A 60,948-nucleotide genomic window follows, 5' to 3' on the forward strand; every position below is an offset into this window, starting at 1 on the left:
AACCATTCACACTACCAATGCTTGAAGGGGTTGTCCTGGAGCTGTCTCTAGAAGTCAAGTACCTCGGCATCATCCTGGACCATCAATTAACATGGAAAAGGAATGTCGAAGAACGTGCCAAGAGAGGTCTAATAGCACTCTATTCTTGCAAGAACTCCATAGGTAAGAGCTGGGGACTAAAACCACAGGTCATCCATTGGATTTTTACGACCATAGTACGCCAAATCCTTACCTATGGTTCTCTGGTATGGTGGAATGCTTTGAACAAGACGACGCTTCTTCATAAGTAAAACACTGTTCACAGAGCGGCATCACTGTTAATTACCGGTGCTATGAAAAGCACTTCACAGGCAGCACTCAAAGTCCTACTTGATCTTCACCCGTTGAATCTTGTAGTACAAGAGCTGGCAGCCAAGAGTGCTCTCCGTCTCAAAGAGACAAACTCATGGCGCAACACTAATTATGATTATGTCTCTATCCTACGACGACCCGGATTTCAACTGGGATCGGAGGTAATCAGTGATTACATATCACCACAGTTACACTTCAACGAGATTGATGTACGAACATCCCACAGGGAGACCTGGACCCACAATTTCCCACCTCTACTCGGTATAGAGGTTTATACCGACGGTTCCAAGATGTAGACGGGAACAGAAGCAGCCGTCTACATCGATACCCTCAATTTACGGCTCTCATACAGGTTGAACGAGCATTCTAGTGTCTTCCAGGCCGAAATCTTTGCAGTTAAGAAAGCAGCATAGTTGATAAGCAATAACAAAGGGGACATAACTGGACCGGTGACTATCTACGTGGATAGTCAGGCGGCCCTTAAATCACTTAAATCCTACTCAATCAAGTCTGCTGCGGTCTTGGACTGCAGGAAAGCTCTGGAAGACCTAAAATCAATCGTTACCTTATGCTGGGTCCCGGGTCACTGCAATATGAGATAGCGGATGAGCTGGCACGTAGCGGATCGAAGTCAACCGAAATTGAAATCGACAACTCTATCAAGCCACCCTTGTGTCATTTCATGCGGCAGCTAGAACAAGTTTACCGTGACAAGGCTGGTCAGATTTGGAACAATGAACCCGGTTGCAAGGTATCAAAGGCAATCTGGCCCAACCTATCTCAGCGAAGAACTATATCCCTTCTCTCCATGAAGAAATCCGATCTGAAATTAATGGTTGGAACAATCACAGGACACTGCAGGATAAGATCTCTGACCTGCAGATGGGATAGAGACGACACTACAGACTACTGCAGATTATGCGAAGATGAAGAAGAGACGGAGGCGATTGAGCACTTATTTTGTCGTTGTCCAGTGCTCATGACCAGGAGACTTCGAACGGTGGGTGAACACACCACAACATCTCTGACAACGTTCTGCCAAGCCGAGCCGACGAAACTGCTTCTTTTGGCCAAAGGTTTAAAATGGCTTCAACGAGAAACAACCAATGCGCCTTAGCGTGGTAAACTCTCCCCTCTCGCTCTTATATCTTATATCAAACAAACATCCTTTTCAATGACTTCTCTACCATTAATACTCTTTTACTCCATTACCTTGTTTAACTCTTTCTTTGATATCTATTCTTCTTTTCCATGTAATTAATATACATTTCTTCTGTTTCAAACCCCCTACAGGATGAGCACAATGGACCATAAGGTCTCCGATTGAAGTGGCTGTCCAATATGACAGCTACGCGTCCTTTAACCTAACCTAGCATAGTGATGAAGTGATTCTACTTCGGCAGTACCACACTTTACTGCTACCCCCACATATTCCACGCATGGGCCATTAGAGTCAACCTTAAGCGAGATAGGCCTGTACTGGACAGACTGGTGTATTACGAAGAAAGTCCTCCTCATTCGCTTCTTGTGCGATCATTTCACAGAACATTGTAATCATCGCAACGTTGCAAGCTAAAAGTAGCGGTGAACTTTCCTGGATCGCGGCGACCATGACGTTTTTCGACTCACAAACTCAACAAGAACTTGCGGTGATAGATGCTGCGTATATTGTTGTTGGGGAGACTGCGTGGGCGTCTCGTATTTCGACGACAACGAAGAATCGGACGATGAAGTTGGAGATACACAATCGCAGTAATTCTGGGTGCGACTAAGGCCAGAGCACCGTCAGAAGTGCGGACCAAAAGGGCTCGTAGCAGCCAATCCGAGATAAATTGCCGCTCCCATGGTGAAAAAATACACATACTCAAACACATAATTTTTAAGGTGACGGCCCCTGTTTGAAGATTCCTTTCTCATCTATAAACATTGCTGTTTCAGAATCCGCAAAAATTCTCAGCTGTAAGCGGTTTTTATTTAAAGTTAGTTAAGGCGCACCGTACATGACATTGTTTTATAAGGAGGCGATACAGACGCTGCATTGTTTCAATTTGAACTTCTATATCTCAAAAATGGTAAAACATACGAAGATATCTATCTTGTAGAGAATTTTCACAGCTACAATATTTTCTCTAATCCCATTTCGATAGGACTTGTGGTTTCCAAGCAAAATCGTAAAAACCTGAAGAACCCAAAAAATTTGAACATTGATCGTGATTTATTTAAAAAGCGCTCCGGTGATTTTTTTCTGTTTTTTGATTTTTCTCGTTTATGAACATTGTAGTTTCAGAATCCGCAAAAATTTCCCAGGTGTAAGCTTCTATTATTTAAAGTTGGTTCAAGAGCACCGTGAAATTCGTTTGAATTACTACCAAATATCTGGTATTGGAAACGTTTCTGTTTGGTTGAAAACAAATTTGAATGACATATTAAAAAACAAATTTTGGTAGTAATTCGAACTAATTTTGTTTCGAATCGTCTTATTGAAACTGGGGGTTAACTTAGCTCCGTTATATCACTGATTGCGACTGTTGTGCTGCGTGTCAAATATTTATATTACAATCTTTTAGGTTTAGTTTCTTTGAAGTTGATCATCACATACTTTAATAATTCCCCTTACATGTCCACTGGACGTATGAGTAATATTTGTGAACATGGGTGTGGATGATGATCACCATCAATGGCCGGCCGCTGGCTGAGCAAAAAAATAACATTCTTCGTCATTCATATTATTTTTTGTTAAACAAAAAAGTGCAGGTGAAACCAATTATTAAAAACAAAAACCAAGTTAAACGCTGACTAATGAAGGTTCACCCCCTCCCGAACCGAAATGTAGTTACACACATGGGCTTGTTATGTTACTTATGTTAATTACTACTTCATGTACAAACAAAAAGGTTTTGTATCGAGGTTTGTTTTTATTCTTCCTAAAAAATCGGTTGTAGCAGCTGAACTCATTTAGTTTTCAGTGATTCAGTTCGGTTCTGTTCGTTTCGGTTTTGTGTTCCAACTTTGAGTTCAAAGGCAATAAAATCGGAAAAAAACGTATTTTGCATTCATCATTTTGATGGCTTTGGTGTGTGGTGTTCGAATGCTCTCGTAAATAGTCGAACTGATTTATCGTTTTTTGTTGTTGTAGCCGATTTTTGTGGGCCCCTGCAAATAATTAAATCACAGATCGAACTGTAGAGCAGCACCAAACAAAAGAAAACAAAAACAAAATAGAAAACTTTCTGTGTCGACCATGATAATTCTATTGACAGAAAAAAAACGAATCATTCCAACGCTGTTATGCCATGCAATGGGTAATTATCATAAAAAAGCTGCAAATAATAACGACGACAACAACAATAAAAATTACTGTTTCCACTGCACACAAGCGATCAGCCAGCAGTCAGACAGGCAACCGCCACCACCCAACAAACCAACCATCAAACCAATCAGTCAAAATGTCAGTCAAGTGTAAAGAAACTAAATTACAAATCTCGACAATAGCATCCACAACTTCTAACGCCTCCGTCACCAACACCACCACCACCTTCTCCATTCAAAGTACCTGTATTCTAATGAAGTAGAAATAATGGTAAAGAGAGGTGGAGAAATTTGGGTTTGCGTTGTTTGACCTCCCTCTCTAGAGCATGAATATCCTTCCTGATATGCCTGAATGTGTCGGGCCTAGCCAGCAGATGGTGATTGGGATGGCTCTCACGGTAACACCCAAGCAAGTACTGCAACGAAAGCATCTCATTGTGTTACTTTACTGTAGATGGTCCACTGAAGAATTCCTGAAGACTTGGTCAACAAGGTTTTTTATCTGCACCCCAAGATCTGGGACTTGAGGACCTTGTTCCTCCTTTCAGTTTGTCGCAGATAGCTGTGGTGTGTGCGCACGACTTGAATGTAGTGTCGAATGTGACCCCTAAAATTTTGGGGCAGTTTGTGGTCGGAATTCAGCTACCGTCGACCATGACATTCAACTCTCGTCCATACTGCGCTGTCCATGTGGTGAACAGAGTGGCTGTAGATTTTGTGGCGGAAATCTGCATTTCCTCGAGTGGAAAAAGGTGGTAAGATCGGTTAAATAGGTGTTTAGTCTCTCACAGATTTCATCAGGGAAGGTAGCTGACGCCAGGATCGAGCAATCATCCGCCTATGTTACGATCTCGATGCCGTCTGGAGGGGGCGGAATACAGGAGAGGTTAAACAATTTCGGAGTTATCACCCCACCTTGGGGAACTCCCTGTTTCACTCTACGGGGTTTGGACTTCTTGTTCCTGAATTCCACGTACGACTGGCGTCCACACATATAGTTGTCAGCTTGGCCTGAGGGTTGTCTGCTCAATGTCCTCATACAGCGTGGAGTGCCTGACTGTATCAAAAGCTTTTGATAAGTCAAGCGCCACCATCACTGTTCTATCACACGGCGGTCTCTGGTTGAGTCCTTGACAATTATATGTGGTAATGGCGTGCAGCGCTGTTGTCGTGCTGTGCTGCTTACTTAATCCATGCTGATGATCGGAAACTTTATAGCTATCTCTGATACTGGGGAGGAGTAAGGCCTCGAGAGTCTTTGCTACGGGCGACAAAAGCGAAATCGGCCTGTACGATTCAATTTTGCTGGCATCCTTGCCTGGCTTCGGTAGTGGGACCACCCTGCCCATTTTCCAGACTTCGCGAACAATGAGGGTGGCTAGCGACAAGTTGAGAACTTTTGTGAGATGCTCCACTCCCCGCTCATCCAACTGCTTCAGCATTACCATGGAGATTCCATCAGGGCCCAAAACTTTGGATGATTTAGCGTTCCTGATGACATTGGCAACATCATCCATTGTAAACTGTGGTGGTTTATCCTCTGCAGGAAGAGATCTAATTCGACGTAATACTCTTCTCTTCGCCCTGTCACTCTCGGGGTGCTCGACAAACTGTCGATTGAAATAACTTGCGCACCTCTTCGGGTCAGTCAACGTAACGTCACCAAACGTGACTGAGGTCCTATCTTTCCTTCTTCCAGGGTTCGAGAGTGACTTAACCGTTGCCCACAATTCACCTATACCGGCTCCAATGTATCAACTCTTCAGATGATTTTACCACTTGTTCCGTTTATGCTCCCCGGACAGCCTGTTAACGTCCAGTGTCAGCTCCCTGACTCTGGGGTCATCATTGGCCTTCGACCAGCAGAGATATGGCGATCGGCTGCAACAGTGATGATGTCTCGGAACGTCCTTTCCGTTACCCGAACATCAGAAGGATAGGGCAGTTGTCTGAAGCGGTGATTAGCGAACTCTCTGAAACTCGGCCAATCAGCTTTCTTATGATTGACGAATTTGCGGCTTTCAGATGTGATGAAATCGTGTGGTCTGCTAATGGAGACAATTATGGGGAGATGGTCTGATCCAAGGGAAATGACGGGTTGCCAGGTGACGTCATTTGTCAGACCTGGTGACGCGATGGGTGACGTAGGGGATGGAAGATACCAAGGAACGGTCCTGACCGGTTTTAACATGGCAAAGCCCAGGATTTATCTTGGTCCCTCTTTCATCTCAAGTGGACACTGACCTCCCCGTGGTGTCACCTGGGGAACTGCCTTTAACACCCGTTAAAGGTAGTGAGCTAACATGTGCCGCGCGTTCACCCATAAGAACGTTAAAAACTTGGGTTTGGGCGTCGGGTTAGTAACCCTCCCCTAGAAAAAACAGCCTACTATGAAAAAACGAAAGAAAAGAAAAACAAACCCCTCTAAAGTTGACGAACCCCGCAAACGTTTTAAGGACCATGATCTGCGAATCTGCACCTGGAATGTTCGCACTCTTTATAGAGAAGGTGCAGTCTTCGCATTGGCAGATGTACTTGAAAAGTATAAGGCCGACATTACTGCCATACAGGAAATACGATGGACTGGGAAAGATGTCACAACAACACCTAAAGGTGACGCACTGTATTATAGCTGCCATGACACAAAGCATGAGTTTGGTTGCGGTTTTGTAGTTGGTAGGAGGTTAAAACATCTGGTCTCCAGCTTCACCCCAGTGAATGAAAGACTTGCTACAATTCGATTTAAAGCAAAATTCTTCAACATCAGCTTTATCTGCGCTCATGCCCCAACCGAAGACAAGGACGAACAGACCAAAGATATATTCTACGAGAGCTTGGAAGAAACATATGACCGTTGTCCTGCCCATGACATTAAAATTGTTCTAGGCGATTTTAATGCCAAAATTGGAAAGGAGAATATCTTTGGACAAACAGTTGGGAAATTCAGTCTACATAGTGAAACATCAGACAATGGAATGAGGCTGATAGACTTCGCAGCGACAAAAAACATGGTAGTTAGCAGTACCAGATTTAAGCATCTCGATATTCATAAGGGCACATGGCTGTCTCCAGACCAAAGAACAGTAAATCAAATTGATCACGTTGTGATAGATGGAAGACATTCATCGAGCGTGTTGGATGTACGATCGTTCCGAGGAGCAAACATAGATTCGGACCATTACCTCGTTGCAGCAAAGGTACGTACCCGTCTAAACGTTGCAAATAAAGCACGGACAGACAAAACACGAAAGTTGGACATCGCCAAGCTGCAAACACAACAGATAGCCACAGCATATTCCACTCAACTGACCCAATTGCTTAATGATAGTGCTTCTCGTCCCGATAACATATCAGCACAATGGCAAAATATTGCCCACTCCATGCAAACAGCCGCAAAATCAGTACTTGGATACCAGAGACCTCCACCAAAGAATCCGTGGTATGACCAGGAGTGCCGTGCTGCTACCGAAGAAAAAAATGCGGCATATAGGGCTACTTTACAATCCGTAGCAACGCGTAGCGCACGAGAGAGGTATCGGGAGAAAAGGAGAGAGGAGAAACGTCTTTTCCGCAGGAAAAAGAGAGAAATGGAAAAGAGGGAGTGTGAACAAATGGAGATGTACAGGAGACAGAACGAAGCCCGAAAATTCTACCAAAGAGTGAAGCATCAAACTGATGGCTTTGGTACAGGAATATCCTCCTGTAGAGATCAACAAGGTAATTTGGTAACTGATACAGATAGTGTGCTCAGGATATGGAAAGAACATTTTTCCAAACTGTTGGTATCCGATAGCAGTGAAGACGGCGAAGATACCACAGATCCAATCCCAGATGATGGTATTGAATGTATACCGCCCAGCCAAGATGAGGTAAGGACAGCAATAAACCGGCTGAAGAATAATAAGGCGGCAGGAGCAGATGGCCTACCAGCCGAGCTGTTCAAAACCGGAGGCGACACGCTGATAAGGTGTATGCATCAGCTAGTTAGCACCATCTGGCAGGAAGAACGCGTACCCGACGATTGGAACGTGAGCATCCTATGTCCAGTCCACAAGAAGGGTGATAAGACTGTGTGCTCCAATTATAGGGGCATAAGTCTGCTCCCTATTGCATATAAGATAGTATCTGGCATATTGTGTGAGAGACTAAAGCCTATGGTCAATGAAATTATTGGACCATATCAGTGCGGCTTTAGACCTGGCAAATCCACCATTGACCAGATATTTACCTTGAGACAAATCCTGGAAAGACCCAAGAAATGCAGATCGACACCTTCCATCTTTTCGTCGATTATAAAGCAGCATTCGACAGCCCTATACGTTCAAAGGTGTTCCAAGCCATGTCTGATTTTGGTATTCCTGCAAAGCTCATTCGACTCTGTAGAATGACATTAACTGAGACGAGATCCTCAGTTAAAATTGGAAAGAACCTCTCCGAAGAGTTTACTACCAAAAGAGGTTTCAGACAAGGAGACGGCCTGTCGTGTGATCTATTCAACATCCTGCTGGAAAAGGTCATACGAGACGCGAAGGTCAAAAGAAATGGAACGATATACACGAACAGCCACATGTTACTGGCTTATGCCGACGACATTGACATCATGGGTCGATCGGTAAAGGAAGTAACTGACACCTTTGCAAAAGTCGAAAGAGAATCTGCTAAAGTTGGTCTGGCAGTAAACGGCGTAAAAACCAAGTTGATGGTATCGAGGCGTAATATGTCCATAAACACCGCACCATCTGTGAATGTTGGTACCTATAATTTTGAGGTAGTAAAGGACTTCGTCTACCTCGGCACCGCCATAAACACAACAAATAACATCAGTTGTGAAATACGAAGAAGAATAGTGTTGGCTAACAGATGCTACTTTGGGCTGAGTAAGCAGTTTAGGAATAAAGCCACCTCTCGTCAAACAAAAATAACACTGTACAAAACACTGATACTACCCGTGCTAATGTATGGTTCCGAAGCATGGGTACTTGCTCAAGCAGATAAGGCAGTGCTTTGTGTGTTTGAGAGAAAAATTCTTCGAAAGATTTACGGGCCAATCTGTGTTGACGGCGAATATCGGCGTCGTATGAACATCGAGCTGTATCAACTATACAATGACATCAATATAGTTGAACGAATCGAGATACAACGATTGCGATGGCTAGGCCATGTTATAAGAATGAGTGATGATGAACCCGCTAAAAAGGCGTATAAATACGGGCCGCATGGAGGTTCTCGCAGATCTGGAAGGCCAAAGCTTCGTTGGAGCGAACAAGTGAAACGAGATATCACAAAGCTACATATCCCAGATTGGGAAAATACAGCAGCAAACAGAGAGGATTGGAGATTTTTTGTTAGTTCGGCTTATGGAACAAATGTTCTGTAAAAGGCCAGCTAAGTAAGTAAGTAAGTAAGTGACGCGATGGTTATGTCTGGCGAACAGTGACACTCTACTCTAATTCTGGTAGGGGCGTCCTCATTGACCGTGCAAAACGTAGAGCTATCAGTCTGCTCCGCCAGCGCTGGTCGTTTCCGAGGGCCGAATGCCACATCTCATGATGCGCATTAAAGTCCCCCAGGACCAGACGATTATGACCTTCCAAAAGCGTGCTAATGTTAGGCACGTAATCTGAGATACAGCTATTTCTCGGCCGGATGTATACGTTCAGCAGCTCTATCTCGGCAGTTCCACACCTGACTGCTACCCCATTACATGTACGGATCATTATAGACAGGCTCAAGCGAGATAGGTCTGTTTTGGACAGACTGGTGCAATAGGAAAGCTAATCCCCCACCTCCACTTCTGGTGCGATCCTTCCTTAGCACGTTGTAATCTACAGTTGTTGAGCTTGGTTTCTTGCACCGCAGCGACCTTGATATTCCTTCGACTCATGAAATCTACTATTTCCTCGATCTTACCTCGGAGTCCATTGCAATTAAATTACAAAAAGGATGCATTTTCCCGGATTGGGACAACAAGGGCTGGTGTTAAAGGCTGCATGTGCGTTTGTTATCGGGGGGACTGCGGGGGAGTCTCATAATCAGACGAGGTGGGAGTTTCGTAATCCGATGACGATTCACTGGGGACTGTATTCACACAGCATGCAGCAACGTAGACCCTGTCGTAGTCCCTCACGTGGACAAGTCCAGAGCAACCCCTTAGATGCACCCACTCCTGACACCTATGCATCTCACCGAAGGCTGGATGTGGGTGAAGATCCGGATGTGACACACCGAGCACAAATATATTGGTCCTGGGTTTTCCTCCGTCCCGGCACGGACCAAAAGGATTCGGGGCAGGCATTCCGGGATAAGCTGCTCCCAACACAGAAAAACGAAACAAAACATATGTACACTGAGGTGGCAGCCGCTGGCCGGAACAATGATGTTGTGTAGTTCCCGGTCAATCCGGTACAAAGAATCCGTCGAAGAACAACGAACTTGCAATGCAATTTGTTACTAACCAAACTGAGAAAGAATACCCAAGAAGTTTAGGGTTGTGCTAAACTCTGGACTACTAAGCACATTCCTGCGGATCCCTTCGAAGCAACAATATGACGCAGGCAGCAAAAGCTTAGGCTTTGTACAGAACCTTACTTATATAAAAATAATATAAGTGAGCAAACCAACAAGATCAATCTATAGTCTGTTCTCTTTATTTACAGGATGATACCCTGTTCTCCTTGGTGGTGTTTAATTGCCGACATTTTCTAAATGAAAAACTTCTCTACAAGTGGCGACTTAAGACTCGGACTCAAGAAGAGATGTACATTTTTACTTTACCACTTTCTGGGAACTAAACATAATAATCAGCTTAATATCCTTCCTTAATGTTGCATTTCTTCATTTTCGCATAGACAAACAATTCTGCACATATGTATGTATCTCTCTTATGAGATTCAGGGTGGGGTTACGCACGGCGTGGTGTGCATTCATTTGCAATTGCTTCTGTTGTTGTTGTCACCCCGTCTTCATTTTCCAATGCTATTTCGATGTGTTGTGTTCTAATTTAAACGAACAGTAAACGTCACCCACTTGTCGGCATCTTCCATATTTTTGCTTCTTTTTTCGTCTTTAGGTCTGTTTATGCCGTACTCGCTGGTGGTTTGGCGGGTATACTAAGTTGGTGATTCTGTTTGTGACGTATACCTAATAATGATTATATTCAATACGCAACCGCAAATGTTTGGCGTATTTAAAAATCCTGATAAGTCTTAAGACAATTTTCGAAAAAATTACTTTATTAAAGAAGCCGACAAAATTCTGAATGCTTCGATAAGATAAAATCTAATTTGTCGGTGAAAACCCTGGGCACCTACCCGGAGAATTTCGACATAAAAATTCTCATAATTGGAGTCGTTATATGCTTAACACTCTCTTCGGACTTCTCGAAATTGTTTTTGTTATGTCCAGTGCGTTCACCTATTGTTGCTCATATTACATGATTGCCCTGGCGTAAAGCATGCAACAGACTTCGAATAGATTGTCCCCAAAAAAAATAAGTCGTTATTTCTTTTTCGTCTTCAATTTGTTCTCATTTCATTTAGCAGCATAGTGATGCTGTCGATGTTCTTATTGTTGTTGTTGCTTTTTGTGTTAGTTCTAATTTTTTTGCAATTCAATTTGTCTTCAATGGCTGTGCAACTGGTTGCCTGCTTTGCTTGCTTGGACGCTGCTGTTGTTAGTTGATGCCTTCGTCCATACTTTTGAGGCCTTTCATAGTTCAGTCGCTGGTATTGCGACTGCTATTGTTGTTGCTGTTCTTGTTATTGTACGTATAGCTGCTGCCATATATTTATGTTATTTTTTCGGAATGGTATTGATGCTTATCTTGGCATATGGCTGGGTGGTTGGTTGCTGTCGGGGTTTTTTTTTTCTCTTTTCAGACGATTGACGTCTGTTAATGCTGATGAGACGACAAGACCCATTGTCATTTGTTACACAGACGTACAATAATTTCGTTTGCCATAATTTACGAAGCATACATATTTACATATCGTCACCATAAATGCCGGAAGACGTAACCCACAAAAATAAAACTTTACAGGAGAAGCAAAAAACGTTATAAAATGAAAACGGTGTTATAAAATATCGAAAAATTTTAGTATCGTGTTTTAAGACAGAGAAGAAATATATTTTTTGAAAAAAATTAAATTTTTTTCCAGAATGTTAGAAGCTGTGTGGGTTAGGTCTTTTGGTATTGTATTTTTCTGAAATGCTTAAAGACGTAACGCACACTTTATTGAGTATACATTTGAAGAAACTAGTATAAATGAAAAATTATAAACCAATTAGGACTGGTTTATTGGCCTACGCGGTTAAGCGAATTTTAAACTAGCCATCTGACGGTGTTGGGTTAAATTCCCAGGCTTGACGTTGATATTTCAATGGACCACAATTAGGTGAACTGTTTATTCCAACCATCACTATAATTACTTATAATTTTAATTGTATTAGACGATATTAAATCTGGAATATTATATTTATTGTTGTATTTATGTCAATTTATGGACAAAATATAGTTCATATAAATTAAGTGATCTGTAACAGTTTAAATGTAAATTTTAATTGTCATAAGGAATGTTGTCATAAAAGTAATGACAATCACTTGGAATTAAGCGTTTTAAGTCTTGCAGGTGTTGGAATTTCTTTTTTGAGACTTTTAGCCTTTGTGTGTACATCTGAGAAGGATTCACTGCCTCAAAATTTTTGGAACTTCTCTATGGTAGATTATACTGCTAGGATCAAAAGCCAATGCTCGCAGTGACTGTAGGATTTCCTGTCTTTTTGTATAATACAAACCAATACAGAAAATTTGCGTTTTTGTCCTTTGGACCTATTCGATTATTACAATCAGTTGATCTCTATTAAACCATTGGTTGGTTGACCAGACCATCTTTTGCAAACTTACAGCCTAATCGTATCCGTCTTTAATGAATACATCTTTGTACTAGAACGACGTGAATTTTGACCACATACACGTTTTCGTATCAACGTCTCAAATTTTGAAAATTTCCGTTCGTTCTTTCTCTTGGAAAAATGAACAATATCGGGACGAGCATTGCCTTCCGAATAACCACTTCCTTTTGTCCGGTTAACATATTGTTTTCCATATGTGCGTTTTAGATGTTTATTTAAATCAGGGCATAGGTCTTCTGTCATAATCTTCAATTATGGATTTTTTCTGTAAGACCAGTAAAAACCGTCTAAAGTCAAAGTTATTACTTTAAAAATTAACTAAAAGAATGGTCTTTGTGATTTTTGAAAAAAAGCTACCATTCTTGAGATATGGTAACCTAAGAGTCAAATTACACATATGGAGAAATAAGCTGAGTAAAAGCCAAACTGTTAAAGTAACTACACCATGTGATAGGTATTTCCATAAGCTTTCATACCTTACCCATTTTGTAGTAATCGGTTCAGTAGAACTGGGTCTAACCCGGTTTTGAACCTGGACTTTCGGGTCAAATAACCGGTTAACCGAATCCGCCCGCGTGGAAATTATACATTAACTCAATAAGCCCTCCCTCTGGCATTATAATTGCTGCAAATATCAAAGAATACATTGTTTGTACTGCTGTTTAGTTTTGAAATAATGTGGGTTACGCCTTTTGTGTTCTATGAAAATTACAGTATGCTGTTACGTCTATTGGCATTTCTTGAATAGGATCGTTATTTTTAAACGTAGAAGCTTGAAATTTTGCCAGAGCATGTATTTTAGCTTAATATATCAGATTCCACCAAAAAACGAATTTCCATTTCCATGTCGGTTACGTCTTCCGGCATTTATGGTGACGATATACATATGTATGTACAGTAGTTGAAGGAAATCAACAGGCCAAACACAGTGATCTCAGAAATTTGGAACTGTAGAAAAAACAGGACTCAAAGTGAGTTTTTAACGCATCAGTACTCGTGCCAGAAAATTTGATAAAGGTTAGGGATTAGTTTGTTTTGATCCCCGTAGGAGGTTTCTATAGAATAAAAGACCTCCGTAGGAGGTTTCTATAGAATAGAAGACCTCCGTAGGAGGTTTCTATAGAATAGAAGACCTCCGTAGGAGGTTTCTATAGAATAGAAGACCTCCGTAGGAGGTTTCTATAGAATAGAAGACCTCCGTAGGAGGTTTCTATAGAATAGAAGACTTCCGTAGAAGGTTTCTATAGAATAGAAGACCTCCGTAGAAGGTTTCTATAGAATAGAAGTCCTCCGTAGGAGGATTCTATACAATAGAAGACTTCCGTAGGAGGTTTCTAAAGAATACAAGACCTCCGTAGGAGGTTTCTATAGAATAGAAGACTTCCGTAGGAGGTTTTTAAAGAATACAAGACCTCCGTAGGAGGTTTCTATAGAATAGAAGACCTCCGTAGGAGGTTTCTATAGAATAGAAGACCTCCGTAGGAGGTTTCTATAGAATAGAAGACCTCCGTAGGAGGTTTCTATAGAATAGAAGACCTCCGTAGGAGGATTCTATAGAATAGAAGACCTCCGTAGGAGGTTTCTATAGAATAGAAGACCTCCGTAGGAGGTTTCTATAGAATAGAAGACCTCCGTAGGAGGTTTCTATAGAATAGAAGACCTCCGTAGGAGGTTTCTATAGAATAGAAGACCTCCGTAGGAGGTTTCTATAGAATAGAAGACCTCCGTAGGAGGTTTCTATAGAATAGAAGACCTCCGTAGGAGGTTTCTATAGAATAGAAGACCTCCGTAGGAGGTTTCTATAGAATAGAAGACCTCCGTAAGAGGTTTCTAAAGAATAGAAGACCTCCGTAGGTGGTTTCTATAGAATAAAAGACCTCCGTAGGAGTTTTCTACAGAATAGAAGACCTCCGTAGGAGGTTTATATAGAATAGAAGACCTCCGTAGGAGGTTTATATAGAATAGAAGACCTCCGTAGGAGGTTTCTATAGAATAGAAGACCTCCGTAGGAGGTTTCTATAGAATAGAAGAACTCTGTAGGAGGTTTCTATAGAATAGAAGACCTCCGTAGGAGGTTTCTATAGAATAGAAGACCTCCGTAGGAGGTTTCTATAGAATAGAAGACCTCCGTAGGAGGTTTCTATAGAATAGAAGACCTCCGTAGGAGGTTTCTATAGAATAGAAGACCTCCGTAGGAGGTTTCTATAGAATAGAAGACCTCCGTAGGAGGTTTCTATAGAATAGAAGACCTCCGTAGGAGGTTTCTATAGAATAGAAGACCTCCGTAGGAGGTTTCTATAGAATAGAAGACCTCCGTAGGAGGTTTCTATAGAATAGAAGACCTCCGTAGGAGGTTTCTATAGAATAGAAGACCTCCGTAGGAGGTTTCTATAGAATAGAAGACCTCCGTAGGAGGTTTCTATAGAATAGAAGACCTCCGTAGGAGGTTTCTATAGAATAGAAGACCTCCGTAGGAGGTTTCTATAGAATAGAAGACCTCCGTAGGAGGTTTCTATAGAATAGAAGACCTCCGTAGGAGGTTTCTATAGAATAGAAGACCTCCGTAGGAGGTTTCTATAGAATAGAAGACCTCCGTAGGAGGTTTCTATAGAATAGAAGACCTCCGTAGGAGGTTTCTATAGAATAGAAGACCTCCGTAGGAGGTTTCTATAGAATAGAAGACCTCCGTAGGAGGTTTCTATAGAATAGAAGACCTCCGTAGGAGGTTTCTATAGAATAGAAGACCTCCGTAGGAGGTTTCTATAGAATAGAAGACCTCCGTAGGAGGTTTCTATAGAATAGAAGACCTCCGTAGGAGGTTTCTATAGAATAGAAGACCTCCGTAGGAGGTTTCTATAGAATAGAAGACCTCCGTAGGAGGTTTCTATAGAATAGAAGACCTCCGTAGGAGGTTTCTATAGAATAGAAGACCTCTGTAGGAGGTTTCTATAGAATAGAAGACCTCCGTAGGAGGTTTCTATAGAATAGAAGACCTCCGTAGGAGGTTTCTATAGAATAGAAGACCTCCGTAGGAGGTTTCTATAGGATAGAAGACCTCCGTAGGAGGTTTCTATAGAATAGAAGACCTCCGTAGGAGGTTTCTATAGGATAGAAGACCTCCGTAGGAGGTTTCTATAGAATAGAAGACCTCCGTAGGAGGTTTCTATAGGATAGAAGACCTCCGTAGGAGGTTTCTATAGAATAGAAGACCTCCGTAGGAGGTTTCTATAGAATAGAAGACCTCCGTGGGAGGTTTCTATAGAATAGAAGACCTACGTAGGAGGTTTCTATAGGATAGAAGACCTCCGTAGGAGGTTTCTATAGGATAGAAGACCTCCGTAGGAGGTTTCTATAGGATAGAAGACCTCCGTAGGAGGTTTCTATAGGATAGAAGACCTCCGTAGGAGGTTCTATAGAATAGAAGACCTCCGTAGGAGGTTTCTCTAGAATAGAAGACCTCCGTAGGAGGTTTCTATAGAATGAATAGAAGACCTCCGTAGGTGGTTTCTATAGAATGAATAGAAGACCTCCGTAGGAGGTTTCTATAGAATAGAAGACCTCCGTAGGTGGTTTCTATAGAATAGAAGACCTCCGTAGGAAGACCTCCGTAGGAGGTTTCTATAGAATAGAAGACCTCCGTAGGAGGTTTCTATAGAATAGAAGACCTCCGTAGGAGGTTTCTATAGAATAGAAGACCTCCGTAGGAGGTTTCTATAGAATAGAAGACCTCCGTAGGAGGTTTCTATAGAATAGAAGACCTCCGTAGGAGGTTTCTATAGAATAGAAGACCTCCGTAGGAGGTTTCTATAGAATAGAAGACCTCCATAGGAGGTTTCTATAGAATAGAAGACCTCCATAGGAGGTTTCTATAGAATAGAAGACCTCCATAGGAGGTTTCTATAGAATAGAAGACCTCCATAGGAGGTTTCTATAGAATAGAAGACCTCCATAGGAGGTTTCTATAGAATAGAAGACCTCCATAGGAGGTTTCTATAGAATAGAAGACCTCCGTAGGAGTTTTTATAGAATAGAAGACCTCCATAGGAGGCTCACAGTCCATAGAACCACTCCTCGAACACGGATTGCCAATAATATATTGAGTTTTATTATGCAAAAAATAGCTATTAGCCTTAGGCAAAAATCTTTCGCACATCATTACAATATGCTTTTCCACCCACTGTAAAGCCATTACGATTTATGGACATGAATGCAGAGACACCATCATCGGCATCATCATCATCATCCATATTATTATGGGGGCAGGCATTTTGTTGTGCAATTTTCAATTTTCTTCTAATATTCTGGTTGATTCTTGAACTCGTTTCACTTCTGTTTGGGGTGGTGTTTTCCCTTTTCCTTTCCTCGTAACCAATTGCTTTACTGCTCACCTCTTCTTGGTTTGTTTGCTTCGAATACTGAAGAATTCTAGTTTCTATTGCCTGTTCTTCTTCTTCTTATTGTTATTGTGGCTGTTGTTGTTGTTGATGCTGGTGATTTTTGTGCAAATTTACCATATTGTACGCTCAATTTAATTTAAGACTTGGGGGAAAAATGCAATAATTCTCGGAATTCTGTTTCTTTTCAGTACCAGAGCCAAGTAGTGCCAGTAAATAAAGGCCGACAACAAAAACTGCAACTGGATGCACATGTTTAGATGAAAACATACACACATTCACACACTGCTGCTAAATATTCAAATGTGTTGCTGCCTATGCCAACCATTCACATTTGGCGGAACATAAAGTTCGCTGCTGCTTACGCTTCTTGAAACAGACATTAAAAGCACAACAAATAATAAAGATGACCTAATTCCACCCAATGAATGAAGAGATTTCCCAATCAAAGGAAATTGCTAAAAAATTATGTGCTTTGAAAGTGCTACAGAAGACAATGTTGTTGTAAAATAAACTGCATTTGAGATACACAGAAGATTCGTATTGTTTTTGCTAGGATTTGACTGGGAGACATGAAGTCGAGAGGATTTACATGATTCTCGCTTTGAAGGTTCTAACCATTGTGCGCCATTGCACACCTTTGAAACTACCAGATTACTATTGGAGAGTGGTAGCTCTCCACGGAGCATCCAAGTCTATTCCGCCGGTACCAAATCGTAGATCCACAATTATAGGGCTTCACTTCCCTCTTAGTATGGGTCGCAGCAAACGGTTGATAATACGACTCAACATCGAGGATCCAAACCACAACCACCGCATTGCAAGCAATAGGTGCCCCTCAATACATAGTCAGGCTAGATGAACAGATCTAGGGGCTCCTGGCTACCGCGGCACCTGAAAGTCTCCGGTCAGACTTCGTAGTCGAAACTACTACCAGTGTTTGTTCATACTACACGGGATTGGTCGCTCAAAGTGAGATAGAGTTTAGGCACGATCGGCGAATAGGAATAGTACAAAACAAGTGTTACACTGATGCAGCAGTCTAGTCACCACGTTTACATGGACGTAGCTTTCTCGCTGCGAAGGGCAACAGATTAAGTTTGAAAGTGCCCCCGACAAGATCTAAAAGGCATGGTGGAGAGTAGAGATTCCCCATTATTCCTTACCACCTGTGGTACCAGAAAAATTACTTGTGGTCAGATCTCGTAACCGAGTTACTCCCAGTTTCAATCCCATGGGGGCTGCCAACCCCAACTGGCAATATACGCGGTTAAGCCTATATAGCCTCAATAAAATAACCTGCACTAACGCTCTGCGACGGCGGAACCCCCTATTTGCAAAGTTCCCAAAACTAGCACGAGTAGAGCTAGTGGAGAGTTCATGACTCACATCCCATTGGTCATCAACCCATGGAATCTAGGTTCATGAAGTCCTTATAATGAGGATACTCACACAACACATGCATCCAGACTTCGACTGGAGCCCCACAACTCCACGCTGAAGTGCCAGAAAGGTTTCTACTATGTAAAAATTCTAAGAAGCCCAGATGAAGGCCGAAACCGAAATCAGGGTTCGTCATGGCAAAAGTAACATCGGTGGGAACAATCGGCAAAACTCACTTGACTAAAAATAACACGTTTACAGGGGGCGATCGTAAAATGCGACGAACAGGACTAACAACACTGCATATTTTCTCTTTGACCTGATCTGAAATTGATGAAATTCATCCTCTCACCCATTGTGATGCTCAAATGCCTCACTTCGACCTTGTACGAGAGACAACGACCATCAAAGACGACACTTGGATATCGATTGCCAGACAATGTACCATTGAGTTGCATTGTCACGCTCTTCTCTCTTGCAACTTGGACGCCTAACAATAGAAATCATTCCGAAGCCCAATCCCTCTTCTCTCTTGCAACTTGGACGCCTAACAATAGACATCAATCCGAAACCCAATTGTTCCATCTCAGAACGAAATTGAGCCCCAAACCAGAATCAGCAAATCATGTGCAAAGGCACAGCGAATTAAGTTGTTTCAGTAGTGGAACCATCATTAGGTTCCAAATAATTGGATGCTTGCCCACAACCCCGAACAATATCAATGCATACCCTATTGTTTGCACCAATAAAGCACGTCACCCCATCAGAGAAATAGCTTTGCCAAAGCTTTATCTCTTGGCATCCAACTTCTTGTAGACGAGCAATCACTCTTGACTAAGGTAGTCAAAAGCACCTTTGAAATCGACGACATATCGACTTGAAGACTCAGCCACACAGCGCTTTACATACAACCAATCGTTTTCTATACTACGCCCTGTTTTAAACCCAAACTACCATTCAGACTCTGCACCAGAAAGTTTCTCCTAATGCCGACGAACCATTAACTTCTCCGCAAGAAGACTGAAGCCGCGATAAGATCGAGGATTACTCCTTATCTTATCTACCGACGCCAAAAGGACAATCTCTTTCGCATATTTCCACTCTCATGGAAACACATCCCTACTCACACATTTACACAGCAAAGCCTCTAGGAAACCCGGAATGGCCATTCAGATGCTTTTACACATCTCTCCGGTCAGACCGTCTATCCCAGGCTACGTCCTGCAGCGAACTAACGCTACAGATCTGTTTGCAACAGGCAACCCCTCCTGTGGAGGAGGTAACTCCTGCTCTGTCCTTGGGAAGAATGAGGACATCACTCCACGTAGTTAGAACTCTATCACCTACTTTGATGTCAGAGACATCAAGAGCCTTCTTCAGTTTACAAAGCCGATACAGCGTACCGCAGGTGCCATCACGGTTTCTCTCCATCACAAGAATGCAATTGAAAATATTTAGCAGTTGACATCATCCGTCGTTTGGCTCTCTGGAATTTCTTTCGGAGGCGACTAACCTCTTTCCGCTTCTGACTCAAAGTTATATTCCACCATGACAGTTTCCTATAACTTCTTCGGCTGCAGCTCTCAAACAAAGAATCATTGACACTAGAAAAAGTGTCAGTCAGGAACCTATCATGGAAACACATCCCTACTCACACACAGCAGGGATGTGCATTTACACAGCAAAGCCTCTAGGAAATCCGGAATGGCCATTCAGATGCTTTTACACATCTCTCCGGTCAGACCGTCTATCACAGGCTACTTCCTGCAGCGAACTAACGCTACAGATCTGGTGCAACAGGCAACCCCTCCTGTAAAGGAGGTAACTCCTGTTCTGTCCTTGGGAAGAATGAGGACTTCAGGGCATAAACACAATCACTCCACGTAGTTAGAATTTTATCACCTACTTTGATGCCAGAGACATCAAGAGCTTTCTTCGGAACTCAAAGTCCATACAACTTACCCCAGGTGCCATCACGGTTTCTCTCCACACAAGATTGCCATTGAACATCTTTAGAGTTGACATCATCTCTTGGTACTCAGTAAGACATTGCTATAGGCTAATCGTCCACATCATCAACGTTCTGTCGTTTGGCTCTGTGGAATTTCTTTAGGAGACGACTAACTTCTTCCTGCTTCTGACTCAAAGTTATATTCCACCATGAGAGTTTCCTTCTTCGGTTGTGCCTCTCAAACAAAGAATCATTGGCACTAGAAAAGTGTCAATCAGAAACCTCTATTACTCATCCACGGGAGGAGAAGAGAACTCACATAATGAAACAACACTTGTTGGAGTTGAGCTGAATGAAGTTTTTTTGCAAGTAAAAAAGGAAAGCCGAAGATTCGAACCAACAAAACCACCAAATTATGTGGCCGGTTTCGCTGCTAGTTACGCAGATCATCAGATATATCGGCTGTGAAGTGGCAATATTGCAATACAGCATTTATAGATCGCATTTCACTTATATTTGCAGATCCCACTGGACTTTGTCTGGTCTTTCTTCCTACATCTCAGCTTGTGGCAGATATATGTAATTTTGGGTTAGTTATTTTATTTATTTATTTAAATATTTATTACAATTAAAAATTATAATAAACTTATAGCTAAAAGCACTAGCGACTACGGCTATCGGCTATTTTGGGGTAGTTGATGGTAGGAATTATGCTACGGTCGACCATGTCATTTAACTCAGTGCTCACCTTTGAAGTCCATATGTTGAACAGAGTGGCGTAGATTTAGTGGCGGATATTTACACATTCCTCGCGTGGAGAAAAGGTGCTAAGGTCAGTCCAATATGAGTTCAGCCTTTTACAAATGACATCAGAGAAGCTAACTGACGCCAAAATCGTAAAATCATCGAAATATGTTGCGATCTCAATGCCGTCTGGAAGGGGGTGGAATACAGGAGAGGTAGAAGTTAAACAGATCCGGAGATATCACCCAACCCGGGGGGAATTTCTTGTTTCACTCTACGCGACTTTACCGAAGAGCCGCCGTCGCACTGGATATATCATTGGTGGATCTTTGTGCCGTCAAGTCATCTCTTTCAGCGGAACCGCACTCTCACTTCTTTTTTATTTTTTATTTTTTTTTTATTTTCTGCTGCTCCGATACTGCTGTTCCCTAAGGCCGAAAACACATCCAACATTTCATCATTTCTGATAAGAGAAAAAAGAGCAAGGGCAACATAGGACGAATTATTCTTTATTCTTTTATTAGAAATTACGCGCAACTCTACTGAAACATTGGATGTGTTTTCGGTTTAACTTTCCACTTTCTCATTCGTCTCTTCGTGGTACTCTTCAGACTGTGTTTCGTCAATCTCTTCAATATCCCAGTTGATAAGACCATGCAATCTCTCTATTTCATCCTCGATTTTTGCTGCCTTCTCATTATCACAGACTTGGGTGAATGTAGGATCCTATTAAGGCAGATTCTTTAGCGTTCACGGTTTCGGCTACTAATCCGGCTTAAAGGATCAATGTAAACGGGGATCTATATTATTTTAATAAAGACAAGACGTTTATTCTTTGAGTGATTCGAATGCACTTTTTGTTAAGTAAAAATTATCTTAAGAACTAATAGAGAGATATAATGTCCACCGATTTTAGCAGACTCCCAAGGTTTTAATCTGTGGGAATTGATTTTCCAATATTACTGACGATGCAGATGGATGGATCTGTTCGCCTGTTTGCTAACTTTACCATTAAACAAGTATAGGAACTCACATGGCATGTAAACTCCTCATCATGCCTTGCCCTTGATGTAAATACATTTTATTGCCCAAATCGCATCTGCAAAATAATGCTATATGGTAGGCGAATATATAGATATGTAGGCATTTCTGCCAGAACCATTCTAACTCATCTATGAGTCATAGTATGTCAGCAACTATGACAGCACTATTTCCACTAGACTTGTTGATGGTCAAAAACAGCAAAAGCAAAAATTCAACACAAAACTTAGTCAAAGCCTTGAAGTTAAGTTCGAAATCTCTCACCCTCTCTGCCACTTCTGAGCGCATACTAAAGTGAAAACTGGCTGGCAATGAGTCTGTGACACTGTGACTGTACAAACTGTCGCTACTGCCTGCATTCTAGCCTCAAGTCTCCTCATAAATGTGGTGCAACATTGACCTTAACAAAACATCAATGACGAAATCACCTCGTTTCGATTTGCTCTGCTACAACGCCGCCGCCACAACAATGACAAACCTCAAACTTTTAGAATTTAGAACAGATTTCATTTCGAAAATAAACTTGAAAATTTTACACTACAAAACATAGAATACCAATAACAACAGTCGCCGCACCATCGTACTATCGTCGTCCAACTTTGTCATCCAACTTTGTCAATTGATTACCTTCTAGGCCAAGCAGCAGTTAACATATGGCGTTGCATTTCAATAAAAACCGCATTAGACCATCCGATGGAATTGTGAGAGGTAGCAAAAGAGGGGCGGGGATGTTGTCGCTCATTTCAACAGCAAGAGACGCACAACAACCGACAGCAGCAGCAGCGGCGATAATAATTTAAAATTCGATTAACGTAACCGATTATTGCCATTTAAAAACATTAATTAAATCGGCTCGAAACGAAGTCGAAATAGATTACATGAAATAGAGCGCAGTGTTGCCGAAGCAGTTTTGGTTTTTAACAACAAGACTGAACGAAATCATGTTCAACCACAGAAACAGGGTTTAGCTTTTTTGTTGGTTTTTTTTTAAGCTATGGCATCAGTTTGGCTTTGTGGCGGGTAGAAGTACGGTGGATGCATGTGCAGAACAGCTTGAGCTGGTGATATATTTGTAGACGTTAAGGGCACATTTGACTTCCTTTCGTGGGATAGCGTACTCGCTAAGTTGTCTGAGATTAGGTGTCAGGATTTTGCTCTCTCATCGAATTGTTTTAGTGGAAGAAGGCCTTGTGTCATGGGAGGCAATGAGACGGTCTGGGCAGATGTGCAGCGAGGCTACTCTCAGGGGTCCATTTATTTGGAACCTCATTACGGTGAACTGCTTATCATGATCGAAGGGGACACTTGTGTCGAGCTGGAACGTCGTGATGAGCAGGCCGTGGGGGTCTGGAGTGACCAAGGAGTCTAAGGAGATGACTGAACTAATGCTGCTGAAAGCCAGATTAGCACACAGTCGTCCTCCCCACGTTCTATTTGGTGACCATGACATACGGTACGTTTGAAAAGTCAACTACCTGGGTATAACGATTGCCGAGAGAATAAACTATCTGCCACATTTTGATCGCTAGAAGGGCAAATTGACAGCTGGTACGGGCTGAAGGGTCTTACGGACCGACTGGGGTTTGATAAGGCGTTCCGTGCGTATACGGTGGGCACCATATTTCAACATATGGTGCACCTGTATAGTATGCCTCAGCAGAGTCTGATGTTGTCGTGTCAACGTATGGTCATGTTAGCATGTCTGCCCGTTTGTCGTACTGTGTCTATGGATGCAAAGCAGGTGTTACTTGGCGTTCTAACCTTTGATGTGCAAAGAAGATGTAGGGCTATTTTGTATAGCCTGAAGCGAGGATTGCAAACTGTCTGAGGATGAATGATTAGTGCCTTCTGATTTGGTGGATGCGGATGTTAGGGGGAGCAGTGCAATCTTTCGGGAGCGAGCTACGAGGTAGAGGACTATGTGGACGATCGTACTGGGCCGCTCAGACTTCGGCTTTAGCATGAGTCTGGAATTCTTAAGGCCTGCGTACATAAGCTGCTTTGCCTGCTTACCTTGCTTACTTCTGATAAAAGAATAAAAAAAGAAAAGGGCAACCTAGTTCGAAATTTGCTCGGCCTCCTTTATTCTTTTATTTTTATTATGTCAGCTTATGTACGCAGGCCTTTACTGACAGGACATGGCTTTCTAAATTTATTTTTGCATGCAAGAGGCCTGTCCGAGACAAATTTGTGTGGGTGTGGGATGACCGAGGACTGGAGGAATGTCAGTACATGACATTAGATATTTACCAAATATGGGTATCACGTATGGTGAGGCGGGGTGGGGTTTCAGTAGGTCACTTGAAGACAGTCGAACCTTTAGTTGTGTAAGTAGTTTTGCACGTCAAGTGTTTGATAGGAGAAAGACTAGACTTAGTGGAGGTAATCCCTCCAAATAGTCATCTCTACAATTTCGGCGTGTCGTTGTTGGTGCGTCGTCGGGTTCAGTGTGACATCGTGCTAGTCAACCGTGAGGATGGCCTAGTTAATTGTTTTTTTGTCCGTTGCCGCGGTCCCTGTGGGTCCTTTGTGCAGTCCTTGAGGACTGAATGTTCTTGGTTTTGTAGTCCTGTGTTTTATGTTCGTTTGGCTGTATGAATTGGTGGAAGTCACCAGTCCGGGGCTGTTTGGAGTCCAACTGGTGCTAGTCGTTCTCTACGAAGCCTGACCGGATGATATATTCTGGTACCGCGGATGCCATCAGATCCTCGGATCTGGCCTGGCAGTTGATGTTGGCCCCCTTGTGGCTGTGGTTTAGATCAAATCGCGGGTAGAATGCGGATTTACATTATCAACCTGGTGTCTCATCCTGAGAAAGACATAAGTATAGATAGGCTTCGCTCCTAACCAAGGAGGCGATCGCGTCCGAATATGTGTGAGCAAATTGGTACATATACTTCAATAAAACAAAGCATATATTGCATTAATATCCCACGGGCTTGTCATAGGTTATCGGCTCTATGTAGTGTTTTTACGTTCCAAACCATAGTCCTTTATCAAAGTCGTCATCAGTTTTCGGCATCAATCATGGTAATTGTGCCATGGCATCAATATTATATTTATTCTTACATAACCTTCCTAGCAACTTAATGGCAACCCTGTCTAGAACTATTTATTGCGGCATTCATTCGATTCAATAAAAACAACTAAACGGCGTGCGCATGCGTAACAGTCATTAATGTCTGACTTAGGCCAAATGATTTCGATGCTGTTGTCGTTGTTAATGGCTCTCTTCAATTGTGCACACCAAGTAAAGAAGTAAAATATTTAACCGGTTTAGAATAGCTAACAGTCTCACAAAATAATCACAACGCCCCGTCTTGAACCGCCCCGCCCCTCCCGCCATGAACAGTAACGAATCATCAACGTAAACGTTTTATTGACTTGTTGTTGATTTTTTTATTTCTAAGAATCAGGTCAAGGTTAGTGAGACATAATAAAAATAACAAACATTCGTTCCTTGGTTTAGTAGCTCTTTACACACAGCAGGCTGCTCCACCGCCCAATTCTCATGCACACATGCGCACCATTCCCCGGTGTTTATTTAACCAATCAGAATCATCAAGAGAAACTGAGAGACCGCTCACAAAGTTGGAAGCAACATGTTTGATGTTGTACTATTTAAGAGTATGGGGAAGTTGAATACGAAACATGTGCACTCTTAGAACATTGATGTTCAAAATTGAATTTAAGTGAGTTTTGCAAATGCTTGGATTTTCTTTAAGTATTTTTACTTTCATAAAAGCATAAACCTCAAACTAAAACTAATACCCCGGTAACATTTAACCGGATTAACCCAGTGGGTTTGGGTTTCAAATGCCAATTTCATAGCGCAAATGTCAAATAAATGCTCATAAAGTGGGTTAACCCGGCAAAAAGTGCTAGTGTAACTGTCCCTTAAATACGTCTTTTAACAAAAAAGTAAAAAACCTTTAAGTTCTGCCAGGAATATGCTTTTACCATGAAATATTCTGAGTAACTCAAAAAAATGAGTTAGAGAATTGCACTAAAGGTGTACCAAACAGTAAAAGATCGTAATAGTAGACTACTGCCTGGACAAATTTAAAGATGGAAATGTACAATAGCAGTCCAAGTTGCTTCGACCTCACATCATATTACCTTGGGAAGAAGTAAGACTGTCTCCAACATTGAAGAAAGGTATCATTGTAAAGTTAACCAAGAATGGCGACCTGAAAGATTGTAACAACTGGAGAGGAATAACCCGGCTCAACACAAGATACTGGCAGTCATAATAAAGGAAAGAATTCAAAAGCAAGTAGAAAATATTCTGAAAGACGAACAAGCAGGCTTCAGACCAAATAGAAACTGTGTAGACCAGGTCAGGGTGTTGACGCGTCATAATAGAAGAGTAATAAATGGCACAAAACACACGGAAACTGGAGGGGAATGTAATTTTGTTTATTTTCATAGAAGCACACTCGTATGCACATATATGTATTATCAAAATTATTTTTCGACAAATTTGTTTACATTTTATACCCTACACCACTATGTGGGGAGGGTATTATAAGTTGGTTTTGGCCAAAAAGTCTGTAACGCATCGAAATAATGGTCCTAGACCCATACTTATATATACCAAAATGAATGTCTCGACGAGCTGAGTCGATCTGGCTATGTGTGTCAGTCCGTCCGTCTGTCCATCTAAACCTTGTAATCACGCTACAGGTCGCAATTTTGATCGGATCGTCACCAAATTTTGGATGTTGATGGGGGTCCCGGAGGGGAAGAAGCTTATTGATTTTGGTGATGGTCGGATAATATTTAGGGGTCGGAAAGGGCATAAAACTTAGGTGGATAAAAAGACGTTGGAAAAAAACGCGAAAGCGAATATCTCAGCTTCTATATGGGGTTTACCAAAAGCAAAACCTGACGATGAAAGTAGAAAATATAACATTTTTAATGATGTAAAGTTGGTGCTCGTAGGTGATCAAATAACGAAGATATCACAATACTAGCAAATAGAACCCCAATTTTCATGTTTGCGATTATAATTATTTTGACAAATATCACAGATTTGGTTGAAAACTTTCCAAAAGCAAAGCATGTCTATGAAAGTAGAAGATCCCGTCTTTACAATGATGCAAACTAGGTCGGCTGGGTAACCAAATAACGGAGATATCGCAATAGTCGGTAATACATTCCATTTTTCTATTTTTTTGGAAATCACGCTACAGGTCGCAATTTTGATCGGATCGTCACGAAAATTTGAGGGTTGATGGGGGTCTCACAGATGAAGAAGCCTATTGATTTTGGTGATGGTCGGATAATATTTAGGGGTCGGAAAGGGCAAACACTTATTTGGAGAAAAGTCAACATTTTATTTCAAAACCAATATCTCTGTTTCTTTAAAAGGTATATCAAAAGCAAAACTTGGAAAGGAAAGTAGAAAATATCACCTTTACAACGATGTAAAGTAGGTTGTCGTAGGTGGTCAAATAGCAGAGATATGGCAATATTCGATAATGCTTCCAATTTTCCGATTTTTTTGTAATCACGCTACAGGTCGCAATTTTAATCGGATCGTCACGAATTTTTGGGAGTTAATGGGGGTCCCACAGAGGAAGAAGCCTACTGGTTTTAATGATTGTCGGATAATATTCAGGTGTCGGAATGGGCAAAAACTTTTTTGTAGAAAAGGTTTACGTTTTATTTCAAAGCCAATATCTCTGTTTCTTTAAGAGGTATATCAAAAGCAAAACTTGGCAAGGAAAGTAGAAAATATCACCTTTACAACGATGTAAAGTAGGTTGTCGTAGCTGCTCAAACAACAGAGATATCGCAATAGTCGGTAATGCATCCCATTTTCCGATTTGTTTTTAATAACGCTACAGGTCGCAATTTTGATCGGATCGTCACGAATTTTTTGGGAGTTGATGCGGGTCCCATAGAGGAAGAAGCCTATTTAATTTGGTGATGGTCGGATAATATTCAGGAGTCGGAATAAGCGAAAAGCTTATGTGGAGGAAAGTCAACGTTTTTTTCTTATGCGAATATCTCCGCTTCTGGTTGGAGTATTCCAAAAGGAATACCCGTCAATGGAAGAAGAAAATATCTCGTTTATATTGATTCAAAGTATGTTGGCGTAAGTGAGCAAACCGAGATATTGCAAAATTCAGTAATATACCCAATTTTTCCATTTTTTGTAATCACGCTACAAGTGGAATTTTGATCTACATTGGTGTAAAGCAGGTTGACGAAGGGAGATATCACAGTAGTCGGTAATGCATCCAATTCTTCCATTTTTTGCAATCAAGCTACAGGATGGTCACGAAATTTTATTTGCTTATGGGGGTCCCAGAGAGAAAGAGGCATATTATTTTTGGTGGTAGTCGGATTATATTCCCTAAAAGAAATGTTTTCCAGTGAAAAGCATATGCACAGGGGTAGTGGTGGCCCCATCCCGACTATAGCCTTTGCTCACTTGTTTTTCTTATTTTTTGTTTGTCATCAGTTTATTGGGGTTGCCATCAAGTAACACATATTACGTACAGATGCCTATGCAAAATTTAAAAAATAAGTATTATGGAAACCCTGAAATATAAAAGCTTTTGTGAAATAGACGAAAGCTTTTAGATAAAAACTAATGGTTCGTAAAATTTTACAAGAACCAAATTTTGAACGTATACATTTTAGTACGAACGGTTCGTGTGACAGGCAAGCATTTTTAAAAAAACAGGCTGTTAAATTCGCGTACAAACCTAAAACAAAAATCAATCTCTCGATAATTTTGAAAATAGAAGAATAAAAAAATGTACTGAAAACACCAAAATTGTGAGAAAAAATAGAAAACATGAATGAAAATAATATAATTTTATATTAAAAATATATCTGAAAGAAGACAAATATTTGTTCAGTTCATATCAATTAATTGTATTCGTCATTTGGCTGAAACTTTTTTAAAATCAGTGAACAAAAAGTACGCAACGGGCAGAGCTATAGGTTTCGCCCTAAGTGAACAACATTTAATAGAATACGTCCGCAAAAAAACACCAAATTCTCTCTCATTTATTTTTTGAGAAAACTATTAAGGTCGATGTATTAGCAATCTGTTACAACAATGCCAAATAAGATTTTGTAAACATATATATTTTTCTTATTTTCTTAGCACTATTTAATTCCGAAATTATTATTCAATGTATTGTTACGAATGTAACTGATAGGTTTAAGTTAGTATAGTTTAATTTCCGTTAATTTAAAAATTTGAATTGTAACGTAAAGTTTTATTACGCAGTTACTTTATTTAAGCAACAACAACTACCATGTAGAACTCTCTTCATCATTCTAGTCGTTAATTTACCTTTTATTAATGAGCTTTTGTTTGTTTTGCCATAATCATGTAATTATCGTTAGTTCCTACTTCTTGTATTTCGTGTATTTGTTTGTTGTTGTAATTACGTCATTACTGTGCTTGTCCACTTGTATGTATGTGAGTATGGTTGTTCGCTTAGTGCGAATGTGCGTCTGTGTGTTCGCTGCACAGATTCGAGGTGTTTCCAGATTTTCTGGATAATTCTAGACCAAGGAGATTTTGGGTATAAATAGCGGTAGGAACGGCAACATTGAGTTAGTTGTGTTTTAAGCGTTGAACTGAACAGATCGGTTAAAGAAGTGCTTCGTGCTAACTAGATACAAGCTGTGTGCTTAGTAATTAAAGTCGGTTCCGAATAAGTGTAATAAAGTAAATAAAGCATTGTAGAAACGTAATCTAAAACGAACCCTGTTTTATTTGGTACAAATCGTACTGGGGAATAAAACAACGTCTACACGGAGATTAGTTAAACCTAATTCCGTAACAGTATTATTCAACAAATTCACAAATATTTACATTTGGTCTGTTCCAGAACTGCAAGTATCTACTAATTTGTACTATTTTTTCCGATAACATAAAGGGAAAAATGCTATCGTAGTAAAAAATATTAGCTTCTTGCAGGTTCTGGAACAAAGCAATTTTTTCATTCATAATTTTGGTTTTTAGTTTTTGTTTTAAAATAAACACATTTTTTGGCGTCTGCCTTCATAATATTCCCTGAAGATTACCGGTTACTATCGAAAAAATCGATAACATTGCTTGAACCTTTTCGATCGAAAATTTATTCACGAGGAAATTCTCGATCGAATCGAATCACGTAATCAGGCCCCTGTCTTTTTACTTTTTTTTCTCTATTTTGGTACATATCAAATGCTTTGTTCCAGAACCTGCAATAAGCTACTATTTTTTACTACTATAACATTTTTTCCTTTATGTTATCGGATAAAATAGTAAAAATTAGTAGATTCTTGCAGTACTGGAACAAACCAAAAGAGTAAAATCTCTCTTATAGCTGATTTACATTCCGAAATTGAGTCGATTTCAAACTGTCAATTCCTTTGCTCAAACGTCAAATGAAATCGAATTGATTTCATTGTTTTCATTTGACGTATACGCAAAGGAATTGACAGTTTGAAATCGACTCGATTTCGTAATGTAAACCAGCTATTACTCTCTGAAAAGAAGTTAATAGTACGTTTGTTTATATATAACCGGATTTAACAAACCCACTGGGTTTCAAATGTCAATTCCTTTGCGTATACGTCGAAAAAATCCTCATTAAGAAGGTTAACCCTAAAAAAGGCTATAAGGCCAGGTTTATATTATAGCCTTTTTCAGGGTTAACATTCTTTATGAGGATTTATTTGAAACATAAGCAATGGAATTGACATTTGAAACCCAGTTGGTTTGGTAAATCCGCTTCATTGTTGACATAAAAAAATAAAAGAATAAAGAAGGCCGAGACAATTTCGAACTATGTAGGTTGCCCTTTTCTTTTTTATTCTTTTATCAGAAGCAAGCCTTTAGTCCCAATTTACATTAGGCGAGTTTACTTGCGGCAATTGTCAGTTTGATGGAGAGAGAGGTGAGGTATATGGTAACCCTTTGCCTCTCAATACCCTCTCTCACCCACAAACTGACAATTGCCGCAAGTAAACTCGCCTAATGTAAATTGGGACTTACTTAATATCTTTACTGAATAATTATTACTGAAAAAATAAGAAGACACAACTAATATCGTTAAGTTGTCAATGAGAACCCTACCTAAAATTTTCTGAACGACATTTTTGCAGAATATTTGTCCCGGTCCACACTAGAGGGAATTTCATTAAAAATTGCAAGAAATTAGGAGTTCTTAGGTTGAATTCCCCACTACAGCAATTTCATGATTTTACTCTTCTCTGGAACTCGATCTATAGACGCATAATTTCATGTCAAAATTTCAATGAAATTACTCTAGTGTGGCCCGGACTTTCGAAGCTGAAAAACGTCATCTTGTGGTACTTTAACCCCCCGTTTACACATGCAAGTGACAGTTCGAAAAACACCAATACACTCACACATATTCACTGCCACACCAACTAACAACCTCACTGCCCACAAAATTTCCTTGTCAGTAATCAATGTAAAGGCCTCGTCACATAAGAGGATTTCTGGCTTAATTCATTAAGGGGTCGATTATCGATAGCAATTATCGTTGAGTGGAGTTGCCAGTTGACAAAATTACTTTTTGTATGGCAACCTTCAACTGAAGTTGCGAAACTCAGTTGACGAACCGGCTATTTTTCAGCAACCACCCAGAAAAAAGTTTGCATCCGCGGATGCAGTTAAATCACTAGAACAATTGCCGCTGGAGTACATCTTTTCCTATGAATTTAACAAGAGAGCGCGCAGCTAGGATGCCATTGGAAATATTCCTAAATAAATAAAATACATTGCTTATTCGTGTAAACAAGAATATTAACTTTATTACACTAATACAAATTATAAAAACTCTCCATTAAATTTTATCATAACTGAGTTTACTTCCTCTGCTCTGCTTTTTGTGACACCGCAACTGATATAGCTTCATCATCCAAATGGTTTTTATTTTTCCTTCAACTCCAGTTCAGATTTCCAAAAAAACTCTAACTCCACTTCAAAAATAATTTGCGTCTCGTCAATTACAGCAATGTCCGTATCTTTGGTTTGTATTTCTTTATTTTTTTTTAAATTCTTATAATTTTAGACACTCTTTCTTGTGTTCAGAAAAAGAAAACTGCGACTGTAGGGTTAAAAAAATTGGCTTGCTTGGCTAGGGATCTATAAGCGAGTGCTTCTAAAATGTATCGAGCGGAGTGCATTTCTCATAACTCCGTGTGGACTGCATCGGAAGATGTATTGAAATTATAACTCTGCATTGCACTACTTCCAAACTTTTTTGCTGGGCAGTTATTTTCAGTTGCAGTAAATATTTTCGATGAAACAAGAAGTAAAATCGAAAAGAAAAAAACATTTTTTCAACAATTGTTGATTCTTTGCATGATTAATTAATTTTGTGTATCAAAAATATGGTGAAAATAACGACAAAGCAACAGTTTGAAATATTAATTGATAACTTGAGTGCAAATCCAAACTTAGCCCGAGGAGTTCGGGATTTTGGTGAAACCAAAGCCACAGCAGATGAGACGTGGAGGTCCAATTCGGACAGTTTAAACAGCCATGGACCTCCAACACGAACACCTGAAGAGTGGCAGAGAGTCTGGATTCACTTTAAATCTAAGTTGAAGAAGAAAATGGCTCAACATAAAAGAAACTTCAACGCCACTGGTGGTGGTCCATCGGAAGAAGTGAGTTTATCGCCTTTGGAGCAGACAGCACCAAATCTTTTGCAAATGAATTTAGTGACAAATCCTGCAGTTTCCACTTATGGTATTTTGGAATCATGGGATGAGGATGAAATAATGTCAAATTTTGAAGCGGAGCAAGCCGTAGTTTCTCACCAAACAGAAATGCACACTGTTCGACCCACTCCGCGGAGAAGTATTAGAAAAGAGGACAACAAAATAAATCTCCTTTGTGTGACCGCAAAATGAACTTTTGGTGACTATGTCTAATCTAATAATGTACATTTTCTTCATCATCAAAAAATAATTCTACTGAACTTATCATTTTAAATTATTTTTTTTTTTTTTTTTTTTTTTGGTGAATTGCATGGTAGAACAAGAAAAGGTAGCAGCAATACCCAGCTGACTGAACTGGGCTGTAGTGTTAGTGTCAAATTCCATACGACATTTTATATATTTATTTCTATGTTCGATGTATATTAGGGACATATATTTTTTGAAGAAAAAAATTATTCATCTGAAATAAAAACAATTTCCCATAAAGACTCCTTCATATCATTGACATGTAACCTCCTCCAGGTCCGAACGACATGTCGCACACTAAAACACCACTTATAGAGGCGGTACAATATTTGTCAATATGTGTGGTATTTTGTTAAACTTGAAAATAATAAAGCCCTAATAAACATGTGCTTCTTGTTTTCAAAAACAAAAGATTGAAACAGCTTCTCTTTTTTCAATGAATTACGAGCGACCCCAAACATTTTGGCAAGAATTCTACTTCCTGCGTGATATTGTGTATTTAGTGGAATGATACGGAAACATTCAAACTGAAAATCTAACCAGTTTTCATTCATGTTTTTCAAAATATTCAATCAAATGTGAAAAATTATTAGTTTTTTAAATTCCAATAATTTATAGACATTTCCTTATTTTGTTTACATTTATATTTGACACTAACGTTCCAAACAAAAACAAATTCCTTTGTGGTTGTTGTTCGAGTTGTATTTGTTGTAGTATTAACTTTACCTTGTATTTGTTCTACCATGGGTGAATTGTGCCTTTTGGATTTTAGAGTTCACAAGTTGAAAAAAACACTGATTGATAACACGTTTATCGACAACCCAGTTGGGTTGATACCAATGATACAACATTTCTCTCAGCACACATTCAGCCGCCTAGAGATGCGGCAACTCTACGCGGCTGAATGTGTGCTGAAACACGATTTTCGTATGCTTTGACTTAAAGCCGGAAATTAATGAATTAAGCCATAAATCCTCTTATGTGACGAGGCCTTAAAGGCCTGCGTACATAACCTGCCTTGTCTGCTTACCTTGCTTACTTCTTATAAAAGAATAAAAAGAAAAGGGCAACCCAGTTCGAAATTTTCTCGGCCTTCTTTATTCTTATATTTTTATTATGTCAAAAATGAAGCAGGAAAGCAAGGCAATCAGGCAGAGCAGCTTATGTACGCAGGCCTTAAGTGCTTTGAAAGAAACTTCAAAATTTTTTCGAACGTTTACACATGCCAGTGTCAGTTCGAAAAAATTGAAGTTTCGACTATAATATGTATACACAACCCGCTTGCGCGATGGGCTAGTTCGGCATCGGAAACTCGTCGATTCTCAGCGTTACAGTAACTAGTTCCACTTCTGACCCCTCACAGTGCAATCAACTGTAAACTTTAACATGGGGATGTCATAGGAGGTAACCAATTGGCACTCTATGCATTACCTGTAGGTGGTATTGTAATAGTTCCAGGTTTACAGTCATATACCAGTTTATTTATAAAACAAGTAAGAAAAGTCTATAGTCGGACGGAGCCGACCATGGGATACCCTATACCACTATCCCTGGACAATCGCTCTCCACGGAACTTCTTTTCAATGATTGTGAAAATATAATTATCAAATATCAGAGATGTAATGTATAATACTTATGACCAAAACCAAAAAGTCATCTAGCATGACAAAGACATTTTTGTAGCAGGAAAGGAAAATTTAGTTCACACAAACTGTAATGTAATGAAACCCACTTATGTAGTACTACTACTTCCGTTGTTTAACCGCTACGTTATTGAAGTTTTTAACAATTTCACACACAAGTTTCAGTTTCATTTAACCCGCTAAGTATTATCTGATCTTCACGTTAGTTTGTGCACTTCTTCTTCATCATAAACTCAAACGTTGTTTAAAATTTTGCGGGTTATTATTTAGACCTACATAGCCGCTACAAATTTGGTTAAAATTTTATTTTTGGTCCATTTCATCCCCTGAACATTTCACGATCATCACCAAAAACTAATCATTTCTATTCTGGCCCGAACCCAACCTCCTTAAAAAAATTCGTTACAATCGGTCCATAATTGCGGCCTTAAGCTTGTTTACAATTTTTAATGGACGGACATACAACGCTAAATCGCTTCATCTCATCGAGATATGAATTTAGGCATACCAAATAAGGGGTCTAGGAGGAATATTTCGTGGTGTTACATAAACTTTTGGAGAGAGAATAAGTAGCATGGGATAAAAATGTGATTCTCTACACAGAACCCATTATATATTAGGCAGTAGACCCGTTATCTAGCAAACACTTTATTGCAATTTACATCAGAGGAAAGATCAGTAGTTTTTTTTCCATATGTAGGCTACTTTGCGAAACTTTGCGAAGGAATTAAAATATCGACCAAAAATAAAAGTTTTATATTTTTCATACAAAAGTAATGGTCCATTTCACCCGCTAAAGAATATCAGATCATCATTCAAAATTGAAGGCATATTTTCGACCTATACTCTTACCCGGTGCAAAATTTCGTGACTATTGATGTATAATTGCGACTTCTAGCGAGTTTATTGTTACACTACAAACAAATAACGGAATATATTAGGCTGTAACTCTGTTATCTGATCATGCACACCAACATAATTGGCATCAATTGAAAGCTCAAGCGTTCCACTTTCAAGTATATCTCACTTGACCAGAATGTCACTTCCAGGAATTAAGATATAAGCTGTATATTAAAAAATTTCACAATTTTCACACAAAAGTTTTGGTCCATTTAACCCTCTAAATATTATCCGATCGCCATCTCAAATTGCAAGCTTCTCCTTTGTGATATACTCTTACCTTATTTAAAATTTCGTGACGATCGGTCCATAATTGCGGCGTGGAGCGTGTTTACAATTTATAATGGACAGACGGACTGACGGACGGACACACATCTCAAAATCGCCTTACCTCGTCGAGATATGAAGATTGGTATACCACATTGGGGGTCTCCGACGAATATTTCGCGGTGTTACATGAATTTTTACCAAAACAAACTTATAATACCTTTTCCAAATTGTGGTATAGGGTATAAAAAGTGGTGGGAAATAGTCACAACTGACGCTTGGTGATATATATGTGTCAATTGGTTCCCTTCGCATTACTTATGGGTCAATTGTGAACTAGTACCACTTACCTCTAGTTTAGGACTATTTAAATTGCGACAATTGGAATTGCTAGCGGGTAGAGAGAAGAAGAGGGCGATTTGCATATTTCCTTCGTATTCCTTTTTTATACCAGAACAATATGAATAATATGTACGAAGATATTCAGTCCATCAACACTAGCTTCTGTTATTGGATGCTTCATTTATATTAAAGTTATGAAGAAAATGTAGATGTGAATTATTTATACAACTCGTCGTTTAAGTTAAGTTAGTTAAGTCGCAACTGACGCCCCCTCGTTTACTTGGGCATAAAAAGGTGACAATTGGTTCCCTTCGCATTACTTAGGGGCCAATATTTGTACTAGTACTGATTAGAACTAGTTCTGGACTACTTAAATTGCGACAATTGGAATTTCCGTCGCTGCTGTCTGCAAGTTACTTGCATGTGTAAACGGTGGTAAAGCGGAAAATGACATTGAAGAACGGGAGTTGTAAGGTCGAAATGCTGTACGAAAATAACCCTCATTCGATTTGACTGACGACATGTCATCTCTAAAATACGCTAAAACAACATTTAACAAGTAAAAAAGTTTTAAGTTCGACCTGATCGAACTTTTTATACCCTCCAACATTATATACACATAGAAAGTAAAAATGGATTAATTTGTTTCCCTTCCCTCCCTTTACATGGGGGCTATACCAAACCGTGGTCGTGGAATTTTTGATAAAATGTTTTTTGACCTACAGAGACCCTAAATGCCAAATTGTATCTAATCCGGTCAGAAAATGTAGCGAAAAACACCAAAATACCTCAAATCGAGAGGAACCGTTATATGAGGGCTATACCAAAACTTGGACCTATATCCATATTTTTTTTGTAGATATGTTTTTGACCTTCATGTATCCTAAATGCCAATTAAATCTAATTCGGTCTGCAAATGTGGCGTAAAAACTCAAAATATCAAATCGGGAGGTACCGTTATATGGGGGCTATATCAAAACTTGGAACATAGTTTTTTATAGGTATGTTGTTTGCCCCCAAGGAACCCTACATGCCAAATTATTGCTAATTCGGTCTGCAAATATGGCGAAGAACGTGAAAATACCTCAAATCGGGAGGTACCGTTATATGGGGGCTATACCAAAACTTGGACCTATATACATAATTTTTTGTAGATATGTTTCTTGGCCTCCAGGAACCCTTAGTGCCAAATTAAAGCTAATTCGGTCTGCAAATGTGGCGAAGAACGTCAAAATACCTCAAATCCGGAGGTATCTCTGCCCCCGTAATTTCAGTTCGCAGTGTAATCGACCAAAGAACAGTTTTAAAGAAAATTCTTTTATACAAAAACAAAATGTTGATGTATTAAACAAGCCCCCCACGAATGTAAATAAAACTGAACACAAAATGTCAATCATTTCGGGTGGGTAATATGGCTAAAACCTCCAAAATAACAAAAATCAGACGGTACCGTTCTATGGAAGCTATATCGAAACGCAGAACAATGCCTACAATTCTCTGTAGTAATATTTCGCAGCCCTGGCGAAGACTAAATACCATATAACGGCTACTTCGGTTAGATAATGTGGTTAAAACCTTAAAAGTACCGAAAACCGGTGGTACGGTTCTATGGGGGCTATAACAAAAAACCGTCAATGCAAAAATTCAGCCAATTGTTCGATAAATTCAGCTTAAAATCCAAATTATCAAAAATTGGGAATTGCCGTTATATACATTTTTTTTTTTTTTTTTTTGTCACCAACAAGTATTTTTACGAAAAATTCATCCTCCTACGCCAACTCCATCTATTTTTGGTCACCGTTTATATGAACTCGATACATAGTGCGGCATCACCACATTTAATTTTGTTATTCCACATGCAAAACGCAACGATTGCAATATTCTGCTAATAAATATATCGTGTCGCCTGAGTTCATGTTGAGTTGAATTTCTAGAAAGGCTCTTCAATATCGCCATTGGATTTTTAAAGAAAAAAACGCAACTCAAAAAAAAATCCAAACGTACAATTTGCTGAAATTCACTATTCATGTTAAGCCATTTTATTGTTGTTTTTATGTTTGTTTTATTATTATTGTGAAGATGCTATAAATAATTATGTTGTGTTCTTTGTGTTTGTTTTCTTAGTCAATGCTGGGTTACGATTAAAAAATATATTGATTTTGGTAATAAATATACGTATGTATGTGTTCACTTCTGTTCCTTTCTCTTCTCCTTTAAGTTATAGGTTATGTTTTTTCCTTTTCTTCGAAGACAAGTACGACAACGTTTGTCCTTTCTAATTAGTCCCAATTTAAATTAGGCGAGTTTACTTGCGGCAATTGTCTGTTTGTGGGTAAGAGAGGGTGTTGAGAGGCAAAGGGTTACCATATACCTCACCTCTCTCTCCATCAAACTGACAATTGCCGCAAGTAAACTCGCCTAATGTAAATTGGGACTTACAACAGTTAAAACTAAAATAATAAATAAGGTCATATAGAACATATTAGAAACTTCGGTGCAACCAGTTTAGTTTGGTGTTTTCTTTTTTTTTCAACAATGAACTGAGGATAAATAAATATAAACTTAATTAGAGATTAAATTAAGGAAATATTGAGACCTGATCTCTGAGTATAAAATAATAATGATGCTTTGAAAGCTTTCGAAGCGTTTGTTTGGTTATTTTTTCATGTTTCTGTAATGCAATAGTTAAGTTTTTTTAATTATAGTAACACCAATCCAATTTGTGTGTTTTCTTTTGTTTGTGATAAACCAAATTAACAATAATTTAAATAATTTTCATATAGCTAGGCGGATATACATTATTTATGTACACATGCGCAGCCTCTGCTTAGCCAGTTTGGCATTGGACCCTTTCAAAGTGAGGACCTCCCTCGTAGTCATCATCATCATCCATGCCACCATAGGCACCCCGTCCTTCGTAATCTTCTCGTGGTTGGATTTCAACTAATTGCACTTCTTCAGCTTCCGGTGGCATTGTAAAAGGCTCTCTGGGTGGCAATAGGCTTTCAAGCGTGGCCAACTGTTCGGGTGTGGCAAAACCATTTTCGGGAAATTGTATGGAAAATTGTACCAACAGATCACCACGATCGAATGGATTATTGCGCAAGGGCATACCCTCGGTTGGAAGAACTTTCAATTCATTGTGACGTATAACCTCACCGGGTTTTGTGGTAATACAAATGTTACGACCATCCAAATGTTTAAAGCAATGAATAAATCCACACAGAGCCTGTGTTATATTGATGCTAACGTTTCGCATAAGCAAATCGTTTTGACGTCTTTCGAATACAGGATGTTCAGCTTGTATAAGTACTACGACCAGGTCACCTCGTGATCCCTGTATACCTTGATTTCCCTCACTGACAAAGGGTATTTTCAGCATATTAGGGGCTCCTTTTTCAATTACAATTTCACGTTTCACATTCTCCTCAACTAAACCCTTGCCAGTGCAAGTGGTGCATCGCATAGCCTCTGGAATAATTGTGCCATGTCCATGGCAAGCTGTACAGATCTAGTAGAAAATATGTACGCACTTTAAAATAGTTTCCAAACTCTGAATAGGGAAATTGCTTACCGTTTCACCAGTCGTAACACCCAAGAAAAGATAACTTTCTGTTCTGCCTCGACCATTGCAGTGACAACACATCTCTTGACATTCTTTGGGACCACCTTCACCATTACACTGCGAACAAAACGATGTTCTTTTGTATTCCACTGTTTTGGCCACATTGCCATTGTACATTTCTTCCAAAGTCACCTCAAGACGTATGACAATTTGAGCCGCCTTCCCTCTTGCCTCACGACCATGCCCACCCATTGCCGTAAAAGGAAACCATTGCGCAAAGAATGCATTGCCATCGGAAAATCCATCAGCTCCTTCCTGTAAACCTTTTATGCCATAACGATCGTATATTTTACGTTTTTCTGGATCCGACAGAACTTCATAGGCAAAAGATATTTCCTTAAACTTGTCTCCAGCGTCGGGATTTTTATCGGGATGGAATTCTTTGGCTAATTTGCGGTAATTCTAGAAAATAACAATTTTAAAATTTAAATTTAACGGTCACATAAAACCAATAGCAGCTTTGCATAGAATAGTAGTAACAGAAAATATGCACTCTGTTGCAGTAAATGACATTTTACGAGAGCAATGCAAGAATCAATAAACTCATCTCTCTCTTTGCAGCATTTCTCTGTTCTCATAAACGTCTCCCTTATTATGGGTAATAATAAAAAACATATGAATTATTTTGGAATTACTACAGGGTCTTCTTTTTCACATAAACAAATACTTCTATTTCACAAATAGTAATTTTTTATACGCGGCATTTACACTACAAACTTGTTAGATTTTCTTATTGCTCACTAATTTACCTCCTCCACCACCCACTCCTTGAAGAATTTTGTCGTCTAGAAATATTGAATGAAGATGACTTACATGAATGAACACTTATTACCTTTTTGATTTCAGCATCTGATGAGTCTTTGGTCACCCCAAGAATTTCATATAAATCTAAATTATCCATTTTCTGGGCGTATGTACAAAAAACCGCCGCTTGTATGTGTTATTTCTATGATAATTTTTATTGTATAAATCCTCCAATCTCAGCGTTTTATTCCTTTTTGGCAGAGGACGAAGTAATTTTGATTTGTTGATAGTCACCTCCAATTGATATCACGACAATGTCATGGATGAGGAGATATTCACTGAAATATGCTAACTTCACACTGTCGGCTAATACCCCGGTTACACTATTGAAGGTTATCCCACTGGGTTTTAATAGATCCAGTGCGTTAATCTTTGCTGGTTACACTTAGCTTTTCGAGGATATAAACTGTCAGCTGATGTTTGTTTACGTATACATACAAAATAACTAATAAAGTCGTGTTTTACACTTTTACAATTTCTCGTATGAGATATCTCCCCTCTTTGTTCATATTGGTATATTTTACACACAGGAATACATTTTTGTATCATCGTATCAAGCGTACTTTTTGTTAAAAAAGTGTCAAATGTAAAAAAAAAAATAAATAATTTTATGATTTTCAAATAACTTTAGATTTATTAACTCCATAAGATCTCATGCGACCAATCGTAAACGTGTAAAACACGACTAACTCTGTTGCAAAAACAGTTGCAACTTTTGGTACTTTTTGAGTAGAGTTGGATTTTTTTGCACAAATACCGAATACAACAATGTATTTTTTGTGGATTTGTGCCGGATTTAAAATAAACCCAGTCGTGAGAGGATTTAATTTTTGTATGGCAAATCTGGTCAGATTTGACCAGATTAAGCAATAAATCCTCATGAAGTGGGTTAACCTGGCAAAAAGCTGTAGTGTAACCGTGCTATAAAACGTACATTAGTTATGTTCCCGCACTTATGCCAAGTTTACACTTGCGCTCCAAAATCCACTGGATTTCACGAATTCCTGAAATACACCCCGGTGTTTACACTTATTTTTTGTTCATTTTAAACATATCACAATGATCAAGGTAGATGCATATGCGCAGCTGATCGAACATGAATTTTAAAAACATGTTGATGTAAAATGAATTGATCATCAAAAATATACGACAATATAGAACTTTTGTTCTGTTCCAGAACCTGCAAGAAGCTACTAATTTTTACTACAATAGCATTTTTTCCTTTATGTTATCGGAAAAAATAATAAAAATTAGTAGATTCTTGCAGTTCAAGAACAGACCATTTACAACTTTATTTGGAACATTATCGTAAAATTACCCAGCAAAAAAAATTTTGGAAGTTGTACATGCGGAGTTATGATTTCACAACATACTTCGATGCAGTCCACACGGAGTTATGAAAAATGCCCTCCGTTGGATACAATTTATAAGCAATAGCTTTAGAGATCCCTACAAAAAAAACAAAAACAGTTGGTTTATCCCTACACACCGCTGGCGAAATCATTTATTCTAAAAATAAGAGAAAGAGTGCATTCATTTCTAAGAATTTGTTATAAAATAAAAAAATAAGAACTTAAGTTGCGAACATTTTTAATGGAGTGGAGTCCAGTTGGTGTCCATGCCGAAAGCTGAACTTGTGATTGAAAGTCAACATAAAAACCTTTAGGACGATGAAGCAAAATCAGATGCGCTGTCCTGTCCTAGGGACCCCTAACGTCTGGAGAAGGAACTAAATCACTGACGGCGCTGGCTGGCTGACATATTGCACGGCGATAGCTCAGTCTTTGGGGCCGCAGTTCTTGTCAGTGACACTAGCCCTCGTTAGGGTGGACAAAAAACCAAAATATTATTGCCAGCTGGATGACAAACAAAACAAACAACAGTCATGAATCATTCAGTATGATTGGTTTACCTCGTTGGAGAGTGCTTGGTCAATTGGGCACTTATTAGCTATTGTATGTGCCGGAGAATTCCCACCCCACCATGGTATTCCTTCTCTCCCAAAACATTATGGAATACCCCAAATTCTGCCCACCTGCTTGCGTCTACATTTTCTTACCTTTTAGTTGTTTAGATTGCCATTATAAAAATCATAGAAAATTTCAATTCACGTTATAAAAGGTTTTATTAAAAGCCATTTTCGTTCACAAAATATTTCATTTCATTCTAAAAAGTTATTATTCATAAATGTTTGCGCTTAGAAAACAGTTTAAGAGAGAAAATTATAAGGTTTATGAAATTACAAATTCCAAATTAGCAAACGGAAAAAAATCAAAAATTAATATAGATCTGCAAACTAATCATGTTTCTTCTTTTTCAGGTGTAAACAGGTGATGTAGATTTGACGAGTGAAGATTTAGCGGCTGGCCTGCAGAGATGGCTATTGGATTGGTTCTTCCCCAAGGCGTATTAAGTATCGTGAGGTAAGTATTGGTAAGGTAAGTAACCGTAAGTTAAGTATTCAGTTTTATAGTTTTAGCGTTTAATTATATTCCAGGTTTAAATATATTACGTGATTTATATATTTTTATCTAATTGTACATTTTCTTTTCTTTTTTCAGTTTCAGAATTGAAAACAAAAGGGAGACGATGGCGCCTACATTAGATGGCGATAGCTTACATGAAAACAGCCCCCTAAACCCTAGATCGAGCTCAACCACGAGTTTTCCGGACTATTTACCCAAAATACGGTGAGTATAGACTAACTAATTCCCCATTGGTTTCCTTCTTCACTAATAAACTTTTTACTTCTCTTCTCTTTTCATATCAACTACCGGGAATCTAATTATTTGGGCCGTCGTCCGTCTGTCTGTCCAAGTATTGGTGTATCACAAGTCTGGGAAGAAATACCAAAGCATGCCGGTCTGGTCATGCATCAACACTGCGCCTCCCTCGTTGGATTGGATGCGTGATGAGTGTGGCTCCAGGAATGTGCTGACAATCTTTATACTGTATTTTATTTAAATTTGTCTTTTGTTTAATGTTCTTTGTGGCTTCTTTTGTTATATTTTAAGTTTTGTTAACTTCAATTGAGTTTTCTTTATGTTGAGTGTATATTTGTTTCATAACTTTACTTTGTGTTTGTTACGATCAGTCTTTGTTAATGTTATAGTTCAATTTCTTTTCTTCCTTTTATTTCAGGATATGAATTTTTAATTTTCTTTTCAGGTAATGTAGTTCTTGTCTAATTAATTGTAGTGTTGAATGTTTGATTTTTTTTTTTTTTTTATTTACTTTCAATAAAAGTTCACAGAACATAAAAGATTAAAATGCCCACTGTGTTTTCTTTCCTCTCTGGTAGCCACACGTCCAATCATCTTCACGGGTAAAGTAAAAAGGACAGATTTTCCTATCATTTTCTTACAGGAAATTTCCTCCATTTTCTATCATTTTCCATTTCTCTCTTATTTGCCCTTATTGACGTTTGCCAACTATTATACCAAACAGCTGTTTTAGTGAATGGCAAAACAAAATGCTCTTCTTCTTCTTTTTCGCATTTAACCCTTTAAAAGGCGCACACCACAAACCCCACTATCCTGAAGATATCCTTATCAAAGGATAGGAGGGAAAAAAAACGCGCCGGTCGGACAATAAAATAATCATAATTCTTAGATTTTAAGCATATATACAGAAAATTTTCATCTGGCAACACCTCATATTGATCTGGCAACCCTACCATTCATTTTCAACTTTTACGCAATCAAATATTAGGTTAAAACATCATGATGTATTTTCCCTTCGTGTAAACCTGGTATAACCTACTTCATCTACCCCTAGTGTAAATCTGCTATAATAAATACATCATACGTTACGCACTCATATTTAGACTGACTGAAAATTGACAATGAATGAGTATGACGTTTATGAATGATGGCATGGCGGCGTCTATTGTAAAAAAACATTTTCGATCGGTAAACGCGGAAAAAAAATAAAGTGTCGCGAAAAATGAAAATTATAGGTAAGTAGAGTGCGTGGAAAACTATAAATCGGGTAAATCGGGATAAAAATATAATTGTCGTGCCGGGCTATTAAAATTGTAATGTGTAGTGCGTGAAATGTGTAAATAGGCAAAAAAGTATGAATGAAAATTCCTATTGGAAATACAGTGCGGTTGTATGTGAGTACATTGAACATGGCAAATTCCTACACACGACGAAAAAAATATGTTTTAATTTGCCTATAATCATGAAAAGATAAATAATACGAAATATTAAATCATGGCCGGAGCATCAAATGCTCACAAAATATTGTTGAAAAAGGGAAAAAATAAATAAAAGAAATTAAAGAATCCCCCGGTATGTGTGTGTGTGTGTGTGTAATAGTGCTTAATGAAGATGCATTTCACTCAGAAATTGCACTCATTCAAAAAAAGTATAACAACGTGATTTTGGCGGAAATAATGATCTTCGAAAATCACGCTATGATGATTTCGAAGAAAATGGATGTGTCAAACAGAATAAATTAAAGGATAAGGAAGAATCAAGATAAGAATGTGATTGGAAAGGAAACGCAAACCCAAAACAAACATAATCATAATATTGGTAAGAAATCCTATTTATTCAATGGTTATCACTACCGAAAGTGGATGAATGAAATTTAATTAGAAATTTCTGCCAAAACAAATAATAATGTGTGTATGTCCGTGTACCCGGTTATTGTAAAATGCTGCTGAATGTTCTTTTTTCTCCAAATTCTCGGTGGTTTATTTGAAAAGTCGCTAAATATTACCCAGTGATTACACATTGACAGTGTTTATTGGTAATTGAAAGCATAGTTCTTCACGTTTTTCCAAAAGAAACAAGTAAATAAATACAAAAATATTTTTTTTTTGACATAAAATCATGTGTGTTGTTATAGATTCTGGTCAATATTTACAATACAAACAAGTCCTTTGGAGCCATTCTTGCAGTTATTGGATCATAAACTACCTACAAATCTACTGCATACCAATATTTCACCGATTGTCTTCTATCTGGATGCTTCTTGTCCAACTTCCTTTCAGTTAAAGAGGCAAAATAGTAAATGACCTCAATGTATATGTTGACAAAAAGTATCGTGTCATGGCAAGATAGGTTAATTGTGTTTATGATGAAAACACAATGGAAAGCTACTAATCAAAGGCGTTGTGCATTGTTTTTAATATGAAATATGATGCTATTTTGGGCATTTTTGGTGGTTATAATAGTTTTTTAGGGCAACTTGAACTGTCATGTGTAACTGCTGGGTGAAGAAATTTGTTCTTAATGAGAAATTATGGCAATATGAACTTTGCTTGTTGCTTACGAAATGTGAAAGATTGTTTGAATGACTTTTTCTCACCATGACGAAAAATTTCACTATATAAATTCTCTATCTCTTATCCCGAATTGTCAAATTCTAACTTCTGAGTGCGATATTGTTGTTGATTTTATAGAGATTTTCGCTTCTTTCTTTAAATACATGGCCAAAACCAAATTTTGGGAACCAAATTTGGGAAATTTTTCTGCTTGTTTTGCCTGCAGGGAAAAAGTTAATTCATATTTACATAGCAAATATGTGGCAAAATGTTTTATGCGTTGTAATTTTGGCGATGTGACTATTACTCATTTATTGCAATTGCACCTGAATAAAATAAGAAAACCTGCTGATGATTTGGAAGTTCAGATTTCGGAATGGTTTTGAAAGTGATTCACCAAAGAAGATGAATGCAAAATATAAGTCGGTTTCATTGGGTAAAAATATTCGAATCAATTTGGAAATGCAATGGAATCAAATGTGCAAAAATAAGAAAAACACCGAAAATTAATGGTTTTTAAGCAAAAAATTTCATCAAAAGCAACCATTATCGGTACTTTCGAAATTAGTCCTGCAGCAAAATGAATAATAATTTTGAAATATCTAGGAAGTTGCGAGCAGGTTGAATTAAGAAATTATTTTGAAGCTGAATACGATAGAAAAGAAAACTTGGTAATCTGAAAAGAGTCTGGTGGATTCACCTACGACTTACTTTGTGCGATCAAAACTTTTTATACAGTCATCTACCGTTTTATACAGTCATCATATCAAACAACTATGCAATTGTTCTATCCTTTTACAGCTCTAGGAACGACAGAGATTGCGGGAAGGGATTCACTGGAACAGTAAAGAAAGATCTGAACTAAAGGAGGGTGGTAAGCTCAGAGAATCCTACCTCTTTTTCCCCCACCACGGATGTGCCATCAACTGGATCCTCGGCCCTCGTCAGAATGTTGGATACGATGCTATTTCAAACACATTTCGGTGTGTTTGAGCGTGTCTTCCCTAATTCAAGACTTTCACTTCATAAATCGACAACTGACAGCTCCGCGACCCCGTACCGCAGTCCTAGCCTTGTGTCATGGTTTCAAATGGGTACTGCTATTACACGCATTATGTAGTATATATACTATATGTATATATACAAACGTTATGTGTGTACGATATAAATACGGGACGGGTACTTAAGGGTCAAGGACAGTCACAAGCTGACTGCTCAGGCGTCGTAAATCCAGTGTTAGTCCTTAAACAGGGAAGCTTCTCTTCGTACTCCAACTTTGCATTTCTGACGTTTGCTGTGGTCCGGAAGACCGGTCACCCGTGGTGAGATCAAGAAAAAGATTCGAAAAGCTCAAGAATCAGGTGTTCCAAAACCAACAATATCTCTGGGATCCCCGCATGCTGCACACGTAAGTTACATCCCATCATTCCATTGCAAATTTATTTCATTGTTTGATGCTACGAAATGACAAAAAAGAAAATTTAGCAGAAATTTTTACACCAAATAAACTATTGTCATGTTTTATTTCCCTATCAGGGTACCCATTTATCTTTTCTTTTTACTGACGTATCAATGTCAATGTCTTATTTCATTCCTCTCATTCCGAACTGTGTTCCATGTCTATGGGCACAATACAATCTCGCCCAAATTACTAGACAAATCTTCAGCTTGGAAGCTTATGATTATGTGCCATAGCGTCAATAGGATTAGTTCCGGATAAAAATTTGCTCACAAATATGTGATTCCAAGACTCCCATGAAAGTTAGTTATTACTGTTTGAGGTCGCGGACGTGGTAGACTCCTAGCGATTTTCCTTTCAAATCCTCAATCTCGTAAAGACATTTCCCTACCGCACGCACAATCCTGCACTTGACAAACTTCTTACATAGCTTAGCATTGATATTTTTACTGAAATCGCTTAGCTGGTGATTCCTATGATAGATTTCCTGGCCGGGGACAAATTTAACTTTTCGGGTTCTAACATTGTATTTCCTAGCCCTATCAATATGACTCCTTTCTAAATTCTTCTTGACTTCGTTACGAATCAACTCGAGCTTTGAGGACTTAGGCAGAGCACTAAACTCAGGGTCATTCATACTCTCCAACTGCTTTGCCAACCTATACACACTGCCATGTGTTATCATGTTGGTGCCAAAGAGTGCAAAGTATGGTGTCATACCTATCGAAGAGTGGACCGCTGACCGCAAAGCACACTCTATAGCAGACAGATTCTGATCCCAATCTCTCTGATCATCCTTTAAATAGGACCTTATAGCTGTCAATATTGACTGGTTTACACGCTCAGATTGGTTGGCTTGTGGGGCATACAGACCAGTTCGAAAATGTCTTACACCATATGCTTCTAGGAAGTTTGAAAAATCCTTTCCAACGAACTGCTGACCGTTGTCTGACATTAAGACTTCGGGAACCCCAAACTTGTGAAAGACTTCATCCATTAAGAACTTAATCACATTTTTTGAGGTTGCCTTTGCCAATGGTTTTAGCAGAACAAACTTGGTGACATGGTCGAGTACTATAAAAATGTAAGAGTTGTTGGACTTGGATCGCACATATGGGCCAAGAAAATCAACATAAATTTTCTGAAACGGTCTCCCAAAGGGTATGTTGTCACTCATCGGCTGTTGCATGTTTTGATAATTGGCCTTTGATTCCTTACAAACAGAACACTTTCGTACATACTCCCTTACTTGCAGATTCATATTAGGCCAATAGTATAACTGCTTTAGCCGTTTCAGCGTCTTATGATAACCACCATGAGCCGCTGTTGTTGCACTATGTGCTCGGGTAATTGCTGTAACCGTCAGTGTCGCTGGGACCCACAGCTTCCAAACAAAGTCCTCAAGAGGTATATCTAGAGTGACCGGAATCGTCCTCTTATATATGTAGCCATCCTTGACTATTAGATCTGGGAGGCTATCTTGATTCTGTTCAATGGCTTGAATCTTTGCCATGTATTCTTCACTTTTAAAGTCCTCCGCCGTCAGATCCACCAGACTTTCCATCTCTTCTACCAGTTCCTCCAGGTTATAACGCGATAGAACATCCGGCACTATATTTTGACTTCCTCTGCGGTGTTCTATATCGAAAGAATGACTTTGCAGAAGGAGGCTCCACCTAGCCAAACGTCCACTCAGCTCTTTATTTGTCATCAGCCATTTAAGGGACGAATGGTCTGTGATCACCGTGAACGGCATCAGCTCAATATATGGCCTGAATTTCTTAATTGCCATTACCACAGCCAGGCACTCACGCTCCGTCACAGAATAGTTTTTCTGGGCTGGGGTCAACTTCTGCGACATATAGGCAACTGGGTGCTCTCCCCCCTCATCGTCCTTCTGAAAAAGTACACCACCTATTCCCAAGTCCGACGCGTCGCATTGCACATAAAAATGTCGACTAAAATCGGGATGCTGCAGGACGGGACTCTGCGTCAATGCTAGCTTCAGCTTCTCGAACGCCTGCTTAGCTTCCTCACCAAATTCAAAAGAACGACCTTTCTTGAGGGTGGCGAATATAGGTGTGGCTAGAGTCGCGTAATCTGCGATAAAACGGCGATACCAGCCGGTCATCCCCGTGAATCTTCGCACTTGCCTAGCATTCTTGGGGTAGCTACAGCTAACAATGGCTGCCACCTTCTCAGGATCGACCTTTAATTTGCCCTCGCCCACGATATAGCCTAGGTAGCGTAACTCCCGAAAGCAGAATTTCGATTTTCCGACATTGATTGTCAAGTTTGCTGCTTTCAGGCAGCCCGCAACTTCCCTTAAAAGGTTGAGGTGCGTTTCAAGATCGGGTGCTACGATGAGCAAGTCATCCAGATACACGAATACCCTTTCGCGCAGGTGCCCCGGAATGACCTTGTCCATCAACCGACATAACCTTTGGGCTGCATTACACAACCCAAAAGGCATGACGGTATAATGGTACAAGGGTCTTCCAGGGACCGTGAACGCTGTCTTCTCTCTACTTTTCATTTCAAGCGGGATTTGCCAGAAAGCATCTTTTAAATCCACACTTGAAATGAAATGGGTATCCCCCAATCTGCTGAGCAGGCCCTCAATATTTGGGAGCGGATAGGCATCCTTGACAGTCAGGGCATTGAGCTTCCTGGCGTCCAGGCATAGCCTGTTCTTGGTACCTTTGCGCACCAGGGTGACAGGGCTATTCCAGGGGCTTTGGCTTTGCTCAATGACCTTCATGTCAAGCATCCTATCCAACTCCGCAAACATAAGAGACTGCACCGCAGGCGAGACAGGGTAGTGTTTCTGTTTCACAGGCTCCGCATCCCCTGTATCAATGACGTGGGTCTCGAGACTCGTTTTCCCCAGACCGAGCACTGCAAAAGATGGAAATAGGGCAATCACCTCATCTAGACGTTTCTGGTCTTCTACGGACAGCTTATGTAAAGTGGGATCAGAAACCTCCGCTTCAGTTTCTTCCTCCATCGATAAGCACTCAATGGCAGCCAACAGCTTGAAAGACCGCATGAAGTCTACCCCGAGGTAAAGTACCCTGCCTAAGGTTGGAACTAAGAAGAATTCTACCTCTTTTTCGAGCCTATTTAATTTTATCTGTGTTCTGATTCGGCCTACAACTGGGTGAGGCGTCCCGTCAGCAGTCTTAATAATTGACTTAAAGGGATAAATAGGGATATTGGCTCGTTCCGCAAGATCGACACCGCCTCTACCAAGGCAGGTGACGGTGGCTCCACTATCTAGGAGACCTTCGACCTCCTCCGAACCAATCTTGATTCGGGCGTATAAACGGGTATCCTCTCCCTCGTAAAGCCTTGCCTCCGATATTTGATGCCTTAACGTTTTTCGAACCTTGAACCTGTTTCTAGCTCTGACTATTCTCTTAGTTCTATTCGGACTGTATATCTTTGTTCTACTTACTGGTATTAATTCATTTTCCTTTTCAGTATTAATATCGGAATTCATTTCTACTAACTTATTCACTTCAGTACTCTTACTAACTAAACTATCTCCTATGACTTCAGTATTCTTAACAGCTAAATTATCTTCTACAACTTCATTATCCTCACTAGCTATTTCCTTACTACTATCTTCCTTAAAAATTCTTTCCCTAGCAGCTTCATATTTCTGCAGACGGACATGCCAGGGTATTATCTCCTTAACTCTACTTTCAGTTACTTCATTTTTGACTAACCTAACATTGCTACTATTATCTCTCAAAATTTTCACTGGGAGTGCCCTCTGCTCCTCAGGCTCCACTACTGGGGATTCGACTGGGCCGGACGCGCTATCCCCCTCGCGGCACCGGTCTTTTGGTTTCCCTGGCATCTGGGACAGTTTGGTTTGACTACCTTCTCCAGACCACAACCGTAGCAGAATAAATTTCGTGTGGTAGATGGACAATCCATGAAGCCATGCCCCTTCTCCTTACAATTCCAGCAGATATAACCCGCTTGCCTGGAGATTGCGTCCACTTCCCATTCATTCGTGGGATCTCCACACTCGATGGCATGTACTCGAGGAGGGAATTGCTGCCTATGTAGTTGTGAGGCTTGCTTCTGGTTAGTCAGCAGATGCTCGGCTTTCCGGCACTCTTCCCGGAAATGTTGTAGCCCATAGATCTTAATAGGGAAAACCAGAGACGCCATTGCCGGCTTGAGATTATTCTTTAACATGTCCACGAGCATACCTTCGTCCATTGGCACTCGCTGCTGGTGATGTAAATGTAGTACGGCATTGTAGAAATCTTCGAAAGCTTCATGAGGACCTTGGCGACGATCAATCATGCGACGCTGGACGTCAAAGTCGCTTTCAAACTTCCTGAACTGCGACAGGAATGTATGCTTGATGTCCTGGAAGCTAGTTAGTCTCCCTAAGCGCCGTTGCATCCAAAACCAATTTTCGGCTGGACCTTCCAAAAGCTGAGGAAACTTTTTAGCGACCTCTTCATCGCTACAGCCATAATCCGCCTTCAATTGCTCCAGCCGAAAAATGAAATCTTCAGCCGTAATAGATTTCGAGGTCCCATCGAACTTTAGCTTCCACCTATCCATCTCACTTCGCCTGGAATTGTACGCCGAATATGGAGGTGGCCAGTTATTCGGGAACATTGGCGGCCAGCTGATCTCAGAGCGCTGCTGGTTACTACTCGAAGGAGGTAGCTGCCCGTTCCCCGGATGATCCTCTTGCCCCGTTGCACTGGAGCCTTGCTGTGGTAGCAGTTGTGGTTGCGGACCCTGCTGTGGAGGTCGGTGGTCATGATCTCGGTGCTCGGAACGCCCGCCTGAGACCGCCGGAGGAGGTTGATTCTGACCTGTCGCTGCGCTCGGCGGAATCGGTGGCCTCTGGTTGGATTGACAGGAGCCTTGCACAACCCCTAACTGGGACAACGTCCGTTGCACTATCTGTGGCACCAGGAAACTCAATCTGTCGTCCAGCACCCTAGCAAGCTCCATCTCTCCAACTACTATGGCCGAATTAACGCCCCCTCTCTGCTGGACGTCACCTGCTTGGCCAGACACCCTGTCTTGCTGCACTTGTGGCCGATTCTCCCTCACTTCCAGCCGTATATTTCGCGCCGTTAGACTACTAAAGTCTGGAGTATCCGGAGTAGCGTCGTCTATTGAGGAAATGGACTCATTAACTGGCTGGGCTGGACTCGACATTGCGGACATAATGTTCGTTCCCACTGTGGTCACAGTGCAGACTGCTGTCGTATTTGCTGTAAAACCACTCTCTGTATTGACTGCTGTTGTAGCCGTAGCCGTCGACGCAGCTGTTGCCATGCCGGAGGAGGTTGGGACGTTATCTTCAACTTCGTATGACTTAGACCTAGTCTTCATACTCCCCTCTACCACTATCCGCACTGACACACACTCTACCTAACTGCTCCTAAACCACTCAATCTTCTAAAAATAGCCTTTAAACTCTATTCAAGATATGCCAGATCATATAAAAAAAACCCTGAAAACAATAATTCAATTACAATATCTCATTAAACTCACTTCCTTCATAAAATATAAATAAACACACTAAATATGCTCTCTCTGTTTTCAGGAAAACAAAAAAAAATGTCGGAATGCCGAAACAAATGCAATGACAAAGGCTTCGAAAATGCAGACTTACACAGGTGGGTATACAAACCAATCAAACTCTCCAATATAAACTCCAAAACATTCACTTTGTCTCCAAAAAGTAAAAGCTTCTTTCTCTTTCAGATGACTTGTTGTAACTTAAACTTTAAAATGGGAATGATTTGCAACCTAGCGGACAAAGATCCAAAGGACACTGAAAAAGCCTTTCCACCAGAAAAATATTCAGGACTCTTTAGTCGGGAATCAGTAACTTCAAGAGACAGACGGACAGGTAAGCAAATCATCTTGGGCTATTGCGATTGACTATTGTATTTAATGATGTATTTCTCTTCTTTTCAGAAACGTCGCTGCTGAATTGCTGCTGTACAACAAGGTGAGCATACCATGACTTACGTCTCCTTCAAGAAAAGGCACTACCACCCCAACCCCATCCTACCCCTCAGAGGCCCACCATCTTGCCTATGGTTAAGACTTCTGACAAATCTCTCACCAGCCTAAGATGCTCGACCCCCAAGACGTAGGGCAGCGTTGGAAGTGGCATAAAAAGGAATTTGAGAACCTGATTACTCAGGCCCCATGTTGCGGGCGCCATTTTTGTCCTGTCCTAGGGACCCCTAACGTCTGGAGAAGGAACTAAATCACTGACGGCGCTGGCTGGCTGACATATTGCACGGCGATAGCTCAGTCTTTGGGGCCGCAGTTCTTGTCAGTGACACTAGCCCTCGTTAGGGTGGACAAAAAACCAAAATATTATTGCCAGCTGGATGACAAACAAAACAAACAACAGTCATGAATCATTCAGTATGATTGGTTTACCTCGTTGGAGAGTGCTTGGTCAATTGGGCACTTATTAGCTATTGTATGTGCCGGAGAATTCCCACCCCACCATGGTATTCCTTCTCTCCCAAAACATTATGGAATACCCCAAATTCTGCCCACCTGCTTGCGTCTACATTTTCTTACCTTTTAGTTGTTTAGATTGCCATTATAAAAATCATAGAAAATTTCAATTCACGTTATAAAAGGTTTTATTAAAAGCCATTTTCGTTCACAAAATATTTCATTTCATTCTAAAAAGTTATTATTCATAAATGTTTGCGCTTAGAAAACAGTTTAAGAGAGAAAATTATAAGGTTTATGAAATTACAAATTCCAAATTAGCAAACGGAAAAAAATCAAAAATTAATATAGATCTGCAAACTAATCATGTTTCTTCTTTTTCAGGTGTAAACAGGTGATGTAGATTTGACGAGTGAAGATTTAGCGGCTGGCCTGCAGAGATGGCTATTGGATTGGTTCTTCCCCAAGGCGTATTAAGTATCGTGAGGTAAGTATTGGTAAGGTAAGTAACCGTAAGTTAAGTATTCAGTTTTATAGTTTTAGCGTTTAATTATATTCCAGGTTTAAATATATTACGTGATTTATATATTTTTATCTAATTGTACATTTTCTTTTCTTTTTTCAGTTTCAGAATTGAAAACAAAAGGGAGACGATGGCGCCTACATTAGATGGCGATAGCTTACATGAAAACAGCCCCCTAAACCCTAGATCGAGCTCAACCACGAGTTTTCCGGACTATTTACCCAAAATACGGTGAGTATAGACTAACTAATTCCCCATTGGTTTCCTTCTTCACTAATAAACTTTTTACTTCTCTTCTCTTTTCATATCAACTACCGGGAATCTAATTATTTGGGCCGTCGTCCGTCTGTCTGTCCAAGTATTGGTGTATCACAAGTCTGGGAAGAAATACCAAAGCATGCCGGTCTGGTCATGCATCAACACTGCGCCTCCCTCGTTGGATTGGATGCGTGATGAGTGTGGCTCCAGGAATGTGCTGACAATCTTTATACTGTATTTTATTTAAATTTGACTTTTGTTTAATGTTCTTTGTGGCTTCTTTTGTTATATTTTAAGTTTTGTTAACTTCAATTGAGTTTTCTTTATGTTGAGTGTATATTTGTTTCATAACTTTACTTTGTGTTTGTTACGATCAGTCTTTGTTAATGTTATAGTTCAATTTCTTTTCTTCCTTTTATTTCAGGATATGAATTTTTAATTTTCTTTTCAGGTAATGTAGTTCTTGTCTAATTAATTGTAGTGTTGAATGTTTGAATTTTTTTTTTTTTATTTACTTTCAATAAAAGTTCACAGAACATAAAAGATTAAAATGCCCACTGTGTTTTCTTTCCTCTCTGGTAGCCACACGTCCAATCATCTTCACGGGTAAAGTAAAAAGGACAGATTTTCCTATCATTTTCTTACAGGAAATTTCCTCCATTTTCTATCATTTTCCATTTCTCTCTTATTTGCCCTTATTGACGTTTGCCAACTATTATACCAAACAGCTGTTTTAGTGAATGGCAAAACAAAATGCTCTTCTTCTTCTTTTTCGCATTTAACCCTTTAAAAGGCGCACACCACAGCGCTTGGATTAATTGGAGAATTGAGAAAGTAAACTCAACTGTGATTGAATTTAGTGGAAACTTTTTTAATTTGTGTTTATATAATAAAGTTCTTTGTATTATTGTTTTACACAAATAATAAATGCATTTTATTTATTCTGGGATATTTCGCAATGGCTTGCATTTTTATTGCATCTTTAGACTGACAAAAATGCAATCCAAAGATTGCCTTTAAATTCTATCCAAAACACTACATCAAAAGCTGTGATTTGGATCGAAAATGGAGTGCATCCTAGCTGTGTGCTGTGGAAGCAAAATGGAGTGCATCCTAACTGCGCGCTCTCTTGTAAAATTCATAAGTGAATTCATAGGAAAAGATGTATTCCAACGGCAAATGTACCGTACACTTGTAGTGATCCAACTGCATCCGCGGATGCAAACTTTTTGCTGGGAACCTATAGTGTGATACTCATGGTTTAATTAGAAGGTTAGCTAAAGATTTCTGTCAGTTTAATTTTTTTCGTTCGAGTGGTCCTAAAACGTCAAAACAACCCAGCAAACCAAATGTCGTATGTCCGACACATCGGAACAATGGGTGGATTCCATTCCTATGAAAAATTAAAATTAAAAATATTTGTCTTTAAAATTTTTCATTTGACATTTATTTCCTTTAAAATTTTTTTTATTTTACATTTTCACAGAAAAAGAATTGAGCCCTTTTTGTATTTTTTTTCTGCACTCGTTCGTGAATTTCACGAAAAAAGATACACTTTGGTTGTCATATCGATAGACGCATGGTACAATAATGTATAAGGTAGGCCACAGCAAACAGCTGATTACATCTTGTTATGGCCTATTCTGTCAAAAGCAGGGGGGTTACTCTGTATTGCGATGCGTTTGCGTTTGGTATTTTTTTAGCGCAAGAAATTTGCGTTAACGCAAATTGTTGATTTTTTAATATGCAGTAATTCTTTCGAATGAACGATTTGTCAAGTATTAACATTTTTTGAAAGTTGTTCTAAAAGTACGGGAACTGAAAAATTACAAATATTGTAAAATTTCTAGCTGAAATGTCGCCGTATCTGCAAATCAGATGCCAACAATCCCGATGTAACATCAGTAAAACTTTTCAAGTAGAAGATAAGAGAATGGCATATTTGTTTTCGCTGTCTTAAGTTTTGGGTACAACTTTTGCTATTTTTGGAACACGTATCTAGCAATAATATTCAGGAGCATAACTGAAGTGATTTTTATTTTTTACTCTATTTGGTACTTTTAAAATAAACAGTGAAGTTCTAAATTTCATATCTTTTGTAAAACCGACTAACTATGCATATACATCTACCTTTATTATTGCTCCATGTCATTTGACGTTTTAAGCCAAGGCAAATTCATATAAGGTATATGCATGAATTACAACAACTAACAAATTTAAGGCCCCCACCCATTTATTAGTCTGTGCCGTCAGTCCGATGAACCCTTTCTGTATGTGTGACTGACAAGTGTGTAGCACGAACCATCAGTCAAGTCTAAAAATCTTGAATTTCTCCTCCAAAAATGAATGAATTCTACGTTTTTTGTGTTCCAATACCAACATTATTTTCTGTTTTTCAAAATTATTTATTGACAATTTGAAAATAAACACAATTCACCCAGACTGATGAGGTTCATTTTGAAATCAAAACTATTTTGATTTTCATCAGTCTTGGAAAACTCACACATGCATTCTCAAAATTTCAAAAATTTACACATACTACCATAAATGCTGGCAGTCAGACTGACTAATGAGTGGGGACCTTTACAAAAACTACATTGTTGTTATTGAAAATTAATTGTCAAAGATAAATATTGAATAATAGGGTCGTTCCAATTTTTTTCAGGAAAATCATCTAAAATAGAACAAATTTAAATCAAAATATAAATATAACGCATTCAGAACTCTCGTAGGTAATTTTTATAACACGTTTATGTTGAAAAGAAGTATTTTATGGTAGCAAATTTCAAAGTTTCAAATTTCAGGAGTAGACCCTATTAAGTTTTGAAAACCAAATTTACAAAAAAAGTAGTGCTTCTGATAAAAGAATGAAATAGAAAAGGGCAACCCAGTTCGAAATTTGTTCGGCCTCCTTTATTCTTTTATTTTTATTATGTCAAAAATGAAGCAGGAAAGCAAGGCAATCAGGCGAGACAGCTTATGTACGCAGGCCTTTACGTCTCCACATGGTCTGTGTGGGTAGATATGGAATGTTTTTATTTCGTGTCATATGACATTGATGCCTAGTGTAAACACCACTTTAGGCACATTGGCAGATGCAAAATTCACAAAATAATTATTAAGTGTGTTCTACATATGTGTGCATACCAACTGTCACTTTTTACAAATCTGAATTTTGTACACATGGTGTGAACCATACAGAAATTTCAATGCATCAAAGTGTTATGTGCATACATATGTATATTTTTCGAAAAGAACGCGCTCTATTCTCGTCTGTACAACCAAAGGTAAACAGCTGTTTTGTTTGTACGCGATATAAATAAAGAAAACGAATGAAAAATAAAATTTTGTCGTGCAGAAGGAATTACATATGGGCGAAAAATGTGACAGTTGCTATGCATGAATATGTAATCATAAAATTGCTATAGTGCGGAATTCGATTTAAGAACACCTTGTTTAATGAATTTTTTTAATGAAATTCACGCTAGTGTGGACCGGGACATAGGGAATCCATTGGAGTAAGTCCATATTTACATTAAGCAATTATCCTTGCGGCAACTGGCAGTCGGTGAGAGAGGGTGTTGGGAGGCAAAGGGTTACCATATTCAACACCCCTCTCTCCCCAAACTGACAACTGTCGCAAGGAAAATTGCTTAATGTAAATATGGACTAAGCAAAGGAATTGACAGTTTAAATCTAATGAATTTCTAATGCCCGTAATTTCTACGTGTAGTTATCTATGAGTTCATAGATATCCCCCGTGTAAGCAAAATGTCATAATTTCAATCCATAGGTAACGTTACCGGGTCGAAAACGGCCGTGTTACTTATGCCAAGTTTACACTTGCGCTCTAAAATCCACTGCATTTCACGAAATCCTGAAATACATCCCGGTGTTTACACTTATTTTTTGTTGATTTCACACATATCACAATGATCAAGGTAGATGCATACGCGCAGCTGATCGAACATGAATTTTCAAAATAAGTTGTTGCAAATTGAATTAGTCATCAAAAATATACGACAATATAGAACTTTACAACTTTATTTCGAAAATTATCGTAAAACTATCTATATATCGTATTAATTGTGTATAGAACCCGTTCCCGTACTCCGAAGTCTAGCAAGACTTACACTTCTCTTTAAACAAAAATAGCGCCGAATAACACCCTATTCTTCTGTTTTCTGCCATACAATTTTGGCGTAGTAGAAACTAGCAACATGTTCATTATCATCTAAATACGATAGCTGATACGTTGATTTGTTGCAGTTTTTGCAATTTCCGTCATTTTTTCGTTCCCGTATTTTTTAGAAATTTTTATGGGAAAGCAATTTTTGACAACTCGCTCTTTTTTCTAACATTACCATTAAACAATTACGGGGACACAAAGAAAAATAGCATTGTAACAAAGCAATTTAATATTTTTTCACATTGTTTACAAATTTTTTGTTGCAGCAATTGACCATCTACCTTGTTTATTGTGATACGTGAAAAGTGTTGCAACTTTTGGTACTTTTTCTGTCACAAACAGGGTTGTATATCATGTGTACTGTGATTTCGATGTTGATTTCGCTGAAATCACGAAATGAGATGATTTCATTTTTGTATGCGAAATCATGATAATTTTTGCTTGATTCCGCGCGAAATCACGAAACGCCTTCGAAATCACGAAAAGACGACGAATGTAAACCAAACATTACACCAAGGATTTTGCCTGGTTGATCGTTGCCAATGTGTTAATAATTGTAAAACACTTATATGTGGCAATGTTTTTACGAAATCATGAATGAAAATCACCAATGTTACCACATGTTTTCAAAATTTACACGCCTCGGTAAATGGCACGTAGAAATTACCAAACGCGTAGGTAAAGATAACTAATAGGTAGCTACCTACCCGGTTACCTAGGGCTAGAAATTACGGGCATAAAATGTATACATAATAGCTCATTTAGACTACTCATAAATACTCAACCAGTTCAAATCTCATTGCATTTACACCCCGGTTACACTATACCGTATGAACCCAGTGGGTTTGGATTTCAAATGTCATTTCCATAGCGCAAACGTCAAATAAATCCTCATGAAGAGGGTTAAGCCGGCAAAAAACTCTAGTGTAACCAAGGCATTAAATTCAATCCAAAACACTGCATCAAATGCCGTAATTTGTTGTAAAAAATATACGACATTTGCTCTGTTCCAGAACCTGCAAGAAGCTACTATTTTTTACTACGATAACATTTTCCCTTTATGTTATCGGAAAAAATAGTAAAAATTAGTAGATTCTTGCAGTTCTGGAACAAACCAATTATACAAATTTACTGCTTTATAGTACGTTTATATATAACCGGATTTAATAAACCCACTGGGTTTCAAATGTCAATTCCATTGCTTATATTTCCAATAAATCCTTATAAAGAAAGTTAGCCCTGCAAAAAAAAAACTATAATATAAACATGGCCTTATTTCGAAAATAATCGCAAAATTGTATATATCAACATATGTCATAATTAAGCTGGAAACACATACAACGTTTGGGTAAAGTTTTGTGACGTTTTGGCCGTTTTTACACTGTTGGGCATGATGCCGAAAAATTCAAATTCATTTGAAATATATGTCGACAAACAGATAAACGCTGGACTTTGGTAACGTCGTCGCCCTGTTGTTGTTGTTTTTTTCTCGACGCCCAACGCAAAACTTTAATCAAACGTTGTATCTGTTTTCAGCTTTACTGTGTGCTTCCACAGCACACAGCTAGAATGCAGTCAATTTTCGATCCAAATGACGGCATTTGATGAAGTGTTTTGGATTGAATTTAATGACATGGTTCCCTAGAGTTTTTTGCCGGGTTATGCTATGTTTACATTTGCGAAATCCACTCGATTTCAACTGTCAATTCCATAGCTCAAACGTCAAATGAAATCTAATCTGGATTTCATTTGACGTTTAACCTATGGATTTGACAGTTGAAATCGAGTGGATTTCGTAAATGTAAACCAAGCATTAACCCCCTTAATGAGGATTTATTTGACGTTTGCGTTATGAAAATGATATTTGAAACCCAAACCCACTGGGTTAATCCGGTTAAGTGTAACCGGGGTATAAATGCAGTATAAAGATGCTATAAAAATGCAAGTCATTGCAAATATCCCAAAATAAATAAAATACATTTATTATTTGTGGAAACAAGAATATTAACTTTATTATGCTTGGTTTACATTTACGAAATTCTCTCGATTTAACTGTCAATTCCTTTGCGTATACGTCAAATGAAAACTCATTCGAAATCCATTGGATTTCATTTGACGTTTAAGCAATGGAATTGACAGTTTAAATCGAG

General features: G+C 39.2%; 1 protein-coding gene across 1 annotated transcript; it reads right to left on the bottom strand.

Annotated features, from left to right (window-relative positions):
* Positions 1-38,710: 38,710 nt before the first annotated feature.
* Positions 38,711-40,888, bottom strand: DnaJ-H (DnaJ homolog). The gene is made up of 3 exons (XM_073966423.1): positions 40,652-40,888; positions 39,769-40,221; positions 38,711-39,705 (listed from the first exon to the last, which is right to left on the bottom strand). The coding sequence occupies exons 1-3, from the start codon at positions 40,718-40,720 to the stop codon at positions 39,022-39,024; spliced, it is 1,206 nt and encodes a 401-aa protein (XP_073822524.1). The 5' UTR covers positions 40,721-40,888; the 3' UTR covers positions 38,711-39,021.
* Positions 40,889-60,948: the final 20,060 nt, after the last annotated feature.

The sequence above is a fragment of the Musca autumnalis genome, unplaced genomic scaffold (assembly GCF_047663935.1).
Source record: "Musca autumnalis isolate F117 unplaced genomic scaffold, ASM4766393v1 scaffold_2, whole genome shotgun sequence".
Classification (NCBI taxonomy): Eukaryota; Metazoa; Arthropoda; class Insecta; order Diptera; family Muscidae; genus Musca; species Musca autumnalis.

Bases quoted from the DNA above. Each gene is read 5' to 3' on its own strand.
- DnaJ-H (XM_073966423.1), bottom strand. From the start codon at position 40,720: ATGGATAATTTAGATTTATATGAAATTCTTGGGGTGACCAAAGACTCA. The intron at 40,222-40,651 runs GTAATAAGTGTT...GTTATTTTCTAG, and splicing joins CAGATGCTGAAATCAAAAAG to AATTACCGCAAATTAGCCAA. The intron at 39,706-39,768 runs GTAAGCAATTTC...ATTTTCTACTAG, and splicing joins GTGTTACGACTGGTGAAACG to ATCTGTACAGCTTGCCATGG.